Source organism: Lissotriton vulgaris, chromosome 1_1, assembly GCF_964263255.1.
Source record: "Lissotriton vulgaris chromosome 1_1, aLisVul1.2, whole genome shotgun sequence".
NCBI classification, from domain to species: Eukaryota; Metazoa; Chordata; class Amphibia; order Caudata; family Salamandridae; genus Lissotriton; species Lissotriton vulgaris.
Window position 1 is genome coordinate 746,405,044 of NC_141685.1, and position 72,089 is coordinate 746,477,132.

At 46.3% G+C, this 72,089-nt stretch overlaps 1 protein-coding gene across 1 annotated transcript; it reads right to left on the reverse strand.

Annotated features, from left to right (window-relative positions):
* Positions 1-21,832: 21,832 nt before the first annotated feature.
* Positions 21,833-46,646, reverse strand: LOC147747754 (uncharacterized). The gene is made up of 2 exons (XM_086955525.1): positions 46,515-46,646; positions 21,833-25,418 (listed from the first exon to the last, which is right to left on the reverse strand). Exons 1-2 carry the CDS (start codon positions 46,615-46,617, stop codon positions 21,985-21,987), a joined length of 3,537 nt encoding a protein of 1,178 aa, XP_086811651.1. The 5' UTR covers positions 46,618-46,646; the 3' UTR covers positions 21,833-21,984.
* Positions 46,647-72,089: the final 25,443 nt, after the last annotated feature.

Sequence of the window (72,089 nt, forward strand, 5' to 3'; positions counted from 1 at the left end):
CTTCCCACATTCGCCGCACACCAAGGACCCTTTCTCATGACTACTTAGGTGCCTCACCAAGTGGGAAGATTGAGAAAATACCTTGCTGCACATGAGGAAAATGAAATTTTACATGGCCAATGTGTCCCCTGTATGTACCCCACGTTCAGTGTATGTGCATGTCTCCCATGCATTTCCCCTCTATGGCCTGCAATAATAATGCCTCTGCATTTACGTCCCACATTAGGATGTCAGTTACCAAGTCTTCCATGAAAGAAACGTTAATTCTGCATTGAGGCCTATGTTGCCCATGTGTTTGCATTGTGCATGTTTAATATCGAGATGAACCCGTTTTGTGGCTCAGCCTGAGCCAGGACCCGAAATTGACTTTTCATGCCTCAAGACACTCTGAGAGCTGCAGCTTAGCTATGTATCCCTGACCTCTTGCATACTTTCTGCCAAGCCGAGAGGGGCCCAAGACAGTATTTTGCACACAGTTATCTGCTTGCTCTACAGAATCACATTCCTTCCTGGTGAAGAAGGTAAACAGAACCCCGTCTGCAGAGACAGGGCCTAGCCTTTCTGTCTCCGTTTCAGTGATTTACAGAGCTCGCATCCATAGAAAGCCCACGGCCCCCACGCAATGCACGAGGAATTATATGCCCACACTGGCTCTTAGTGATGAGCGACCTTTACTTCAGATAATACATGCCCGGACATAAGATATCAGATAATACCAGACGTGCTGGTCGTCCTGACACTGAAGGCCTCCCTACTAGATCGAAAGTCAGCTTCCCCCAGTTACACGTCAATCGCACGTCATGATCAAATTGCGCACACAAGTAGGGAAAAGGCTCCAGTTTGCCATGTGACCCCCTCCAGGTATCCACCCACCTATGACTCACCTATGACTCCTCAAGTGAACGCCCTCTTGCACGCCCACATGCTCTTATCTCTCTCTTTCTCTTGCTCTGTCTGGAGCACTCCTCCTTCTCTATGCAATTTAATGTATAAATATTGTACTCTGTGAATAAAGTTTGGAAGACCCTTCCTGAACCTTAGTGGTGATGGAACCCGATTCTCCCTTAACTCGAGTTACTGAAATAAAGCCCTTTTGAATCGGACACCACAGACTCTGCCTCTCATTATATGCATGATCCTTTGTTTAAGTATAGAAATTATGACAGGGTAATATATTATTTACCACATAAATCTGGCGCCCGAATAGGGACAAATCCCCTTCCCCACGCGCCGGCGATGTAGGTCCAGCCCTTGCCCCCTTCTACAGCCGTGACGGACTTCACAGTGTACACGCCAGCGGGACTTCCTGCTTACTCCCTCAGGCCCACGGAGGAGACGGACTGCGACCAGGCATCCACACGAGGCGGTGAGGATCGCGGATCATCCCAACCAGAGCCCAAGCTGTGAGAGAGCAAGGTCCGAGGTTTCCAGAGGCCCACCTGTTCCGAGGAGCATGCGCAGTGTCAAGTTCTCGCAGTATCAAGTTTCCGAGGCCTTCAAGTTCTGCTTCCCGGTGAGTACCGCTATTGGGAACGCATAAAGATTCAGGACGGGTTCATTTATTTGAGCTCGGTAAAGACGTGTCCGTTCATACGAACACGGTAAAGACGGGTCCATTTCGGTGGGCACGGTAAAGACGTGTCTCTTTACGAGACCGGTATGGTTGTACTGTATTCCAGGGCATAAACTTAACTGTTTTCAAGTTCATATTTTTCTCCATGAATCAGTTAAATTGTATCTGTTTTAGTGTTTTAATTTTGTAGTGTGAATGCTTGTTTCAGTCAGTCTATTTTTGGTGTATAATGTGTTTTCGTTAAGCCAGTTTTAACATGCCACTGTTTTCGAAATTACGTCAGATAGGGACCAGGAAAGGTATCTTAGAAGAGTCAGTTCCCGTCCCGCCTAGAGACACACCTGGTCATTACATGTATAATAAGCACGGCCTAGATGCCATATAGTCAAAGTCAAAGTATGTTTATTTGTTTTGGTACTCAACCGAGGACCACAAATTTTACAAAAATAAAATACACTTCAACGATCTGATTTAAAATTCATAAAGTTAAAACATGTTCAAGGTTGCTTTTAGAAATTTAAAAAGATTATAGCACACAAATTCATTAGGTGAATGTTTACATAATACGAGCAGTTCTTTTACAGTAGCTATTCTACATTTGCAGTAAATCGGTCTTAGGTATCTGGATCTTGCCGATACTACTATTGAGTTGGGACATACAAACAATAAATGTTCAATTGTCTGATCTCCCCCCAGACACAAAGAGCACATCGTTGTGCCTCCTAGAGTCCATTTGTAGGTAAAAGTCTGTAAAGGAAGGATGCCCAGGCGAAGCATCATTATTGCCCGTCTTGCCCCGTGAGTTAATGTAAGACCTACGTATACTGGCTCCTTTTTATATTCAATAATTGCTGTAAATGGTTTATATAGTGATAGCGTATTACAATGTGCAAAATCAGTCTCATAACTAAATTTGGGTGTAAAACATTTTAAAAACAATTTCAACAGAGCAGCTGTCCAAGATCGTAAAATATCCAGATTAATTTGTGCAAGGTCAAGCGCTTTAGCCATATTTCGAGAGAAGGTCTGGTAAAAGGACTCAGTTTCAAATATCTCTTTCTTGAGCAATGCTCGTAAAGTATCATTTTTTGCATGAAGAAGGTTGAAGGTCCACCGTATCACATTTGCAACTGCAGTCGCATATGAGCTAGTGATTGAAAACTCCAGCCTTAGAGCTTGTACTGGGATTGAGGCAGAGACTTTCATCATTTTCTTTAGGATTTTTCCCTCTTCCTGGTCCATGAACGACCATTGCTTCATTGGTATATATTCCGTGGAATATGATAGGACTGATGGATTTTTTATTTTAAAAACCTTTATCATTGATTCAAAGTGTTTTGTCCCCGTTGCCGAATATAGTCTTGCCAGTGCTCCAGCATGCATTTGCGAATTTTTTTTTTAAGTTAGTTATTTGATTTGAATTCTTTAGTGATTTTGCAAAAATTCTACCTAAGTAGGTATATTCCTCTACCTGTTCGACTTTCTCATTTCCCAACTTCCAGCAATACCTAACCCCTTTTTTGATTCGACCAGTAAAGGCCACGATTTTCGTTTTGGTTAAGTTGGGAATTAAGTAGTTGTTCCTAGAATAGTTGTATAAAATACATAGAAGTTCTTGAAGGCCGAAGGGGGTGAGATCGAACATCACTATGTCGTCAGCATAGAGTAGCGCATGTATGCTCTGTGCAGCTATTTTCGGCGGAAAACTGGAGCTTTTTTGGAGAAAACTTGGTAAATCACTCAGATATAGTGAAAAAAGTATTGGTGCCAGCAAGCAGCCTTGCTTAAGTCCATTATCTGTTGTGATTTGTTTAGTATAGCCTTTTTTTCCTCCCATTTGTACTTGACACCACGTTTTAGAGTGAAGACTAATTATTATTTGTAACAGTTGTTCCGGAATTCCAGGGATTCTTAGCTTTTTCCATAATGTGGGTCGATCAACCCGATCGAAAGCTGTTGAATAGTCTATGTATGCCGCATACACAGTTTGAGATCACCGTCCTGTGTACTTATCCAATATGGTCTGCAAAATTGCGATGTTATCAATTACTGAATGATTGGTCCGGAATCCAGCTTGTACCATCGGTATAATACCTTCAGAAAATGCCCATGTTTTTAAACGATCCAGTACTTCAGCTGCAAAGATCTTTCCCGTAGCATCCATCAATGCTATCTGGAGGTAATTGCCTGCAACGTTCTTGTTTCCTTTCTTAAAGATTGGAATGATAATGCTCCCCTGCCAAGATTTTGGAACTTGCTGTATTTTAAACAGATGATTGAAGAGGGAGCACAACATTTGGCTCCATTCTTTTGGATTAGCTTGCAGTACTTTAATGGGAATTTGATCTGGACCTGATGCACCTGTAGCTCTTGCGTTCTTTATGTGCAATTGAATTGAAAATGGTGTGGTGTTATCAATCAAGCTTATTCTTTCGACTCGACTCGTAGCAGCATCAGACACTTCTGTGACGTTCAAATTGGTTTTGTATAGGTCTGTCAAATAAATTTCCCAGTTTTGGGGTGTAACAGGGATTGGTTGTAGTTTCTTTTTTGTCCCTGTTATAGTAGCAATTAACGCCCAGTAGTCTTTTTGATTATGGCTCTTTGAGGCTTTCTGGATATCAATCCAGTTTTTATCATGGAATTTCTTTTTCTTGCCGTTTTTCTCTCTTCTTAGTTTGTTCTTTAGTCTATTTGTGTCTGACTTGGTGGATAGAGAGAACTTCAGGAATTGTGCTCTGATTAGCTTGTTTAGTTTTTTTGCCAATGATGAATTACACACTCTGTTTCCTATGTGTTTTCTGTTGTTATTTGCGTTGGCCTTTTTTGTTAATCCATCTAAGAGAATATTTTTTAGTTTATTAATTGTGTATTCAAAGTTGGTAATTGGATCTAAGGAATAAGCATCAGTTAATACTGGCAAGATAGGAATTAAAGAGCTGATTAGATCTAGGGCTTGAGAATTCCAGAATATGCGCCGTTGGGTGGGATTGATATTGACACAGCTTTCTTGGTGAATTATGTGACAGGTCGGGGTAGGAGAAGCTATCCAATTAGAGGTTAGATGTAACTGAGCGTGATCACTCTCCTCTGTAAAAATCGTGTGTAAATGATCAAATGATTCAAAGAGATCAAATTCACAGATGAAATAGTCCAGTGTTGACTTGGTACCATTTCCCCGCCTGGTTGTTGTTGCCGGAATGTCGCCTTCCACATTGCCATTTAGTATAGTCCCATTTAGACTGGGTAAGGTCGATAATAGACTTTTGCCTCTCGAGTCTGAGCGATTTCCTATTGGAAATGTAGGAATGGGCACTTCTACTGATTCCTCTTTGTACATTTTTGCCCAATTACTGATATCTTTGTTGGAAATTTTTGCATTTAAATCACCCATTATTAGATACTGCGGATATTGTAGACTTTCAAGTATCTGTAACATAGTTTCCATATTCTCTAAAAAGATACTATCTCCCTTGAAACCAGGGGGAAAATATGCGTTAAACAATAATAATGATCTTCGATTGTCTGAGTCGTTGGTATACATTAGGACCTTAATACATTGTACATGAACAGAGTTGGTCTCAATGATCTCTTGGTCCCATTGATCTTCCTCACTCAGGAGTATTGCCAACCCCCCTTTGGCATGTCCATTCTTTGATTCCTTTGCTGGAGTGTCGTATACGTAATAGCCATTTATACTAAAGGAATTTGTAGACCAAGTTTCTTGTAGAGCTAAAATGTCTGGTTGATTTTTTATAGCATCAATCATTTTACTGTCAGTTTTTCCAGCCATATTCCAAGATACTATATTAAATTTAGAGCCAGGGTTAAACCATAGGTTGATGATGGTAAGAGTTAGTTTTGCTGTTTAATGTTTCTGAGATCCATGCCCAGGATTGAATGTTTGCTAAAGGTTCTTGCGCTTGTAAATCTTGAGTCCACACTATTCTCGCACCTTTATGTACTTGTACTTTTAGAGACTCTTTTCCATGAGAAGTTGAGTTTTTTTGCTGGATTATACTCCCATTACCACTTAACATATTCAGATTTCGTACTGTATTCCCTGGTTGTCTTTCCGTAGGTTTGACTTCATTAGGATCAGATATTTCTCTTACGTCAAACCCACATTTGTATATAACTTCCTTGTCTCCTAGAATGATCCCTGGCAAGGTAGGTGACCAGAAAATAACCATAGCTATTTTGTTTTGACATTTATTTGGAAAGGACACCAGTGCAATTTCTCTGCTAGTCAGAGATCGCAGTGATGATATCTGTTGTAATAGGTTAACAATTCTCCTTCGGTTTAAAGGCTCGTTGTCATTTGGGAAAAGTTCTTCAAACAGGAGATATTTTGAGGATAGGTCTTCCATACATAAGAAATTTGTTTCAGAATTTTGAGTTACTTCTTGGTTTCTTGAACATATTCGTGTATAAGATTTAACTGGTAGATATTCCCCCGCACTAGGATTTAGTAGTGAGTAATTTTGATTAATTGTGTTGTCCTCCTTACCTTCATTAAGAGGGGCACCGATGATTGGTTCCTTTGTTTGTTTATCCTCAGTTTTGGAATAAATTTTGGGGTTTTGAAATCTTAATTTACGGGCTTTTTTCTTTTGTATTCTTCTTTGCGGTTTTCTTCTTCGATTCTTAGCCCCATTTTGGCATGATTGCTCTTCTATAATTTTTTCCATATTTTCCTCTTCTGAGTTTTCATTTGTTGTTTGTGAATTATTATCTCCTTTTCCTTCATCAGGTTTAGATATAGAGATGTTATCCTTTGTATTTGAAAACATTGGATATTGTCTAATTGTTTTTGGTTCTTTGAAAAGTTTTTTCAATGAATAGATGGCCTCGTTTTCCTGTTTTTTTCGGGGTTCATTCATAAGTGATTCTCCTGACTCATGTTCAGGCGTTTGAGTAGTTGCGTCTTTTTTTGTGCCTTTAGTCATTGTGTTCTCACTCTTGTTGTTTTGGTTGTTGCCAAGTGTTTGTTGTGTGTTTTTCCCATCCGAGCTTTCTTTCTTTCTTTTTTCTCCTACTAAATGTTTGAGTAAGCCAATCTGGACATCCAAGGTTTGGTCCGAATTTTCTAATATGTGGCCCAGGAAAGTTAAAACTGACTCCAGGATTTCTTGTAGAGAAAAGAGGGCTTTGGACATAGGTGTTACTGGTATTGGTAGACTCGTGTTATCCAGGATAAAAGGATCTGGGGTAATTTCTAGATCATGATCAGTTTCAGTTTCAGGAGATTCTTCCATTAAGATAATTGACAAGTTGCCTGTATTTAGTAGTGCTTCTTGGGGTTTAGTTACTACTTTGTTTCTATGACCTTCAATTTCTTCTGCGTCCACAGATCGAGCTATGTTAGTTGCAAGAGTTTCAGGATTAGATTTCGACTCTTCGATATTTGTTTTTAGAGAATCTTGGGGAGTAGAAATTCCCTTTGAATCGCTATCTGATCTTTGAGTACTCAAATTTTCAACCAGTGGTGAATTGTTAGGTGTAAATAAGACTTCACCACTCAGTTGCAGTAATTCTGAGTGCATCTCTGGCTTTGGCTCAAAAGGTATTACTGTTTGCTTAGGTGAAAGACCTGAAAAATAATTGGTTATAGCCGGAGTGACTGATAACCGACCCTGTGATAACGCTTTATCAGATGATTTCCTAATGGCCTCCTCCGTTCCAATTCTTTTTAAGAATATTGTTCTTGATCTTAATTTTTTCAGGGCCATGGAAGTTCTGTATGGTATGTAATATGTAATAACCTGTTTGATTACTGACTGGTTTGTATCACAGTTGTTATTTCGTTGTATGCCCTGGTCAACAATTGAGCTTAGGCTGACAGGATACAGTGTGATGATTAAGATTTTACCTTGTTTGCTTGGTTGGAGGGTAATGCAAGGTTTTAAACAGCCAAGTGGTGTGGCCCGTCCCGTCCTCCGGCGTCCCCGGACGGCCACAGACGGCCCGCCCTTTGCCCGGCGTCCCGCGAGGGAGGGGCGGCGTGTTTTTAAAGCGCCTCCTGGCGCTTGGAGGCGGTGTCACGCAGGTGTGGGACCCAAGGGCTGCTGGTAGCTGTAGTCGCAGCCCCTCACCGCGCTCCTCACTGCAGCCCAGCTCAGATGTCTTGCGAGCACACGGGCAGCGGGAGGCGGCGGAAGGTCACAGCAAGGCAGTGGCAGTGCAGGATGCAGGCAAACAGGTAGGTAAGGTTGCAGCGTATCAGCTGTTAAAGCGAAGCAGAAAGCCATATTGTTTTTAGACTTATGGGTAGATTACACGAAGGATTTAGAGGAGAAGTACAGATGGCCTGCGTCAGGAACGTGGGATTCTGAATGTATTATGAGAGTAGAGGAAGCGTTATGGAAAAGGAAAGCAAGACCCTCACAGAAAGATGCCATCGAGTTATGGCGTAAAGAAGCACATAGGAGAGCAGAGAAAGAATTCCACCAAACAGAGAAAAGTAAACAAGCAGCGGAAAAAGCCAAAGAAAAGGAACTGCGGGAGGAGGGGGAACGGGTCAAGGCAGAAAAGGCTGATAGAGAAAGAAATGCCGTTGTTGCTGGTATTTATCCCGTCCTCTCAGAAGAACTAGCTAGAGCGACCCCCTCAGGAACACCCCGTAGGTCACGAACGCCACCACCTGTACCCTTTAGAGTACGTAGAAAGAAGCCTACAGCATCCGAGGCTTTTATTTCCTCCTATCTAGAAGAGCCCGCACCGGACTACGTAAACGCAGATTTCCCTCCGCCCCCAACAGCGGCTCAGCTCCTACAGCTCCAGCAGATCGTGAAAGACGACGTAGGGCCAGGGGCGGTAGGGGGAGGGGGGCCACCGCCAACACCACGAACGCCACAACCGCCCCAAACGCCATTTAAGTTTTCTGTAGATGTAGCAATTCCACGTTGTATATATGATCAAGAACCAGGAAAGGGTTCAATGCTCGTGATTTCACTAAGATTAAGACAAGCCGTCGACTATTTGGTCACACTACCTGACATGAAAGAACACCTAGATACAATATACCGTTTCATTAGAACGGGACAGGGACCCGAGTAAATAGAACAGGCCATGGAACACAGAAAGGTAGAGGTTAGGAACTACATTCTCCGTTTTATGATTAACTGCCTGATCAGGGAACAAGACCAAGGAGACGGGGATGTAAAGCATGGTTTGATAGAATGGAGTGACAACATAGATGCCGGTCAGCATGATAAACAGAGACAGACAGATAGCATGTACAAGAAAATACGAAAGGAAATATTAGAAATACAGAGAGAAGAGTCTGACGAGAAGTTTGAGTCATCAACAGAAGAGTTAGAAGTGGAAACCGAAGCAAAGGACAAAATGAATTATGTAGGCAAAGCACAACAGTTTGACAGGCCCAAGTGCCTCGACTACCGCAAACAGGGACAGGCTATAAAAGAAAGATATTCCCTTGAAAATCTATTCCAAGCTACTGAAAAAGCCCTGAAACGACGGGTAGAGAACGAGCGATCCCACACCCCACACGAAAAGGAGTTGACCCGGTCAGCCGTCCAGTGGGTGTCCAATTCTAAGATATATAGCAATGATATAGTGGGCCAGACTTTTTTGAGCCTTCCGCCGAACAAACAGCGTCTGGCTGGTATTTACATGGTTCAACATTTAATAACGTTGTATGAGAGTCAATATTCCGATCCCGGTCCATTGTATAAATTACTGGACGACATAATTCTAGAAAGATGGACAGGCCTGGGTACTGATTTGATTAATGTTATTCTGGATCAACGACATAAGTACTTGACTTCTCTGACCACATGCATGCTTCCCGCCCCACACAACGACAGAAAGCACCTACATAGACAGACAGAACCCCCTACGAGAGGTACATCCCGTCAAAAATGCAACCGGTGAGCTTCAACGGGTGTATGTTTACACCCCCTTGACGAAATTAGAAATATTGGAAATGAAAAAGGTGCTGCCCTGCCATGATAAAGACCCGGGGGGGTTTCACCGTGAATTAAAAGACATCCGTATCGGAGATTATACGTATGCTGACATTCTGAAACTATTGAAAGTACTGTTGCCTGCAGGTATTTATGAAAAGCTTAAGGAAAAAGACTGGGAGGTGGGAGAGAAAAAGTTAAGTTGGACAGAATTGGAAACAGAGGATAAAGCCAGGCTTCTGGGGGTTGGTCGTGGGACAAAGCTAAAGAACTACCTGAACTGCTAATACAGGTTTTGCCAAGATTATTGATTACTAAAAAGGAAGATTGGGATGCTATTTCAGCCTGTAAACAGAAACCAAACGAGGAAACAAGCGATTTTTATTCTAGATTCGAGAAATGCTTTACTATTAATAGTGGCCTTAAGCCCAGTAGCGAATCATATCCACATCTTTTCGTGAGCAAATTAGTAGAGAATTCCTTACCCCAGATCAAGAATAGAGTACTGAAGGTTGAGAGTACTTGGCAAGCAAATAGCCCTTCGCAAATGTTAAAAATGCTACAATATCACCAGAACAGGATTAGAGAAGAGCAGGATCATGAAAAGAGACGCATGAAAGAGACAAAAATGAAGGTGCTGGTTGCCCAAACGGTACCGGCAAACACAAACAGAAATGGCACGACACCTGTTAAGGGGAACTGTAATTATTGCAAATAACCTGGTCATTTTGTAAAAGATTGTGCTGCCCTGAAACACAATGTAGCTACAGGCAATACAAAAGAACGACCACTTCCTCCTAGGCAGAGTTGCACCCCACAGAACACACAACAGACAGTAGCGAATTTTCCACCCCCACCACCACCTGTTCATGCCACACAACAAATGTTACAGTACACACAGTCAGACTATCCAGAATACCAACAGTTCTCATGAAACAGCCTTGAGAGGGAAAATGGCTTACCCCTTATTGAGGTTCCTGTAGATCAAGAGGGTCCCTATGTACATAGTCGTGTATTGGGACAAGACAGAAAATTTCTGATTGACACAGGGGCGAGCAGAACTACCATCAGCCATGACGAGGTTCCAGGGGCACCCCTCTCAGGCTCACAGAATGTTTCCCTGGGATTTTCAGGAAAGCCTATTGTTAATGAAGTATCGAAACTAGTCTCCCTAGGGGTTGGTCCACTGTCACGTACTACAGACTTGCTACTGACTAAGTCATGTCCAGAAAACTTACTTGGTATAAAGACATTAAAAGAACTAGGAGCAGTTATTTGTTGTTCTCCGGAAGGAGTGCGATTGTTCTTACGTGATTTTAAGGGACATTATGTGTTGAAAGATTTTGACCACAGACTCCAGAATGTACCACAGCACCTATGGGCACAAGGTCCGACTGACGTAGGTTACATGGACATAACACCACACCGTGTCACTCTCAAAGCAAGAGTAGTGCTACCACGAATCAGACAATACAAGTTACCACCTGAGGCCGAAGTAGCCTTATTGAAAATTATTGACGAACTCATTGCACATGGGGTGGTAGTGGAAACTGACTCGAATGTACGTAACTCACCTGTCATTCCTATTCTTAAACGATCAGACCCTAATGCACCACCAGTTTACAGACTAGTTGTTGACCTTCGAGAATTGAACAAATGTATAGTCCCATAGTATCCAGTGGTCCCAGACATTTCTTCATTACTGACTGCTATTGATTCTGAAGCAACGTTCTTTACAGTAATTGACTTGAAAAATGCCTTTTTCAGTGTTCCAATTCATCCAGACAGCCAGTATCTCTTTGGATTCAGTTTAAGTGGACGTAGCTTTAAATTTACGAGAGCTCCCCAAGGTTTTACAGAGAGTCCTAGCATTTACAGTCAAGCATTAAAAATACAACTGGACAGTATTAATATGCCTTTCAACACTGCACTGCTCCAGAACGTAGACGACATCCTGATTACAGCACGTTCAGAACCAGACTGCGAAAATGCATCACTGACAGTTTTGCACTTTCTGGCTGACAAGGGGCACAAAGTGTCCCCTTCGAAGTTACAATTCTGTGCACAGCAAGTGGTGTACCTTGGACACTTGCTGTCCAAGAGGGGTAGACAGCTGACACAAGAACGCATCCAGTTAATTGCTAACCTTTCACAGCCTAGGACACAAAAGGAAGTACGGGCCTTCATTGACCTCACTTCATACTGCAGGCAATGGATTCCCCAGTATGCCTATCTAGCCAAACCACTCATACAGTTGACAACACAGGAGGCAGCGTCTTCGACTGTCCTCCCTTGGACACAAGAACACACCTTGGCATTTGAAGAATTAAAAAGAGCCTTATGTCCAGCGCCAGTTTTAGCGACTCCTTGTTACAGCAATCCCTTTATGCTTTTTGTAACTGAACGAGATGGAACAGCATTATCAGTCCTCACACAGGATCAAGCAGGAAAACACAAGCCTTGTGCTTATTTTTCTAGTACACTGGATCCAGTGGCACAGGCTCTGCCTGCGTGCCTGAAATCAGTTGCAGCAACAGCCCTAGCCATAAGACAATGTGACTCCATAGTGCTGGGACACCCCCTGACAGTCCAGATACCGCACGCAGTGGAAGTTCTCTTGAACAGGACACAGACACAACACCTGACTGTAGCAAGACTGACAGGATATGAACTGACGTTATTTCAGCCACACATAGAGATCAGACGATGCAATATTCTGAACCCTGCTACACTTTTACCCTCAAGTACAGTAGACACAGCACCACATGACTGTGTGGAAATAATGAATACAGTGACAAAACCAAGACAAGACCTGACAGATATTGCACTGCCAGACCCTGACCTGACACTTTATGTAGATGGTTCATGCATGAGAACGAGCACAGGAGAGTTAGTGGCAGCATATGCCGTGACCACTGCTACTGAAGTCATAGAGACACAAAGAATAGACACACTGTCAGCACAAGCAGCAGAGCTCATCGCTCTGACACAAGCCTGCATAAGAGCTAAGAACTTGAAAGTGAACATTTATACAGATTCACAGTATGCTTTTGGCGTTGTTCATGACTTCGGAGTATTATGGAGGGAAAGAGGTTTCTTGACCTCTCATGGGGCCAAAATTCAGCACGGTCCGCTTATTCAAGCCCTGTTAGAAGCAATACATTTACCTACAGCCATAGCTATCCTGAAATGCAAAGCACACACCAAAGTTACAGATACCATTTCCCAGGGTAATGACCTGGCAGACCGAACTGCTAAACTTACAGCTCAGACACCAACAGACACGACAAAGACAGAGGTACCATTACTGACAAAAAGCATGCCAGTCAGGGATCCTTCTCAAGATGTACTCGACATACAGACACATGCCACTTCAGATGAAATAAAGAAATGGATTGAACAAGGAGGGGTCCAGACTGACCAATGTTGGATGACTAAGGGCAAAGCTACATGGTTTCTCCCAGACTCCATGGTACAAGTGATCATAAACACAGCACATAGTCCAGCACACTTGGGAGAGAAGGCAATGCTAGACAGCTTACAGAATATCTGGTTTAATAAGCACCTGCGTGCAGCAGCGAAGCAGAAAGTACGTACATGTATGATCTGTTGCCAGTTCAATTCAGGTAAAGGCATTCCGGTGGAACAAGGCGGATTTCATCCCCCTGACCATCCTTTTGAGGTCCTCCAGATGGATTATATCCAAATGGACAGATGTAGAGGTTACAAGTATGTCCTGGTAGTTGTGTGTGCACTATCTAGATGGACAGAAGCATACCCAGTCCCAGATTACACTGCTGTGACCACCGCCAGGCAATTGGTGCGTGAATTCTTCCCCAGATACGGATTGCCCCGTGTCGTTTACTCAGATAATGGTCAGCCTTTTTCTTCTGAATTAATGAAACAAGTGTCCCTTCTGTTAGGATATAATTGGAGGTTTCATTGTGTACGACACCCTGAAGCAGCAGGCCTGGTCGAAAGACATAATCAGACAATTAAGACGAAATTAGCAAAGGTCTGTGCAGAAAAAGGCATGGATTGGATGGTAGCCTTGCCGGTTGCCCTCTTTTACATGCGTATGGTAGCCCATTCCAGAACAGGCCTATCTCCTTATGAAGTGGTTTTCGGTAGACCGACGAATATGTGGGGTACGCCTATGCCTAAGAAAATAACTGATGTTGACAGTAACATGCTGACAGATTACCTGGCTTCCTTGATGTCTGCACTACTCTCTTGTCGTTCACAGGTTGCCGCCGCCTTCCCTGACAACACCCAGATCAAGGATCACGCCATCATCCCTGGAGACTTTGTTTTTGTGCGGAACTTTGATCGATCAAGCCCCCTTGAGCCACGCTGGAAGACACCAAAATTAGTATTGCTCACCACGAGGACAGCGATCAAGGTCGAAGGAAGAAAAGGATGGCTTCATGCCCACCATTGTAAAAAATACTTTGGAGACTCTGGAACTTTGATAAAGACAAAAGACAGTACAGACTTTGAGCCCCCTTTGCTAGAAAAGACTCCGCAGCAAGAATACAGGTCCAAGTTAAGATCTAGAAAGTCAGACAGCGTTTAATTGTTTAAGTCCACTAGGTGGTGAATCGGTTAGGCAAGTTTCTGACATGTATATGATCCCGGACCAGAATAGTAAGAAGAGAGAAATGAAAGAAAAATACTGCAAGATATTACGCAGTAGATGTATAGTAACTCTGATTTTTATGTCTCTTCTGTGCATCACTATAATATGTGTCAGCTTGACACTACATGTTTTCTTTCCTCCTATTGCCTCACATATACATTCTTTCTTTAATGACACCGCAGAGCATACATTTAGTGATCTGCCACCCCATGAACTGTCATATCAACTAGCCCTACGCAACAATACTTTTATTCGAATGTTGCACCGTTCCCATCAGACCAGCAATGCGACAGATTGCTGCGTATGTGGCCAACTTCCACCTTTTCAAAAGACGAAGGGAGTACTGCCCTTCTTCCCTTTTCCGTTCTCCCACAATGGTTCGTGCGGAGCATGGTTTGCCTTAATGACATCACTAGACAGAAAGTCCTCAGTTTCCCAGGGTGACTGGATATGGGAAGACTTGAATAAAGTAATGAATGAGGCATGTTTTCCAGACGAAGACGGACTTCCCCAAAGGAAGGGAACGGATCTAGAACATGAAGAGTACGAGCAAGGAAATGCTTCCCTTAGCTTTATGATTCTGAATGTTCAGCCCAAGCAAAATACAGGTCCACCGTTTATTAGAGTCCTACCAGTAAAAGGTGATTAGTGCGTTAGAAAGAAAGGATCAGTAAATATGGGACACACCTTAATGTAATACTGTAGTCGAGTTTAATGATAAAGGAAAGTCGTCTTTCAAAACATCTCGCTATACCTATTTCATTTGCGGTCACACAGCCTATGCACATCTGCCCTTAGACTGGGGTGGAACATGTTATATATCGTTCCTGCTGCCCCCCGTCTTTCTAGCCCCATCCCATTATCATCGAGATTCACGACTAGAGCATGTTAGACACCGGAGAGAGAGCGGTTCCTCCGTGATTGATCAGACTGAGACAGCCTGGGAGCAATATACAGATTTCAATAGAGGATTCTTTTTCTTCATAGGTCCCGTCCAAAACAGTAAACTCATACGCAGGTTAACAAGAACTCTAGAAGCAGTAGTGAATGAGACTGCATCTGCCCTGGCGAACTTGACCCAGGAGCAGTCTGCCATGGGACTTGTAGTTCTTCAGAACCGCCTTGTTCTTGACGTCATCCTGGCAGATAGGGGCGGGGCTTGTAGAGTGATCGGCTCCAGTTGTTGCGTGTTTATTCCAAATAACGCGCCATCCGTGTACGCAGCAATAACAAGGCTCCACAAGATAGCTCACGGGATACATCAAGACCCAGGCACATGGACTTGGTCCGGTTGGCTCTGGGGTGTAATATCGGCATGGGGTTGGAAAGTGTTGTCATTCCTAGGAATGATACTGCTTATGATATTCGGCTGCTGTCTCTGTCTGCGGTGTGGCCCGGCGATTTGCGGCCTGTGTGCCACTGCCTATGTTCCCCATCCACGTATACAAAAGAGAAAAGATGAACAAATGATGCTGTATGATCAAATATACGGTCTCATGAATATAGATATGTCCTGAAGGGCACAGTAGGGGACAAAGAGGGAATGAGGAAAATGAAATTTTACATGGCCAATGTGTCCCCTGTATGTACCCCACGTTTAGAGTATGTGCATGTCTCCCATGCATTTCCCCTCTATGGCCTGCAATAATAATGCCTCTGCATTTACGTCCCACATTAAGATGTCAGTTACCAAGTCTTCCATGAAAGAAACTTTAATTTTGCATTGAGGCCTATGTTGCCCATGTGTTTGCATTGTGCATGTTTAATATCGAGATGAACCAGTTTTGTGGCTCAGCCTGAGCCAGGACCCGAAATTGACTTTTCATGCCTCAAGACACTCTGAGAGCTGCAGCTTAGCTACGTATCCCTGACCTCTTGCATACTTTCTGCCAAGCCGAGAGGGGCCCAGCCCGGGGTGCCAAGACAGTATTTTGCACACAGTTATCTGCTTGCTCTACAGAATCACATTCCTTCCTGGAAAAGAAGGTAAACAGAAACCCGTCTGCAGAGACAGGGCCTAGCCTTTCTGTCTCCGTTTCAGTGATTTACAGAGCTCGCATCCATAGAAAGCCCACGGCCCCCACGCAATGCACGAGGAATGATATGCCCACACTGGCTCTTAGTGATGAGCGACCTTTACTTCAGATAATACATCCCCGGACATAAGATATCAGATAATACCAGACGTGCTGGTCGTCCTGACACTGAAGGCCTCCCTACTAGATCGAAAGTCAGCTTCCCCCAGTTACACGTCAATCGCACGTCATGATCAAATTGCGCACACAAGTAGGGAAAAGGCTCCAGTTTGCCATGTGACCCCCTCCAGGTATCCACCCACCTATGACTCACCTATGACTCCTCAAGTGAACGCCCTCTTGCACGCCCACATGCTCTTATCTCTCTCTTTCTCTTGCTCTGCCTGGAGCGCTCCTCCTTCTCTATGCAATTTAATGTATAAATATTGTACTCTGTGAATAAAGTTTGGAAGACCCTTCCTGAACCTTAGTGGTGATGGAACCCGACTCTCCCTTAACTCGAGTTACTGAAATAAAGCCCTTTTGAATCGGACACCACAGACTCTGCCTCTCATTATATGCATGATCCTTTGTTTAAGTATAGAAATTATGACAGGGTAATATATTATTTACCATATAAATCTGGCGCCCGAATAGGGACAAATCCCCTTCCCCACGCGCCGGCGATGTAGGTCCAGCCCTTGCCCCCTTCTACAGCCGTGACGGACTTCACAGTGTACACGCCAGCGGGACTTTCTGCTTACTCCCTCAGGCCCACGGAGGAGACGGACTGCGACCAGGCATCCACACGAGGCGGTGAGGATCGCGGATCATCCCAACCAGAGCCCAAGCCGTGAGAGAGCAAGGTCCGAGGTTTCCAGAGGCCCACCTGTTCCGAGGCGCATGCGCAGTGTCAAGTTCTCGCAGTATCAAGTTTCCGTTTAGTGTATGTGCATGTCTCCCATGCATTTCCCCTCTATGGCCTGCAATAATAATGCCTCTGCATTTACGTCCCACATTAGGATGTCAGTTACCAAGTCTTCCATGAAAGACACTTATGAATGCCTTGAAGTGCTACTACAGAGTGGAGAACTTTGGCAAAGTTCACAGTTTTTATCGTATTGTGTTATGTGCATCTTGGTAGCATGATATTGCAGCATATTTCCAGATGATTTGGCAGGATTGTGGTGGTAAAACATTAACTGGAGGCAAAAAAGGCTCCTGTGAGATGAACTTAATACAAGTGTTGATTACAAATCTTTCTCCAACAAAGTACATTACAAACATGCAATGGAGGCAGCTGGCAGATGCTGCCAGCATAATAATAATAATAATAATAATAATAATAATAATAATAATAATATGAAATTTGTAACGCGCTCAGCTTACCCGGGGGCATCCCGGCGCAACAGACCAGAAGGAGAGACTCAATTAATCACTCCTGTGGAAACAGATAGGTCTTAAGAAGTTTCCTAAATAGTAGGATCTTGGGCTCTGAGCGAATCTTGAGGGGCAAAGAGTTCCAAAGAGTCGCCACCTGTACAGAGAAACGCCTGCCCCCAGAACGAGCTCTCCTTACTCTCGCTGACTGCAGAAGATGTTTTTGGTCCGAGCGCAAAAGGCGTGGGGGCTTATAAGGACGGGCCATGTTAGAAAGGATGGGGGGCCTTTGCCATGCAGAATTTTGTGGGCCGTGCATAGCGCTTTGAATTTCACCCGCTCCTTCACGGGGAGCCAGTGGAGCGTTTTGAGCACCGGGGCAGCAGACTGTCTTCTGGGAACATCCATAAGGACTCTCGCAGATGCGTTTTGCACCTGTTGGAGGGTTTTAAAGGTCGCTTCGGGAGCACCAAGAAACAGCGCATTTCCATAGTCGAGCCTCGATAGGATTAAACCACGTATCAAAAGCTTCCTTGCTGGATCAGGAAGCAGTGGTAACACCTTTCGGGCTGACCTCAGCAGACCAAAGCAAACCCCCGCGGTCTTCCTGGCGTGGGTCCTGAAGGACAGATCTTCCTCCAGCCATACTCCCAAGGACTTGATCTCCTTCTTGGGAGATGGTGGATCACCAAGAGACCGGGGCCAGCAGCTAGCAATAATGGAGGGACTGGAATTACCCAGGAGCATCAGCTCGGTTTTTCCTCCATTAAGCTTTAGGGCAGAGTTAGACATCCATCGATAGACATTGGCAAGGCAGTCGTGTAACACCTCAGGTTGTTCCGCCAACTGAGTGAGGCCCACCACCAGCTGAGTATCATCAGCGTAGCTGATGATCTTCACCCCAGAAGGGGCGACCACTCTTTCAAGTGGAGTCATATATATATTAAATAGGGTAGGGCTCAGCGATGAGCCCTGCGGGACTCCACATTGAAGAGGGAATAGGGCAGACTGCTCTGCTCCTTCCCAGACTTGGTAGAAACGGTTGGAGAGAAAAGATCCCAACCATTTCAGGGCCGTCCCTGAGACGCCTACCTCTGACAGACGTTGGAGGAGCACCTGATGACTCACGGTATCAAAGGCAGCACTCAGGTCCAGGAGGATCACTGCCACTGACCCTCCTGTATCTAGAGTGCTCCTTGCTTCCTCCACTACTGCCAGCAAGGCTGTGTCTGTTCCCTGGCCGGGGCGGAAACCAGTCTGGGAGTCTCCCAACAGGTGGTTGGACTCTAGATGGTAAGAGAGCTGACGGTTAACCAGCTTCTCTGCAACTTTTGAGAACCCAGGCAGAAGTGAAATTGGCCTGAAGTTGGTCAAGTTGGATGGATCCAATCCTGGTTTTTTTAATAAGGCTTTTACCACTGCCTTTTTCCATCTCTGGGGCACTGTGCCATGAGAGAGTGAGAGATTCATGAGGTCGGTCAGTGGGGTAGACAAAGTGTTAGCCACAAGCTTAAGGTATTTTATGGGCACTGGGTCACTCGGAGATCCACTCTTCATCTCTAATAGGACTTTTATAACCTCCTCTTCCGAGAAGGGGCCAAAGGAGGCTAGCTCAATCGGGCATCTTGTTGGACTAGCAACCGGCTCAGGGATTTGAGGGATAGCGGGCAAGGAGGATAATATTTTCTCTATTTTAGAGTGGAAGAAACTAGCCAGTTCCTCACATTTTTCTTTCGGATTATCATGCACAACTGGCGGGACCGGGGCTTTCAGAAGTTCCTTAAAAATTTTGAACGATTCTCCTGAAGAATTACTTGCCCTCTCAATCCTATCGCTAAAGAAGTTCTTTTTAGCATTCTTCAGTGCACTTTTATATTTCCTCATCTCTCTTTTATAGTTGGCTCGGCTTTCTTCCGTCTGCTCTCTCCTCCAAGCACGTTCAAGCCTTTTACAAGAGGTTCTGAAACTCCTAAGTTCGGGGGTATACCAGGGGGCAGAGCCAGTTCTTCTCTCCCTGACAAGCCTCCTTTTATTAGGAATCAGTAGGTCCAAAGAATTAGTTAGCCAATCGCCCAAATGCTGATCAGCGATATTGGGGTCATCTACAGGGTAAGGGCAAGTTCTAGCTAGCTCTTCCGCCCAACTGTCCACCGGCAGCTTCGACCAGAGTCGTTCTACAGTATGTTGTCTAGGTGCGGGGTCTCTCCGGTTCCCCAGCAGCCAGCTAAACGGAATGAGATGGTGATCCGTCCAGGGGAGAACCAACATCTGGAGAGCTTGCAGGTTCGCAGAATTGGCAAGAACCGCATCAAGCTGATGACCTCTATTATGAGTAGCTCCCACATTAGCAAGATGTAGGTCCAGTGCACCAAGCGAGCTTAATAAATCTCTTGCTACTACATCATTGGGGTCATCAAAATGAAGGTTAAAGTCCCCAAGAATAACAAAGTTGGACGAGGCAGCAGCCAGTGGAATAACAGCCTCAATGAGAGAATCTACGAAATTCCCCAGCGTAGCGGGAGGCCGATACACAAGGAGGCCGGAGATGGAAACAGTAGAGGATATACAAAGGGAAAATTGACAACTTTCAGAGTTGTTAATGCCGCAGTCGACTGCTTTGCATACGAATGTGTCTCTATACACAATGGCCACTCCACCGCCTCTCCCATCCGGCCTATCCAGATGAAAAATGAGGTATCCCGGAGGGAGAACGTTGACAATGTTGGGACCAGAACTCGCGGTCAACCACGTTTCCGTCAAGAACAAGGCATCCAAACTGTGGTCCAAAAGGAGGGAGTGAATTTCCAAAGCATGACAAGGCAGTGATCTGCAATTAAGCAGAGCCATAGTAAGTGAATCATAGTTCATACAAATATTATACGGGCGACACCCCAGACAATGTTTGAATGCAGTACCCTCGGCCCAATAGTAGCAGCAACTGGGATGTTTGGGCACGCGTAGCGACAGCAGAGAGTCGCGTGAATACCTGTACGAGGGGGCCAGAGGTCTGGAAAGATTGAGCAGAGTGGCGTGCCCTGGGCCCGTTTGGTCCCGGACGGGCACAGACGGGCTTGACTCTGGCGAAACTCCGGCGACAGTCCGGCGATGACGCTGCGTGATGACGCTGCGCGTCAGCATGGCTGGCTTTATGTTCGCCGAGCGCGTGCACACTAGAGCGCTAACCGCGCCGCCTGCAATGTCCCCCCTCCCAAGATGGCCACCAAACGAGACAGTGGGCAGGGACCCGCTAAAACGCAGTGATTATTCCAAAATTAGAGTGGGGGTAAGGTGGCAGCAATGCGGGTCTGCGAGTGGCCCTAATTAAAAACCAGGAAAAACGAGTAAATAAAGAACAAAGAAATGGGCAAAAACGGGGATGTTTAAAAACGAATTAAATTCTGCAGCCAACAGCAGGGTAGCAGCAAGTGCAAAGCTCTCCTAGCGTTTTTGGTCTAAGATGCTAAGCATAGCTGTTTCGTTTGAAGTTTGCACATTTAGCTTATGGTCACGTATTTCTGGGGCATTACATTTATAATGTGCCTCTCTGCAAACTTTCATTATGTTCTTGAATATTTTCAAACCTTACCACAATATATGCTGTGCATTCTCACCTCTGCAGGATATATGGCTAATGCGGTTCTGAAGACATAAGAGGTCATGCCTACTCTTCCATTTATCTTTTTCATTGTTCTGTGCCCTGTTTTGTAAAGCCAACTGCATCAAGGATCATAGAATAAATAAGTGGAAAAAACCTGTGATCTTCCAAATAAAAGACAGAAATTGTAATTTAGAAAACGCTTTATGTTAACAGCATACACTCAGACGTTTCCTGTAGGGCCTAACTCCAGTTAACAGTGCCGACAAACACTTCCACAAAACAAAAAAATGATAAGATCACATCAAGATAGGAAATGGATGATAAACCAAGGGAACACTAATTAGAGAAGATTGACAGAGACAGAAAAAAAGGCAACAGCGCTGCATACCAAAAGGAAAGGAGGAACTGGGTAAGCAAAGGTGCTTGGGCTAACTCCATAGAGGCTCTCTATGGCACTCAGAAGACAATTCATTCTCCATGAGCCTTTACTTAACTCTTGGGAAATAATTCTGCCTCTATGCTTATTCAAAACTTGGCTGTTTCCTGCTGAGAAGGTTGCTAAGTCACTGTGTCCTTTCCTACCAATATACAGTATTAATAAGGTTGCAAAAGTTTTAAAATGATGTTCCCAATACTTAAATCGCCCCTCCCAAAATACAAAATATTACAAGTCAAGGTCACTAAAAGACAAGACACAAGTTTGGTCATTATATTTATTGGTACAAAGCATTTCAGAGTTTTGATACTTGTGGTGGCTCATCAAGTACGTATGCTTGTTCAATGCGATAGATTCACTTGTTTTGTAAGTAGAAGTAATGGCTAGCAATTGCTTTGCATCCTATTGTGGTTCCTCAGCTTGACTGAGTCTGTGAGGACCATGACTGAGGAATGATATTTACAAAGTTACTACTTACATGCATCTTACTGTGGGCCATCAGTGAGGTGGAGCGTGAAAAAGTCCTTTTACAATCAGGGCATGAATACGGCTTCTCGCCGGTGTGGATACGCTCATGGCGGCGCACCATGGAGGCCTGACAGAAACTCTTGTCACAGAAAGAGCATTGATAGGGCCTCTCACCAGTGTGAACCCGCTGGTGAACTTTGAAATCTGACTTCCTTACAAAGGTCTTCCCACATTCGCCGCACACCAAGGACCCTTTCTCATGACTACTTAGGTGCCTCACCAAGTGGGAAGATTGAGAAAATACCTTGCTGCACAGAGCACAGGCAACTGTTGGACTGTTGATGGGTGCTTTGTTGCTGGAGATGCACAAAGTGTGCTGGTCCTCTGGTTTTATGTGTAAAGCAGGGAGGTCACTTATGAAAGATTTAATTCTAGATGAGTCAATAGAGGGATAATTCTCAGATTTTATGGTGCCAAAATTCGGATCTGTGATAGGAGGTTTTCGCTTTTTAGTACATGCAGGGTGCTGGCTGTCCAGGTGGCCATTTGAGGTCAATAAAGAGGATTTGCTTTCAGATATTTTGGAACTGCAAGCTGAGCGACTCACAAGTGTGTTGCTATCAGATATGGCCAGAGAAGCCTGATCCTCTGATTCTATACTGTCACAAACCTGGCCGCTGATGAGTGTTTTGCTCTTTGAGGTGCACGAAGATGGCTGCCCCTCTGATTTTATTGGGACAGAAATTGCATCACTGATGGGTATCTTGCTGTCAGAGGGGCACACAGAGGTTTGATATTCAGACTTTTTGTTGGCAAATGTTGAGTCTCTGAGAAGTGCTCTTCTATTGGATTTGCGCCTAGATGGTGAGTTCTCAGATTTTGCTATGGAAAAAGGAGAGCCATCACCAAGGTCGAAGCATTTGGAATCCTCCATAGATGTGTGGGCATTGGAGTCTGTGCAGGTATCCTGTGTGTTGGTGGTGTTCACTGTGCTGTTGGAGGTCAGCAGGGAAGGGTGGACCTTAGAATCGTCAGAAATAGAATTTTTATCAACACTGGGTGCTGAGATGTTGGACTGGAGTACAGTAGGATGGACCAAAGAATCCCCACAATTAAACTCTGCCTCAACAGCGTGCTTTGGGTTTTTGGACGTGAGGTCTAAAGGAGAGACCTTAATGTATGTGCAGTTATCATTTTCACCAATGGTCTGTTCTAGGGTATTGGTAGGGAGAATCAAAGGACGGGCCTTAGAATCTGCAGAGTCATAATTTGCATTACTGTTCGGCGAAGTGCTTTTGGAAGAACGTGGAGAAGGATGCACCATTGAGTCTGAGCTGTTAATTTTGGTATTACCTTCGGACGTAGGCCTGTTGGAGGTGAGCATAGAAAGAGGAGAATTAGAATCTGTGTAGGCGTCGCTGGTGGCTGCACTGCTACTGGAGGTACCCACAGAGTGATCATCGAAGATAATGGTCACTCTGTCTGAACGCTTCAACCCAAAGTGCCTCTTCTGGTGCTGGCGAAGCGTAGAAGGGTCTGAGAAGGTGTCTTCACAAAAGGGACATGTGTAAGGCCGGTTCCCAGTGTGGGTGTTGTGGTGAATTAGCAACAGTGAATGGCGGGAGAAACGCTGGTCACAAGCACCACAGCGGAAGGGTCTGATTGCTCCATGGGTACGATAGTGTAGGTCATAGTCCGATTTTGAGTGGAACGTCTCACCACACTTGTTGCATGGGATCACTAAGTCAATGTCACTCTCCTGGAGATGTATTGGTACCAATAAGGAACTATTAGTTGCGGTGCCATCAGAATAGAAGGGCTGCTCTTCAGTCACTGCTTCTGCGACACTGGGTGCTACTTCTGTGACAACTTTCTCTGGTTCACCTGGCAATATGGAGTAGGTCACATCAGAGGAATGACGTCTGTACTTTCGCCCAGTTATATGAGTTTTCTTGTGACTTATTAGTGAAAAGGAACGTGCAAAGGTCTTATCACAATCTGGGCACTGGTAGGGCTTTTCCCCCGTGTGGATGCGTTCATGGCGGCGCACCATGGAGGCCTGGTAGAAACCTTTACCACAGAAAGAACACTTGTAAGGCCTCTCACCAGTGTGGATCCGCTGGTGCACAGTAAAGTCAGATTTCCTCACAAAGCTCTTCCCACACTCACCACAGATCATAGTGGTTAGCTCATGAATTTTCTGGTGCCTCTGCAGACGGGAGTAATAGGAAAAGCTCTTGCCACAGTCTTTGCAGTTGAAAGGAGGCTCACCAGGAGGCTGGCTGTTGTGAGCAGGCTTCATTCTTATGTGCCTCTTTTGGTGCTGACGAAGCAAGGCTGGGGTAGTGAAGCTTTTCTTACACTGTGAACAGGAATAAGGGCGGCTTCCAGTGTGTACATTCTGATGAATCTGCAGCAAACTTTCTCTGGCGAAGCATCGGTCACATTCTGTGCAGTGGTAAGGCTTACTGCCGACATGCCCCATATAATGTATATTATAGTTAGATCGCCTGTCAAAAATCTTTCCACACTCATTGCAAGGGAAGACCTTTGCAATGTGGCTCTGCTCATGTTTTTGCAAGGCTGAAGAGGATTTGAAAACCTTCTCACAGTCAGGACATGAGAAAGGCTGGTCTATGTGTTGCTCAACGTCAGAAGAAGATGCTGCAACCTTCTGCTTTTCTGTCTTTGTGTCAGTCTGCGTGCCAGAAAGTGGTTTGGTTTGCGACTCCTTTGCATGTGTCATCTTGTGCTTCAGTAGAGATATGGAGCGTGCAAAGGATTTGTCACAATCCGTGCATTGGTGGGGCTTCTGGCCGGTGTGTATTCTCTCATGGTGGCGCAACGTGGAGGCCTGGCAAAAGTTTTTGCCGCAGTAGGTGCATTCATACGGCCTCTCGCCAGAATGCATCTGCTGGTGCTTTGCAAAATCGGACTTCTTCGTGAACGTCTTCCCACATTCACTACAGACGAGGATAACACCTTTAGTCAATTCTTGCTCCTCATTCCCTGGGGCAATTGAATTTCTATCAGGATGTACACCTTTCTTCTCCACCAAATCAGAGACAGCAGATGGTGAAGAAACCCTACTGCTTTTTTCCTTAAGGTTATTCCGTTTTGAAGATGTGCTTCCTGTCTCGGAATCTTGGACCACATCCTCACACTTCATAAGGGCTTCCCGCCTAGCCCGAAGAGTCCTTCTAACGGAGTTGCGTTCTGGCACGATGCTACATTTGTAACCTTCATGATCTTCCAGACTATATTCATTCTGCGCAGTTTCAAACTTTTCATGCTTTATCTGATACATGACTGGGCCCTTCCTCTGAGTCATCATTAGGCGCAGTGTAAACTGAACAAAGCACCGTTTATGTTCTGAGCAGCCTAAAAGAAAAAAAAACAGAAGCTTTAGGTTATGCCTCTTATAGCTACTTTATTTTCAAAAGGGTTTTAATGTTATGGCTAATTACATCATACATGGCCTTAGTGCACATTTATTCTGTATACACATATGAAAGACAGAAGGCTGGTGCACCTTCAGCCAATGAAACAAAAGTGTATTTAAAATGCCAGGCTAGTTTTAGTTTCAGCATTAGTTTGCATCATAACAGACAGGGGTAGCAGATGAGACATCATGTATTCCTTTACCTACAATGCCATCATAGTCTTGACTGCTATCTCATCGCTTAGAGATTTAAGTCTCCTACTTGCTGTTGAGGTTAAAGAATTAGAGAAAGTGACTGGTACTCCAATAGACCAGTTTACCTTTTGTTCTGGTCACTACCTTCATGATCCAAAAGACCAGGAGTATCATGGGTAGAGCGTGGGGTACCAAAAGGTAAGGCAAAAGTAGCATCTTTTATTGAATGTTGAAGGATGAAGGATGACATGAATATATAAATAAGGTAGATACTAAGGAACATAATACATTTCTCAAAGCAAACCAGGGTCTGAGGGCCAGGTCACTTTTGTACCTTCTAAAGTCTGCCAATATTCAATAGAAATGCCATCTTGGCAAAACTTATATTTGCTTAGATACCCCTATAAAACCCCTATACAACTGAAAAGAAATCTAACACCAACAAGTAATTATTCTTCAAATGGAAGTGGCACCATAAATAAATGCAATGTAGCAAATTTCAGTCCATCATCTTCTTTTATTTTTCCTAAATTATTGCACATAGATTAAAATCAGCCAACGCGTTTCTTTTCTGTCACACTATGAACTTCATCGGGCTGAAACAATCACATAAAAGACAATATAAAACACCACACATAAAAAACCTATAAAATGACACTACATACTTACATATATATAAAACACATTTAAATCTATGAATCTTATAGACATACATGACATACTACATAAAACCTCATTCAAATTTGTACATCATTATATCACACCTCACGTGAATGTGCATTAGAGGCTTGGATTCTGAGATGTCCGCATCAAGATCATAACAAGCATTGGAAATGCAATAGGTCTCGCAGCATTAGAGTTAGTGCTTTTAGAATTGTTTATGGGTTTTTTGTTGTAAATCTTTTGCATTTTTATTTTTTGTAGCCAATGCTAAAGAATTACAAATCAAAAAAGCCATAAACAATTGTAAAAGCTTTAACTAAAAATCCTCTGAGACCTATTGCACTGTGTGAGGGTGAGGTGTTGAGGGTGAGTGAGGGTGAGGGTGAGTGAGGTGTTGAGGGTGAGTGAGGGGTTGAGGGTGAGTGAGAGTGAGAGTGGGTGAGGGTGAGTGAGGGTGATTGTGAGTTAGGGTGAGGGGTTGAGGGTGGGTGAGGGTGAGGGTGAGGGGTTGAGGGTGAGTGAGGATGAGTGAGGGTGAGTGAGGGGTTGAGGGTGAGTGAGGGTGAGTGAGGGTGAGTGAGGGTGACTGAGTGTGAGTGAGTGTGAGTGAGGGTGAGTGAGGGTGAGGTGTTGAGGGCGAGGGGTTGAGGGTGAGGTGTTGAGGGTGAGGTGTTGAGCGTGAGGTGTTGAGGGTGAGGTGTTGAGGGTGAGGTGTTGAGGGTGAGGTGTTGAGGGTGAGGTGTTGAGGGTGAGGTGTTGAGGGTGAGGTGTTGAGGGTGAGTTGTTGAGGGTGAGGGGTTGAGGGTGATTGATTGTGAGTGAGTGAGGGTGAGGTGTTGAGGGTGAGTGAGTGAGGGTGAGGTGTTGAGAGTGAGTGAGGGTGAGGTGTTGAGGGTGAGGAGTTGAGGGTGAGGGGGTGAGGTGTTGAGGGTGAGGGGTTGAGGGTGAGGGCGAGTGAGGGTGAGGGGGTGAGGGGTTGAGGGGGTGAGGGTGAGGTGTTGAGGGTGAGTGAGTGAGGGTGAGGCTGAGGTGTAGAGTGTGAGTGAGAGTAAGAGTGAGGGTGATTGAGGGTTTCAGTGTTAGTGAGGGTGAGGTATTGAGGGTGAGTGAGGGGAAGGGTGATTGAGGGATTGAGAGTTAGTGAGGGTGAGGTGTTGAGTGTTAGTGATGGTGAGGTGTTGAGGGTGAGTGAGGGTGAGTGAGGGGGAGGGGGAGGCGTTGAGGATGAGTGAGGTGTTTAGGGTGAAGTGTTGAGGGTGTGGGTGAGGAATTGAGGGTGAGGGAGGGTGAGTGAGGGTGAATGGTTGAGGGTGAGTGATTGAGGGTGAGGGGTTGAGGCTGATGTTTTGTGGGTGAGTGAGGGTGAGATGTTGATGGTGAGTGAAGGTGAGGTGTTGGGTGAGGCGTTGAGGGTAAGTGAAGTTGAGGGTGGTTGAGTGAGGATGAGTGAGGGTGAGTGAGGAGTTGAGGGTGAGGTGTTGAGGGTGAGTGAGTGAGGGTGAGGTGTTGAGGGTGAGTGAGGGTGAGTGAGTGTGTGGTGTTGAGGGTGATTGAGGATGAGTGAGAGTGAGGGTGAGGGGACAGCGGGTTATATATCCTCCTGGTGGTAAGACCAAGGCTGAAAACAGCGTACTTTGGTTTTTCTATTAAAAAAAAGGAAAAAAAGGAAGTAGATTCTTCAGTTGTGATCCCTTGAAGATGACAGCCGCTGGCAGGCTCGGACACTGCACTTCGGTTTCAGGGACGAGTGTCGGCACTTATTAGTTGTGTTGTTGGCACAGGAGGCGCTTCTCTGCGACGAGGAAGTATTTTAAATTGGACAGTTCTTGCATTTCTCAACCGGTATATCACACTCATCAGTGGGACAGGTGCTAGATTTTCTCAGCGTGGCTGCTTGCTTTTAATGGGAGAGTTTGCATTTCTCGATGTAATACAAGCACTTCACCAAGGCTGCTCTATTTCTGACGGGGCAGTGCCGGAACTGCTCTGAAAGGCTTGTACTTATAAAGGCACAGTATCACCACTACTCATCTTGGATGCTACACTTTAACTTAGGCATGACATGCACTTCTTGGGGCTAGCATACTGAGGCTTTGGGTCTGTACTGGCAGTACGTAGCAACGCTCATATACGTTTTACCTGAAAATGATATCACTTTGCATGACTGTTCATCTAATGTTATGGTACTAGCACTTCTCGGCGAGGCTTCTGTACCTTTAAATTGGCAATACCACTGTCACTGCATGGCTGCTGTGCATCAAATTAGAAAGTAATGGCTCTTCTCAGGACTGGTTCATTTTATTCTCTGGTACTGATGCTTCTCAGCAGGGCTGCTGCGCTTTTACAAGGGTAGTAACTGCGCTTCTCATCAGGACATATGCATAGGAAACAGTGTCTTATTACCTCGCTTTTCTCAGCAGGGTTCACGCATACTCAGTCGAACCGCACTCTTGCTTCTCAGGAGGGTTCAGGCATACTCAGTCGAACAGCACTGGCGCTTCTCAGCAGGCCTGCCAGAAGGAGACGCGGCGCAGCGCCGTTTGCTATAATAGCTGAGTGGTTTTGCACCTGCTGGGTGTGATCTACAAACAGCGCACGCGAGAAACAGCGACGAGGTCGCTCTTCCGTTTAAACTTCCAGGGTCGTTAATAAGTAGGGCCGTGTGCCAGGTTACAATGCCACCTGATATTGTCGCTGGAAGATAGAATGACGCAATATCAAAACCCGCATTATGTACAATAATGTCTAAACCCCTAGCAAAGAGGCGCATGCTTAAAACCGGGACCGGCACAGGGCGAGGGAGGGAGGTTTTCGACGCCGTTTATTCCACAAACGGAAGGGATATTTATTGCTGCATTTTCCGTGCTGCAAACGTGCCGGGCGCTTACAGGCTTATGCATTATGTATCGAGGGCTGCGAGTTGTGCCTGCCTCTGAACGCAGCTCTGGCGTTGTGAGCACAGACGCTGCTTAGGGTGCCGGCTCTGGAAGAAACCTGCGCACACTACATACATGAATACTCCGTGCCCTAGGGATTGGCCGACGGATGCAGGCAGCATAGGCAGGGACTGTGCAAGAATTCCGACCCTCACACAGCAATGATGCTGCCTTCTCCACCAGTGAGATGATGTGATGGGGAGAGAGACAGAGGGAAAATAGGGAAGAAAGATAGTTGCATGCTCGGTGCTGTTGCAACAGAAATAAAAGGCGCTTATGGGAATTAGTTGAAACAGGGGTTCCCTGGGAGCACATGCCATTAAGTTAGCTCAGTGGGCTGCGCACATGCTGCAGAAACCCGTGTTTCTAACACACTGGTCACACTGTAGCTCGAATCCCAGCAGGCCTGGCTGAGGCGTTCATTCTATCTAGGTCTATCGCTGTGAAGTTAGAACACTTGTTATTCAGAGCGCCAAGAGGCCCTTCACTTTACTGTTGTGTTTGTGTGAAAGGCCAGTACAGCACCTTCTCTAACGCTGCGTCTGAACGACTGATTCAGCTGAGGATACGTTGTTCTGACTCCTGAACGCATATGAACATCTATTGCATTCTGGGAGTTGTAGTTAGTGCTTCGAAAATGAACGTTCTGCATTGCAAGTGTGGGGTGCTAGAAATGCAAATCTGTGCTGGCTGCGCAGGCGGTGACGCAGTCGCCTGGTAATCCTGTTCCTGGTTCACACGAGCAGCGCCTCAGACATGTTCTCTGAGAGGATGAGCAAACTTGTTTTCTGTCATTCCTGCCTGAGCCCGGGGTGGGACCTCGTCCTCTCCTCTCAGAGGAATGCGCCACACAAAGCGACGGCTCAGAACAAAGGCGGCCCTGCGCGCGTAGGCAATGGTTATTTTTAATTATAATCCTCGAACAGGGCAAGCGGATATTTTAACCGAGCAGTCGGTGCCGCCGCAGCTTCCTGCGAAGCTCTGGGCTCGGATTGTGGCGGGAGAGCTGGCGGCAGAGACACCAGGCCGCTGCCGAGGGGCACACGGTGCGACAGAGGAGGGCTAGAGGGACACGGGGACAATCTAGATCAGGGGCATGGCAGGGGAGGAGAGGAGGAGGGGGGAGGAGAGTAGGGGAGGCACGGCCTAGCGGCCATGCAATCAAGTAGTGAGGGGGCGGAGAGGGACACGTGGACAATCTAGATCAGGGGCATGGCAGGGGAGGAGAGGAGGAGGGGGGAGGAGAGTAGGGGAGGCACGGCCTAGCAGCCGTGCAATCAAGTAGTGAGGGGGCGGAGCTGGGGGAGGCTGTGAGAGAGAGTAGGCAAGGCAGGCGGCTGGGGGCATGTGGCACGCGCATTTAAGCTCAATGCGCATGCGCATTGAGCTTAAATTTCTCGTGCACTGCAAGGAATCGCCACGATTCCTTGCAGTGTGGATAAAGAGCGGATAAGTGCCAATACTCTCGCCTTGCTCGATGCGCATGCGCATCGACAGGCGAGACCTAAAAACAGGGGAGAGATACATACAAATGTCTACATCTTCACATTCCACCTCACAAGGCTATACAGTGGAAACTTAAATATAATTTGCTCAGTAGCAACATTTTAAGGAGGAAAGAACACACAGGTAAACTTATTAAGTTGGAATACATATTAAAACGATAGATAGGCCATTAATATATATAAACAGGCGCTCCATGTCTAGTGTGTATAATAATTTTTTTTAAAAGGATCTCACCTTAATATATATCATAGTGTATTCACAACGTTTTACCCTAGGGTATGATCTCTATGCGATTCATAGGGATTTAAATGTGTTGTGATTATATATATGTAAGTATGTAATGTCATTTTATATGTTTTTTTATGTGTTGTGTTCTATATTGTCTTTTATGTGATTGTTTCAGCCCTGATGAAGTTCATAGTGGAACAAGAACGAAATGCGTTGGCTGATTTTAACTCATGTGCAATAATTTTGGAAAAATAAAAGAAGATGATGGACTGAAATTTGCTACATTTAATTTATTTCTGGTCCACCTTCCATTTGAAGCATATCCTGTTTTCTGGCCTCCAGTGGCACTAACCGGCGGCAAGTGCCGGAAGAGGATGCACAGGACACTAAATTGAACTTAACGGGATTGAGGTGCAGAACCTGTGGTCAACCACTGTTAGCTTTGTGTATACCAACAAGTTATTGCACCACATTCTGTGTCCTATACTCCTCCTTGTAAAACAGCACCACAAGGTTTGGTGAAGGTATTAGAGAAAGCCGGAACTAGAACTACATCAAGTAAGTTTTCTGACTATATTTATTGCCAAATTCCACACAGGACACAGCTGTATGTCAGGCTTTTTCCAGTACTATGGCTTATCTAAATCTCACATGCAGTATTGTTTCCCTACATAGATACAGGGCCATCACAAGAGGGAAGCTGCCATGAATGTTTCCCCAGGCCTCTATTCAGGGCCCTGTGCAGCCACTGCTAAATGTATGTGATATATTCATTGTGAAGTAGGTAACCTCAGCCCCAAGACTGTGGACCTTCTTCGAAATATGTCCAAGGACACTGCTCTTCTTTGCAATGATTCACTGAGGTAAAAGAGAGGGGCCTGCAGACATTAGTGACCTGGGCTCCACAAAAGCTTCTAACAGCCCTCGTTAGAAACATCGGAATGTCAATCAGTTCTCCCTTCCTACTCACACTGTGAAAGGCAATAAGACCTGTGAATGCAAAGCCTTTTTACTTCAAGAACTTTAAAAAAACGCAAATGTTAATAGGCATTAGCTGGGCTTCCTTCTTTTAATCTTCTTGTTATGCTTTCATTGCGATTTACACCTACATCCTCAAAAAACACTCACAAATTACATTTAAAATTGCCTGCAATATTGTTATAAAGCAGGGAGTTCGTGCAAGTAACTGCATTTGATTTGAAAAGCTCTGAGGAACAGTTTTCGGATGTAGAGGTGTTGGCCTAAAGCTTTATGGGAAGGACACACGAGTACGAAAAAGGCAGATTATACCTCGTTAGACCGTGCATGTCTGCTTTAGAAAAAAGTATGGAGCTGCTGAGGCTTCTTTGTGGTTATCACTTTTCAAGAAATGATTTTCCTCGTATCTAGGATAAACAGTCACTTCTGCATCTATTCCCCAATGCTCTGCCCCAGGTAGAGGCAATGTCACCATATGGCTGAGATACCCGCCACCCCCTCTCAACACAATCCCCAAAAGGAAGGGAAACCGGAAACTGTTCTTAAAGTTTTTGGATGTGGGATGGAGTGACCATCCCGGCCGTATTTATTAAAACAAAAGATTAAAACATTAAACGTTTTCATGTTATGTACAATTTCATTATCACATTACGATGTTTGGCTAACCTTAACATAATCTCTAATACAGAGGTTCTCCTAGCCGAACTAGCATCCTACAAAACATTCTCTAAGAATACTGAAATTGTACATCCTAACGTTTAAGGGCCAACGGCAAGGTCATAACCGGTGTCAAGATCCCTAACCAGACTTACCCCTCCCACTTAGGAGGGGCGATGGCACAGGGGCTTACCACAAGTGCAACTACTAACAATTTCCCTTGACTTGACGGGGGCACTTAAGACTCGACGCCATTTAAAGGTCGTTCGAACACTTGTGTGTGGTATCTAGAAGGTATCGTTGACCTCTCCCCACCCCACACAACTTACCGCATCTGCCGTCGCAGATGACACTAGCCCCGGGAAATTCCCCAGGAGGGGGCTGTAACCCCTCCTACAAAGGAAGGGGCCTTGACCGCCTTTCCTTTACTTCCGGCGACCCGCCCTTAGACGGGACCGCCTCCCCACTGAGGGGCCAATGGCCACCTCTCCCGAGCGCTCCCATCCGTGTTGGGTGACGCCCACTCATAGGGATCTACCAATTAGTGCTCACCGATCATGACCTTACCGCCTACCAAAAAATAAATACGACAGTTCTTCAACCTATGAAAACATTGGTCGCTACGACCGAAGGAACATGCTAAAAATGCAACATCACATCAAATCACTTTAATCATAACAACCTAAACGATATTCACCATCTTTATTAACTACAAACTGCTACTGTTATAGCCTGTAAACGAAACGGAAAAACAAACTTATCAATTCACTTTATTGCACAACAACTTTGCTGTCCTCAGGGGCTGGTGGGTGGGTCAAAATTGGCTCTTCGTTCCGTCCCGAGCTCACGTGTAGCGAGGAGGTGCAGCTTCGGAGCACAAGAACAAGAGGACGTCTTCTGGTCTTGCGCCTTCTTTTATCCGTCTTCAGGGCGGGCGAAAACCCGCCCCTGCCCGCCCCGGGGGCGTGGCTGGCTGCGTCGGTGTCTAGGCCAGCCCACTCTAGGGCGGGAAAAGGCGCGCCCCGGCTACGCCGCTTCGGGCATACCAGCCGAGACGCGCCTCCCGCCCAAAAATGGCTTCCCGGGGGGATCGAGGCACTCATCCATACGTTCGGGGGGACCGAGTGGTCGCCCCTTTCCATATGGCTGAGATACCCGCCACCCCCTCTCAACACAATCCCCAAAAGGAAGGGAAACCGGAAACTGTTCTTAAAGTTTTTGGATGTGGGATGGAGTGACCATCCCGGCCGTATTTATTAAAACAAAAGATTAAAACATTAAACGTTTTCATGTTATGTACAATTTCATTATCACATTACGATGTTTGGCTAACCTTAACATAATCTCTAATACAGAGGTTCTCCTAGCCGAACTAGCATCCTACAAAACATTCTCTAAGAATACTGAAATTGTACATCCTAACGTTTAAGGGCCAACGGCAAGGTCATAACCGGTGTCAAGATCCCTAACCAGACTTACCCCTCCCACTTAGGAGGGGCGATGGCACAGGGGCTTACCACAAGTGCAACTACTAACAATTTCCCTTGACTTGACGGGGGCACTTAAGACTCGACGCCATTTAAAGGTCGTTCGAACACTTGTGTGTGGTATCTAGAAGGTATCGTTGACCTCTCCCCACCCCACACAACTTACCGCATCTGCCGTCGCAGATGACACTAGCCCCGGGAAATTCCCCAGGAGGGGGCTGTAACCCCTCCTACAAAGGAAGGGGCCTTGACCGCCTTTCCTTTACTTCCGGCGACCCGCCCTTAGACGGGACCGCCTCCCCACTGAGGGGCCAATGGCCACCTCTCCCGAGCGCTCCCATCCGTGTTGGGTGACGCCCACTCATAGGGATCTACCAATTAGTGCTCACCGATCATGACCTTACCGCCACAGGTCCGGATAGTTGACCGGCTATCCGGACCCCCCACAAAACTCCTACCTAAAGGTCATGTTCCAAAGATTTTAACCAGGCTAGGAAGTCTCCTATGAGTAACTCATTCCCCGCCCTCGACAAATGCACACCATCCCCCAGATACATACTGTCATCATTAATACAATTATGCGAGATCGAATGCAATGCCTTGGAACGGAACAACCTACTCACTTTGTTATTCAATTTTTTAACCGAATGATTCAAAGCAGGGATCGAGATAGCCCCCCGCCACACTTTTCGTGGGATCATATGAGACCATGCGATTAGGCACCCCGGAACTCTCCTCGCTAACCAACTTACCGTGGAAAGCATAGCCTCCAGGAGAAGTCGTCTACCGGTGGTGACCAAATCATTGCCCCCCAAATGCACTATGACTATGGACGGCGGTGACCTCATCCGCTCTAACAAGCCCTCAAAAAATTCCTGAAACTGGTCAATACAGAGACCGCCCCTTCCGTAGAAGGACACTCTGTACCCGTATTCCTCAGGTACGTGAACCATGTCACCTGCTTTGAATACGTCTGCAGCCCGTCTCACGTATGAGTGGCCCACGACCCAAACCTCCTTCCTCACAGCCGGTGACGTGCGACCGCTGACCTGGTGTTGGGTCGACTGCTCAGTCTGCCCTGCCGCGTAGGCTTGCGCAACTGAAAACAAACAAAAACAAGAGGCGTGAGTACATGATTACAGTTTCACAACATGTGCAATCGCACGTACCTCTTATAACAATTGGAGGACCAGCGCCCCACACGTTTCACTTGTTCTACATTAAGACCTCTGGCTGTAGCTTCAGTGGCAGCCCCTATACGAAAGGAGTGGGTCCCAAATTCGCCCGGGTCCAAGCCCGCTGCAGCAATGGCCATTGCAAGCACCCGTTGAAACTGAAACCTCGTCAGCGGGGTGGCGTCTGCATGCCTCAACAATGTCCCTCCCCATGATGCCACCCTTCGTGCTAGGTAATCTTCTAAGCACTGTACCGGACACATGGATGAGTCGAGGTTCCTGCGGATGATCGTGCAGTCCCCTCTCCCATCTTGGTCAGTCTTGGACCTGAGAAAGGAGACAATCATCGCATCACCCCTGATCTGGACATGCTCCCTGCACAAGCCTCCCGTCACGTCCCGTTTGTTCCTTGCAACCAGCTCACTAACTCTCATAGCCCCGTGAAATGCCAGCGTAAATGCAGTCCGGAACAAACAGGTCTCGAACGGGGACGAGCATGTGTTCGGGAGCGTGACCAGTAACTGGGACAACCTGTCTAGACCTATCGGTCGTCGTACATCTACTCTGCGACCCTCTAGACGTTGCCACCCACGTAGCGCTTTTTGTACCGTGAAAGACGCTGTTGGGTCCAGGATGCCATGGGCCCTGGCAACAAAGGAAATGGCGGCACGATGCCTTTGGGCCGTAGCCACCGATTTCCCAGCCCTACGTAAGGACATCAGAAAAAGTACTACCAACTCCTCCTGACCCCAAAGTCCTCCTCTCTCTGCCCCCAAAAAGGCTAAATAGGCCTGGAACGCCCCTTCATATGCCTTCCTTGTCCTGGGTGCTAGACTCTCTCCCACGAGGTGACGAAGTTCGGGGCACCGAGAGACCAGAGAGCTTCGGGGAAGGGTGCCGGCTCCGGGTCCGCTGAAGGAAGGAAACCCGAGAAAGCCTGCATGTGAAAACGAGACAGTGCATCAGCAGCCTGATTCATCACCCCTGGGACATGTTTTGCTCTGAATACTACGTTCAGTTGCATACACAGTAAGACAATTTCTTTGAGGAGCCTCAAAATCAACTTACAACGGGCTGCCTGACTATTGATGCATTCTACCACGGTCATATTGTCGGACCAGAACACAACAGAATGATCTCTGAACCCTTCTGGCCAGGTTCTCAGGGCCACCAGAATGGGAAATAGTTCGAGGAAAGCGATGTTACTTGTCAGCCCCTTCTCGTGCCACCATAGGGGCCACTTTTGTGCCGACCATTTTGTGCCGAAGATGGCGCCAAAACCTACGCTTCCTGCTGAGTCTGTCCATAGCCCAAGCTCTTCAGAGGAGACGGCTGGCTTGTTCCAGACGACCCGGCCATTGAAGTCCGCCAAGAATGCTAACCAAATCCGCATGTCCTGGCGGACCTCGGCCGATAACCTTGTGCGATGATGACCCTCCTTTAAGCCAACCATCGCTTGGGCAATTGAGCGGGAAAAGGGGCGAGCCATTGGTATCACCCTCAAGGCAAAGTTCAACTTTCCCACTAACTGTTGCAACTGATGCAGTGTAACTTTGGATGCCTTTAAACATACTTGGAGGGCTGCCCTGAATTTCGACACTTTGCTAGCTGGTAAACGGAAGCACCCCTCCCTTGAGTCCAACTCGATCCCCAAAAACTCGAGGCAAGTCGTGGGACCCATAGTTTTACCTGGTGCCAATGGCACGCCAAGATGATCCATTAACACACAGAATGCAGCTAAGGCCCGGGCACATTCGGAAGTACCGGCGGGGCCAAGGAACAGAAAATCGTCAAGGTAGTGCATTACATTTCGGAAACCCGTTTTCTTAGTGAACACCCATTGCAGGAAAGTACTGAATTGCTCAAAGTAAGCACATGATATAGAGCATCCCATTGGCATACACCTATCCATGTAAAATGACCCCTGAAACCCGAATCCCAGAAGACGCTGATCGTCTGGGTGTACCGGAAGCAACCGGAACGCTGACTCGATATCAGATTTCGCCATCAACGTCCCGTGCCCCAGGCGATTCAAGATGGCTACCGCCTCATCAAAAGATGCGTATCGCACCGAACAAACTTCTGGCTCAATTGCGTCGTTCACCGAAAGACCATATGGAGAAGATAGATTATGAATCAAACGAAACTCACCCGGGTCCTTCTTGGGGACCACCCCTAACGGAGAACAAACGAAATCCGGTACCGGGGGCTCACTAAACGGGCCGGCGACCCGTCCCCGGCTAACCTCTTTCTGAATTTTTTCTTGCACTACAGATGCATGTTGTAAAACGGAAAGTTGATTTTTGCACACCCCTACACCCTGAAAGTCCCCTACCGGGATGCGGAAACCATGTGTAAAACCGTTCCGCAGCACCCCGGCAGAAGTGCGATCCGGGTATTCGCTGAGCCAGGGAATCATTGCCAAGGTATCAATCGGGGTTGGTAAAGGCGCCCCTCGGCCTAGCTTAGACCTGTTTGGCGCCTCCCTTACCCCCATTCTCACTCGTTCTGGCTCTGCACGATGACTCAGGATGGGACGACCCACACGTACTACACTCATGTTTGAATTTACACGATCCCGGAGGCCTGGTACACTTCCCCTTGTTAAAATTAAAACAGAAACCCTTTCTCCCTGTATTGCCTGCGGGCCTCGACTGGTCGTCGGTGCTCGTACTTGGTCGAAAGGGCGTCCCCACATTTTGGCGGGAGTAATCAACAACAGTGCTCCCGACCAATGGCATTCTTAACATTCCCGATTCTTTCATCTTATCCCATGTTAAAGAATCGTAACAATCCCAAGTCAAACCCTTGTTATGTTCCTTTTCTTTCCTGAACAAATTGTCATAACAAAACCAATGGTTACCTTGATACGCTGTCGAGTAACCCATAATTCGTGATTGATAAACGGGAAACTCAGGAAGCAACTCGGGCCTACGTTCCCCCAAAATTGATGTGAAAATACCCCATGCATTGCCCCAGTTGCCAATGTTCTCATTTACCTTAAAGGCGGCCATCTTTGCGCGCCAAACACTCGGATGCATTAAGTCCTTCTGACTTTTTACATGTTCCACATCATAATGATCAACAAGCAGGGAAAAAATATTCACGTACTCCCCCGCCCAGATCTTTTCCTTTATAGCTAAAGGCACATGTTGTCCTAATCTCTCTCTACGAGAGGGTGCTGACTCGTCCCTTGCAATCGGCAATGGCCGCTTACCTGCACCGGACGCAGCTTCTGCCGCTTGCGGCTTGTCTATCCCCGCCAACGGCGTAGCCACTCTAGCTGCCTCTTTCTTCTCACGAAGCCCTTTTATCAGCGCCTGTGCTTCGGCAGCCGTGGCGCCATCACTACTATCCCCCAACCATGCTGCTAGCTGTGCTGCCAGCTCGGGGGGCATGTCTTCCTTGGATGTCGGGGTGACGACAACGGGGATTGGATTCCCCTCCATCGGTACTGGGGTCGGCGCCTCGAGCGGGGCAGAGGGAACCGGGACGGCCCCACCGGCTGGAACCTTTCTCGGCCTCTTAGGTCTCCCTCCAGCCGGCGGGGTGCCCGAACCCTCCTCCCCATCTCGCTCCGCCAACCGTTTCTTTATGTCGGACACTTCTTTGCAAAGGGCCCGCACCATCTGATCGGTCGTCATTCTTTTTGCGCCTTTCTTGGGCATCTCTCCGAGGAAGTATCTAGAAGACAAAGAAAAAGATCAAAACGCTCAAAATTGGCTCTTCGTTCCGTCCCGAGCTCACGTGTAGCGAGGAGGTGCAGCTTCGGAGCACAAGAACAAGAGGACGTCTTCTGGTCTTGCGCCTTCTTTTATCCGTCTTCAGGGCGGGCGAAAACCCGCCCCTGCCCGCCCCGGGGGCGTGGCTGGCTGCGTCGGTGTCTAGGCCAGCCCACTCTAGGGCGGGAAAAGGCGCGCCCCGGCTACGCCGCTTCGGGCATACCAGCCGAGACGCGCCTCCCGCCCAAAAATGGCTTCCCGGGGGGATCGAGGCACTCATCCATACGTTCGGGGGGACCGAGTGGTCGCCCCTTTCCATAATCCATGCTGGGGGTAAATAAATGCCGAGGACCAAGTTGTTTGAACCCTAGATGGTCCCACACCGCAAGGGTACCTACCAGAGATGTGTTCCCGCCTGCAGCAGTGGTGTAACTGGCAGCAATTTGCCATTAGTCACATATGAGGTCTTAAACCAAACAACACTGATTTTATTTCAGTTTTTAACTGTCAAACGTTTTACTTTTGTATTTCCTTTTCCAAGATATGTGTGTGATTTTCAGTTTAAATACAAGCCATGATACTTCTTTCACTGGATTTAGAATGCTCCGATTTTCATTTCAATTTTGGTTTAATATTTCAGTTGCTAACATTGTTGACTTCAATAGCCCAAAGAAACATCTACAAGTCGTGACATTCTGTGAACAAAAAAGAACAAGCATTTACAATGCAATGGTTTCGACTTTGGAAAAGTTAGAGCTATTGGCATTGTAAATTACAAAATTTGTATTTATGTGTTGGTTTTGAAAACAGATAAATAAATGGCATTGTCATTTACATTGCCATTAGCTTAATATCTCGCAAATGTGAGACCTATTGTACCCTACGGACGGGCTCAGCAGACAGCAATTACTACCACACACACACCCAGAGCCACACACACACACACACCCAGAGACAGCCACACACACACACCCAGAGCCACACACACACCCACCCAGAGCCGCACACACACACACACACCCAGAGCAACACACACACACACACACACGCACACACACACACACACACACACACACACACCCCCAGAGCCCCACACACACACACACACACACCCAGAGCCACACACACACACACACACAGAGCCACACACACACACACACCCACACACACCCACCCACACACACAGAGACACACACACACAGAGCCACACACAGAGACACACACAGAGACACACACACAGAGCCACACACAGGAAACAGAGGCCAGAAAAAAACAATCACAACGAGGGAACAGAGGCCAGTAAAAAACAATCACAACGAGGGAACAGAGGCCAGAAAAACAATCACAACGAGGGAACAGAGGCAAGAAAAACAATCCCAATGAGGGAACAGAGGCAAGAAGAGGCAAGATGAGGCAAGAAAACAGACACAATCTGGGAACAGAGGCAAGAAAAAACTATCACAATGAGGGAACAGAGGGCAGAAAAACAATCACAACGAGGGAAAAGAGGCAAAAAGAGGAAAGAAAAGCGAGCACTCACCGGCTGGGGCGGAGGACTCAGTAGCTTCTCTTCTTATTCTTGAGGCGGTCAAGCAGAAAAGCCTCTCCGAAAAGCCCCGTCATTTTCCGACTGGGGGCGTGTTTTTCTTTCTCTCCTCTTCCTATTGGATGGAATTTAAAATCCAGCCAATGGGAAGAGGAGAGAAAGAAACGAAAAAACACACCCCTCAATCCTAAAAAGACGGGGCATAAATGGACAGACGCCCCTCTTCTCCAATGGCTGGCCTCCGTTTAGGAAGCCAGCCAATGGAGAAGAAGGGCGGGTTCAAGCCCCACACTAGGAAACATCAGATCTCGCCGGCGAGACTGCGCAAGCGCAGCCTACGCAGGCAGAGACCTAAAAAGCACTGGAACATTCTGACATCTGCTACCCTAACATCCACCAAAACAATTTGCATTAATTCAGACAAGAGTGTTCGATAAAAGTTGAATTAGTCCACACCCGTCCGAAATCAAAAGAAGTAAAAAATAACCAACTCACACTGCGGAAATTACTGCCAATATAGGTTGTGCCCCTTGTGGACACTAGAGTGTATGCACCTTAACCAAAAGGACAAAACAAATAGATCTAGGTGTAAGAACCCCATAGGTACACAAGACGTTCAAAAATTGTGATCCAACCAATGTGGTATACCTTCTGAGATGTATCTGTGGTGACAGATATGTGGGATGACCACAAGGAAAGCTAAAGTGCACATCAAATAACACACGAGCACCTTCAAGAGTAAAAAGAACACCACTAGGTTGAGGAGGCATTTCATTGAAAAAAAAACACTCTGAAAGTGATTTCGAATGAAGCATCATCTAACAAATTAAATCCAGAGACACTAACACTAAACAACTATGTATAGCTTAGCAGAGGTGGATCTATCGCTTGGAGACCTCCAGCAGGGGTCTGAACAATGATGTACAAAGTATACAACTATAAAAACAGGAAGAATCACCCCCTTCTGGCAAAATACCTTTACAAGTGTTCTATCCATGAAAACTCAAGGAGAACCATTTCTGATTCACAAGTGAGAGAGACTGCAATCTCCCACCCAGCGGGTCTCTAAAAAAACAAAATAGTGTGATGATAAATATGGAATAACACCCCATACCACGTGACAGCAAGACTCGCATTGCCAAGAACTCATAGGCGCCAACAACTCTCCAAGCTGTCTAGAAAGAAACAATACGAACAATAGGTTGGTGAATTTTGGTACAGAATACTCCTACTATATTGATTGTGTTACGTTGATTCACAATAATACTGGATCCACTACATTAAACTAACCCCTACACCAGGAAGTAAGTTGAGGCAAGGTTATGTGGAAGAAAAAATGCTAATAAGATATTTACCTTCAAGATACAGTGGCTGTGATATCACTGTAGTTTGATGGAGGCCACTGCAGCTTGAATCAGCCACTGCTCCGCCCAGCGCTGCTCATGACAGTACTCATAAAAATAATTAACAATAACACTCCTTAAAAGTGTGGCTATTCAGACTATTCCAGTACCTCAAAACTATAAGAATGACATGAGCACAGGCAATAATAATTTAAATGTATCTTGAATAAATAAGCATCTGCTGTAGTGCTCATCTCTAAATTAGACAGTCAGCGCCACCAAGGTACAGACTGTCAAAAGTACCGATGTGGACAATTAAGTGCCGGTGCTGAGCACCGAAAACCACCAGCTCAAACTAAGTACTGCCTATAAATCACGGATTTTATAGCCAATTTGACATTTGAAGCTGACAAGGGCTAAAGGGGTATGTACATAAGGTACTATTCCAGCGCCCACAAGGCTCCAGCACCTGGCACTGCCAGGTGGTCACCTCCAACAGTGAGGAAAATCCACCAGCAGTTAAGACTGACCACCCAAGCCATATTTTCTATAACAAGTGTGGTTCATGTAACACAGGTTTGAATCCTGGGTTGCAACATGTCTCCCATGACATTTACATGAAGATACAGAAAGTTAGGGTTTTATTTGGCATCCTTGGCATACTAAACAGAGATGCACGGACTGCAAAGCTACAAATATCCCCACACAAGGGCGGCAGATGTTTTCCCAGACATGCAACAAATACATACAGACAGTTCAGATCCGTAACTTGAATTCCTGAGTCACTACATATAGCTGTAGGGAGCACTGGGCTGGACACATCTTATACAAGCCACATATAGACACAGCTATAAGCTGCCTTACAGACATGGAAGATCGTGCTACAGATCTCTTGTCACTCTCTTTTCCTTAAGACATATTATGTAGCTCCTTCTTGGGTAATGCATGTATGTTTGTATGAACCTGGTAGCCAAAAGACAGTGGAGCATTATACAGAGTCAAAGACAAAGAAAGAGCCACTAAGTTATTAGAGGGGTGCCTGAGTTCTGGGAGCAGAATTGTAATGTTACTGCATAGTGATGTAGTGTTTTTTAAAGATGAGCCTTCAACTCTTTGCCAAATTGGAGCCGAGCTGGACAGGTCCTGATGGATCCAAGGATGGTGCTCCAAATCTTAGTAGTATAGATGGAAAGGGCCTGTTACCTTATTATTTCCCTTTTTACATCTCTTTCACTCACATTTGATAAAGTCTAAGCTGCAGGCATGCCAAGAGCCAATGAAGAAAGTGAGCTTGTCATCCAGATAGGCATATTTAATTTACCTATAATCCCCTAGCATATGGTACAAGCTGTACCCAAGGTGTAATAGTTAAAGGCGACTAGTGGACTTCAGCACCTATTGTACCATCCACTACAGTGGTAGTTGAAACATCGTTTCAGGCTTACCATAGCCTGACTGTAACAGTATAAAAAACTGCCATTCCACTCGTCAAAATAAACCCTTTTGACAAATCTAAACCTCCATTTTAAATATTAATAAGTCACCCCTATGTAGGCCTTGCAGTCCACAAGGCGGGGTGCATGCTACAAACAATAGTACATGTGTTACCATTTCCTTACTGTGACTAGCACACAAAAACGTGTTTTCACTGTAGGAGGTTTAGCTGCCGGTGTAGAAAACCAGAGTACAGATTAATGGGACTAGCTAGAAAAATAATTAAACAACTATTTTTGATAGGTATTAAAATCCAATCCAATGATGAAGTCAGATTTTTAATAAATATTAAGGAACTGTAACTTTTAGAAAGTTATCTTATCCTTGCTTGAATTTCCTGAAGATTAACTTGCATTTGTTGACTCTTCTGCACTGCACCCAATATGCAAGGTTGGGTTCTGTGAGCATCCTTTTCGACATTCCATGTCAAATCCTGCTTGACATGCATGCTGGGTTTACATATATAACACTTTGGGGTGCACTTGAAAGGCAGAGAACAGGATGTCAACACAATCCCTCTCCCTCTCCCTCTCCCTCTCTCTCTCTCTCTCCCTCCCCTGTGGGTACAGTGGCTACTCCAAACTAGATGTGAGAGTTCGATATGGGAGGAAGTTAGGATTACATAGTATACTCCCCACATACACCCAGCCCTAAGAGCCCAAGTTGAGGGTCTTCAAAATGACCAAAGTGGGTACGGTTGGACCAATGAACTTTTATCCCATTGGTTAGGACATGCCCAAGGGTCATTACCACCCACTAGCTTGTGACATGCATATATTTAGGACCTCCAGGCATCCACTTCAGAACCTTCCTGGACCTCCTGAAGAGCAGAAATGGACTGGACCTGCTCTCTGTGACCTGAGAGGAGCCCTGAAGGACTGAACCCATTCCTTCTTGTATGCAAGACAAAGAAGTGGACTCAAAGGCTAATAAGGCTGACCTCCTGTTGAAGCTACAGGGAAACAACAAGGCTAAATAAGCTATTCCTGCAACTGTTCAGCTGACCAGTGATAACAGGACCTGGACTCGGCCCTGCTGTTGGCTTCTGCCTGACACCCACCCTGCGAGGCTCTAATTTCCTCGCTTGAAGTGTACATCTGTTTTTCTCGCAATTTTGCCATTTTGGTGCTATTTTGTTTATTGAATTTTACTCTGTTTTTCTAACGCGGTTTGAGATTTTTATTGTTTTGCGTTGTGATTTTATTACTATTTTGGTACTTGGAAATACTTTACACATTGCCCTGAGTTAAGCCTGCCTGCTCTGTGTCATAGCTACCAAGGGGCGGAGCTCAAGTTATTTAGTAACTTTAAAGGGTTCACCCTAACAAGGGTTGTGATTATTTCCAGAGATGGCTAGTCACCCACCCCAATTAATAATCTAATTTCTTACAATAATCCAACAGATCATGTATTTTTTGCTGAAATACCCTTATTCCTCCTGTTCTGCATTTAATGGTTATCCCCTTCCCTGTGGTTACCTCCAATACTTGAACCGTTCCTATTACCACTCGGTCATGAATTTGCACTAAAAAAATCGATTATTTTCAGTACCAAGACATACTGCACAATGCATGCAAAGTATTGAAAGCTTGTAAAGCCCTTGTTCCATGCACAAATGCGGTCAATAAATTACATGTAACTCTTCTGAAATTGTAGCAGTTAATTGTAACTGCATGCTGCCATCGTTAATGTATAAATAATTTGTCAACGTGCAATGCAAAGCCCTCTGAACCACGTATGGGAGAAGTTTGTGCTGTACAATATAAATAATATCAACAAAAATACAGGGGTAGAATCTACTTCCTAGGCGTGCTGCATACAAGTACACTCTGTAGTCGGCCCCATGCATGCTACACATATATAAACCTAATACTGGATTAAACAGGTTAAACCCACATATAGAAAGCACAGAGCTGTACGTAGCACCACAGACATGATACAGACCGACACAAGGAGTACAGCATAGTCACCGGTCTCCCAGGCATGCTACACAGCCGAGCGTGTTTGTACGTGGCCTTCCATGCATGCTACACAGGGTTGTCTCTGGTCTCTCTTACATGCTAAATACAATTTTGAGCATAGGTCAGACCCGCTGCACCCGGTAGTAATCGGTCTCTCATACTGCAAAAGACAAATGCGGAGTATACAGGGTTGAAATCTACCTCCCAGACTTGCTACAAAGAGAAACCAGGAATCCCAGAAATTCTGCTCAAGATACACAGACTCTAGGGTAGCAGCAGCCTAGCAGGCATAACACATACATACACCTTGATTCCGTGGCAGCAGCTGTATTACTGACATGATACACACAGATGCCTGGCACACCACGCATGCGCACGGAGAGTTGCCCACATGCAAGACCCAGGGAGATCCAGATATAGGCTACATCCAGGTACAGGGAGCACCAAACATGACAGAGGCATGGTGTTGCATATCTGATTTACCGAGAGTCCCAGACACGAGTTACAGATATAGGGGTCCCTAACATGTGAGATACAGACAATACAACGAGTCCAACGCATGACCGATGCAGATACACGGAGCCTTGACATGTTGATACCGGGAGTGTCAGGCATGAGAGACAGTGGATCCCACATGACAGATACTGATGATCCCAGAAATTAGAGTTAAATCTGTCGAGTCGATCACACAAATGACAGAAACAGACAATGGTGGAACACAAGGCATGCTAATCCAGACAGAGCGAGACCCACAAATGACAGAGACAAAGACCAAGAGTGACACTCACTCGGACTATGTGGGTATTCGTAGACATGCTAAAGAAGATGCATACAAAAGGTGCCGACAAGCCACTCCCCCATTCCACACAGCTGCAGCCAGGTATCGGGTTCACAGATATACTACGAGAAATAGGGTCACAAACATGTTCAGTGAACGCAAACACAATGAGTTCAATGCTTTAATCAGCACTCCACAGAAGCTAACACAGAGACAAATGATGCTGCTCCAGCACATCTATCTGTAGGCAGTACAGATCCCCTATGCTGTGGAGCCTAAATGTTCCTGTACCTGCAGCCGGGTGTCTGCAGAGCGCCTGTCAGTGTTTTGTCCCCTCCCTCTCCCCATACTGTTTGTTACACAAACCTCTGTACTGCAGCCCCTGTGCATGTAGCCCCGGGTACCCGTGCCTCTGGGTGTCCCTGATGCTGACAGGCAGGAAGCCCTCCTCCTTCACATACACACACATCTACTGTACATTCAGGAAGGGGCTTGGCTTTCCAAGGACCCCAGGCTTGCTCCGTTACCGACGGCTTGGCTGCCCGGGTGATTGCCTGTCTGGAAAGCGAGCCGAGGAAGAAGGTGAAGTGGGTGGGCTGTTCGTGTCCAAGGCGGAGTGCTCGGTTGTTATAGACCAGGGGGGGGGGGCATTCTCTGGCATGGGCAGACAATGTATTAGAGGGAAACATGGGCTCGATGCTGGCTGGAGGCACCCGATTTTTTAAAGCAAAAAATTGGTTTGTATTTGTCTGCCGTCTGAAATTTCCTCTGCTTCAATAGAAGTCAATGCTATAAACTAGAACGCTCCGGTAACGAACTTCCGACGCTTGTGTGATGAAAAGGAGTTCTTTATTATGAAACGCCAACACTGGCTCCTACATGGATCGGAGCCTTCGTAGTTCCAGTCAGTTTGGTGATCAGCTGTCAACTGTCAAATGTGACAGTTCACAGCTGGTGACCTCACCGAAAGTATGGTGCCTGTGCAGGGACACAACAAGGCAATCACAGAAACGGTGTCCCAGAGGGGACACCCACATGTGGTCACGACACATCTCCATTCTTACTGAAAGGAAGAAACAGAACAAAGAGAACACTGTGACTATTCGCAAATATAGCTGTTGAGTCCTAGGACTGGCTGCGCAGCGCAGGTAGCAGGGGTGCGCAATCAAGGACTCAGGACACGCTGTTACTCTCCGCGTGGTCCGGACTAACCCCGTGGCCACGCCTCTCTTTATTTAAAGCCTACGCGACCTTGACGTATCACGGTCGCGCTAACGCACTGCTGCGTACGTGACAACTCTTCCGCACCAACCTTTATTAAGTTCGAAATTCAAAATCAAACAGGCTACCAACCCCCCATAGAAGTCTTGGCAGTCCAAACAGTTATAAACGACATCAGGCCTGATTAGAACAAAAGTCAAAATGGCCGGCAGGCCTGTTACCAGTTCGTGTCGCAGATACCGCCATCTCAGCCCACAGCAAAGTCTGCTAGTTGCGAGGAGGGTGCAGGGTTTCTTCTCAGTCCGTAGCCCGCGGCCTCTCTCCGGAACAGGACCCTCCGTGGGGCACTCAATCGGACCGGGACAGGCGATGACTCACTACCGGGGGTTCGGAGGCTCTTGGTGTCAGCTATCCCCGGGCTTGGAGGGCTCTCCTCTGCTCTCTCTCCCGAGCTTCTTGGCACCGCCGACGGTGCCGGGATGTCAGATGTGGAAGGGCTCAGCCCTGCTGGGTCTTGTTCTTGGCTGGGGCGATCTCCGGCCGGAGCAGTTGCTCGCTTGAAGAACGACACGTTCCGGGTTACACTTTCGCCGTCCCTCTGGGCGGTTACCATCGTGCCAGACCGACGTGTGACAGTCCATGGATGGGGCTCAAAGGGGAGCCGGAATTTGCTTCCCGGGAAACGGTCTCGTACATAGACCCAGTCTCGCTCCTCGATCGGGGAGTTCTTGCTCCTGCGCCTGAAACTGGCATATTCGTTTGAGCGCCTCCGATTGTCTTGGGCCAGTTGTGGGTTTGCTCTCGTGGGAGTCCAGGTGCGGTGGTGAGGAATAGTGTCTCGGACTATTCGGCCCATGGTGGCGGGCCCCGGGGCCGCGGTTGTGGTGCGGTGGGGCGTCAGCCTGTATTCGCGTAGGAAGGTGTACAGGGCCCTCTCGACCGGTGTCTCCTCTGCTTGAGCAATTCGTATCACTTTATTCAGAGTCCTCATAAATCGCTCCACTTCTCCGTTGGCCTGGGGCCATCTGGGGGTGATTTTCCTGTGGTGAATCCCCCATTCATGGAGATAGTCCGCAAACTCCTGGCTTTGAAACGGGGGCCCGTTGTCCGTCTTCATTTGCTCAAAAATTCTGTGTGTGGCGATTACTTTTTCTAGTTTGGTGATCACTTCCTTGGCGGTCAGCGACGATATGATTTCGACTTCAGGGTATCTTGTAAGGTCGTCGATGATGACGAGCATGTGGCGGCCGTCTGGGAGGTGACCGAAATCGACACTCACTCGCTCCTAGGGTTTTGTCGGTTCGTCCTCGGTGATGATTGGTGCCGGCGTATCCGATGGGCCTGCTGCCTGGCACCAGTGGCATGCTTTCACCCACTGCTCAACCTTCTCGTCCATTCCAGGGAACCAGACTTTTGCCCGGAGCCTGCTCTTTGTTTTCACAATCCCTTGGTGGCCACGGTGGGCGAGCTCCACGGCCTGTTGTGACAGACTTGCCGGCATGACAATTCTGGGTCCACGAAGGAGACATCCCTGGGTGTCCACCGATAGTTCGTCTTTCACTCTGAGGATTGCCTCGAGGACTCCCCGTGCCTCCGGAGTTCGCTGGCTTAGGGAATTGGTTAGTGACTTCCAGTCGCCGCTCCTGGATGCCTCAATTGCCAATTGGAGGGGCTCGTCATTGCGGGTCGCGTCCACAATTTGGTCGATGCTGATTGGCAGGGGTCTGGAGCGCTCCAGAATGATCCTGACGTAATCTTCCGTGTCCTCGGCGTCTTCCTTTTCTTGCGTGGTGGCCGCTCGAGGATGCCGGGATAGGTAGTCGGCCGGGTTGTTCACTCCGGGCTTGAACTCTAACCTGTAGTCATATTCCTGGAGCTGCAGGATCCACTTTTCAATCCTCGGGGTAGGTTTAGAGACAGAGCCCCTGAACAGGGGAAGCAGGGGTTTATGATCAGTGAACACGGTAAAAGGGTGACCGTATACGTACACATGAAAATGCCGGCATGCCCAATGTATCGCAATGGCCTCTCTTTCAATTTGCGAGTACCTTTGTTCGGTCTCCGTGAGGGAGTGGCTCGCGTAGGCTATCGGCACCCAGTCTTCTCCGTTTCGACTCTGAGTTAGTACAGCTCCTAGCCCATGGGGGCTGGCGTCCACTGCGATGTTCGTTGACTTCGTGGGGTCAAAGTAGGACAGGGAGGTGTCCGCGGACAAGGCGGCCTTGGTGTTCTGGAATGCCAGCTCTTGCTCCTCTCCCCAGTGCCATGGGGTGGTGGTCTTAGTGAGTTCTCTCAGTGGTCTGGTGAGGTTGGAGAGGTCTGGGAGGAACCTCCCGCAGAAATTCACCATACCAAGAAACCTCCGTACCTCCGACACGTTGGTGGGGGCAGGTGCGGCCTGTACATCCTTCACTTTTTCGGGGTCTGGCGCTACTCCCTTGTCGGAGAAGGTGTACCCGAAGAAACTGATAGTGTTCCTCAGGAATTGGCATTTCTCTCGATGGAGGGTGAGGCCTGAGTCTCGGATCCTCTGTAGCACGCTCCTGAGTCTCCGGTGGTGCTCCTCTATGGTGTCGGCATAAATCAACAGATCATCGCTGACGTTGAGGACTCCGGTTATTCCGCTGAGCACTTCTCGAATGGTGTTTTGAAACACTTCGGCCGCACTCGAGATCCCAAAATTGAGTCTTCGGTATCGTCTGAGCCCGACGTGAGTGGAGAACGTAGTGATATATCTTGAGTCGGGGTGTAGAGGCAGCTGATGATAGCCTGACCTCGGGTCAACTTTTGAAATCCATTTTGCCCTGTTCAGCTCTCCTAGTATATCATCTATTGTGGGCGTCAGATGTCTCTCTCGTTTGACGGCAGCGTTGGATAGACGCATGTCTACGCAGATGCGCACTTGGCCTGGTTGCTTGGGTTTTCGCGCCACTACGATCGGCGACACCCAGGGGGTGGGGCCGCTGACCTTCTCGATGATTCCTTGCTTTTCGAGGCTCTCCAGTTCCTGTTCCACTTTCTTCCGGAGGTGGAAAGCAATTCTTCGATGGCGTAGGGCTACTGGCTGTATGGACTGGTCAATATGTAGGGATACCTCTTTCCCTCGGAGGCATCCGATGCCTCTGAAGACATCATCGAATTCTTCGATGATTGTCTCGAGTTCCTCCTCTAAAACCGCCATGGCGAAGGATATTAGGTGGAGTTCTTCCGCTGTTTGACCACTCAGTAGCATTCCGTTACCCTCCTTGGTGACATAGATAGTGGATGACGCCTTTTTGTCTTGGTGGTAAATATCCGACTGGAAGCATCCGATCAATGGGATGGGTGTCTTTTGGCCACAAGCGAAGACCCTGATTTCCGCGGGTTGCAGGCTGGGTTTTTCTCGCAGTTGTGCGTAGACGTTGGCGGCCATGAGCTCGATTGATACGCCGGTATCAATGGTCGCTCGCACTTCCTGGTTCTGGATGCTTATCCTGCACTTCGGTAGTCGTCGGTTCTTCTTCCGTGGCTGGCTGATAGCAAGTACGTAGTGTACCGGGCAGCTGGCGTTGTCGTCGTCCATATCCTCGCTCTCAGGACCTTCTAGCATTGTGTGAGCTGCCTCCGGTTTGAGCTTGGACGATCTGCATACCGAGGCGAAGTGGTTCATGCGCCCGCATGACCCGCATTTCTTTCCTCGAGCCGGGCAATCTTGGGCTCTGTGCTGTATGCCACCGCAGTATCCGCAGTCCTTCCGGCGGTCTTGCGGCCTACCTCTCCCCGCTGGGCGTTGTTTGGGCCGCACAACGTTGACGTGTTCAGCCACGTGCACTTGTTCCGTTTTCGCGGGCCTGTGTAGTGCTGCCTCCATGCGGGACGCCCTCGCTTGGGATAGTTCTTTTGAGCGCCCCAGTTTGAGGATCTCTACCAGTGGCTTACCGTCCTCTTGGAGGATCTTCACCCTCAATTCAGAGGAATAACAGCCCTGAATGATTTGTCCGCGGATTTCCTCTTGCTCGTCGCAGAATCCGCACGTGCTTGCGAGTTCTTTGAGGCGGCCATGGAAGGCGTCGAGTGACTCCTCCGCTTCTTGTCGTGCTTGCCGGAATATGAGCCGCTCATAATCTTTGCTCTGCACCGGCTCAAAGTGGGCATTGAGCGGGTTGAGGAGAGTGACGTACGTGTGAGGGGTGGCCTCCGTCAGTGTCTTGTAGATGCGATAGATATCCTTCCCACCAAGATGTAGGAGCAGAGCCCTGCGCCTCTCCCTGGCCGTGCCGGCACCCTCAAAGTAGAATTGCAGCCTCTCAACCCAATCTTTCCATCGCGGGGCAAGGGCCGCCGGCGCACCATCGACTGAGAAGGGCTCGATGGGTGGAATGGACGTCATGGTGGGTGGAGGCGATGATCCGCACGCCGGTGGGGAATGGGAGGGAGGGTCTCAGGGCTGGGGAAGATCACCGACAGGGCAAGGTCAGTGCTGCGGCACCTCGTGAGTTCTTCATACCCTCGTCGCCATTGTTCAGTCCTAGGACTGGCTGCGCAGCGCAGGTAGCAGGGGCGCGCAATCAAGGACTCAGGACACGCTGTTACTCTCCGCTTGGTCCGGACTAACCCCGTGGCCACGCCTCTCTTTATTTAAAGCCTACGCGACCGTGACGTATCACGGTCGCGCTAACGCACTGCTGCGTAAGTGACAACTCTTCCGCACGCATGCGGCTTCTAGAACATTACAATAGCCTTTTAGTTTTGCCTGTGGCCCTAACATCCTCCCTGCTCGGCTCCTGCTGATGAGCTGTAATTTGGCCTGCGGGCGTGGGTGGCAACATGCGTCTGACCCTCACTGCACTAGTGGTTGTCGTGTCTTGACCCAAGAACGACAGACACACTTCTTTATATTGTAAGGAGCTTTATTTCGTACATCCTTCTCTGTCCCTGTCCCTATTCTATCTGCCCTTTCCTGCCCTAGCTCCTCCCTTCCCCTGGCCCTGGCTAACTCCACCCATCCCACTACTAGACCGCTAACCCTGTTACATCTCCCCCTTTCCTAACAAACGAACAAAATAGCAGAATGGCTCAAATTTCTTCAATGAGTCTTCTTGGTCGTTGAATGTCTCGGCGAGGTCGCAGGGACCCGACCCCCGTATCAGTCTCAGAGTTCACCGGAGGATCCCTTGTCCGACTCACGCCCTCTTGGTCAGTTCGATCATGTCCTTCAGTGACTGGAGTTCCCGTCATCTTTGTGAGAGCTTCTCTCATGTCCGGAGTGCACTTCTTAAAATGTGACACATTCCTGGTGATTCGTCGATGGTCAGATTCCGCAGTTATCATGGTGCCTTTCTGCTGGGTGACTAGTAGCGGTTCAGCTCTGAAGCGACAATCAGTCTTTCTTTGTTGGTCTTGTTTGACAACAACACAGTCTCCTTCATGCAAAGATGGTGATCTCGCTCTCCTCCTTGCATCTGCATATGATTTCATTTTGTCTTTGCCATGGGGGTCTGCCGCCATCACCTCTTGATGAACACGGAGAGGCGACACCGCTCGCAGGGCTCCTTCCCAGGTCGGTATGCGTGTCCGTATGGGTCGCCCTAGCATCAGCGTGGCAGGACACTTTCCAGTGGTGGCATGAGGGGTCGTTCTGTAGGCCCTGAGGACCTCGTTCAGAGCCACCTTCAAATCCTTTTTCTCCGTCGTGGCTTGTTGAAAAGTCTTTTTGAGTGTTGCCATGAACCGTTCAATGGTGCCATTTGCCTGTGGCCACAGGGGTGTAACTTTCCTATGTTTGAAATTCAAATGTTTCGCAAAGGCACTGAACTCGTGTCCATTGAAAGGAGGTCCGTTATCTGTTTTTAGTTCTTTGGGAACACCCCAGGCCGCAAATACTTCATCCAGCACGGCGAGGGTGCTGGAAGCACTTGTTGATGACACAAATTGAGCAATGGGGAACCGGAAGTATTCGTCGATTATGGCCAAGACGTATTTGCCTGATTGCAGAGGTCCATAAAAATCCATGGCCAATGCTTGCCACAACCTGCTAGGTAGTGTGGTTATTTGCAGGGGAGCAGGGGGATCTCCACGACTTACTAGCTGACACTGGGGGCAGTCCTTCAGGGTTAGCTCAACCATCTGATCAAGGAGGGGAAACCACACTCGTTCCCGGAGGGCTCGTTCTGTTGACACCACTCCTCTGTGGCCTTCATGAGCGAGGTTGACAACACCCTGTCGTAGTTGTCTGGGGATAACAATTCGCTGACCTCGCAGTATCAACCCATCTGTGGTAGCCGAAAGCTCATCAAAGACATGTCGAGAAGCTTGCATTTCTTGCTTGACAGCCGGATCACCAGCTTCTTCTTCACTTTCATGTCTCCACCTGTTCGACTGGAGCCGACGTAGCGCACTCTGTAAAATGACATCCTGTATGGTGGCTTCCTGAATGACTTCCACAGGAATGGCAGGTGGCTGTGCTTGATCCACCACGAAGTGGATATACTCCTCTGCAACGGAGGACCTGGACGCAGACGATGCTTGCGGGTGTCGCGACATGTAGTACGCTGGGTTCTCTGATTTCCCAGGCTTATGTATGATTGTAAAGGTATATTCTTGTAGTCTCAGACCCCATCGTTCAATCCTCGGTGGCATCTTGGATCTTGGGTTGCCAAAAATAGTGACTAGCACCTGGTGATCAGTGATCATAGTGAAGTGCTTGCCATAAATGAAAACATGGAAATGTTCACACGCCTATACCACCGTGAGACTCTCCTTCTCGGGTTGAGAATATGCTTTTTCAGGATCTGACAAGCTGCGACTGACATAGGCAACAATACGTCTCTGATCAGAGTCATATTCATACTGTGCCAGAATCGCACCAAGCCCACGGGGCTGGCATCTACTGTTATCTCTGTTTTCCTGTGAGGACTGAAGTATAAAAGATTATCTGCAGACTCCACTGCCTGCTTGATTTCTCGGAAGGCCTCTTCACACTGGGGGGACCAAACAAACGGCTGACCTTGTTTTGTGAGAGTTCGAAGTGGATGGCTAATGGTTGCATAGTCTTTTATGTAGCGAGCGCAATAGCTGGCCATGCCCAGGAATGACCTCAGTTCGCTAACATCTTGAGGGCTCTTGGTTTCATTCAGAGCAGTTATCTTTTCCGGGTCGGGCTTCATCCCAGCGCCGGAGAATATGTGACCGAAAAACTTTAGAGTGGATTGGTGGAACTCACACTTGTCTTTATTAAGTGTCAAATTGGCTTCTAGTAGGGCATGACACACCCGATCTAGAGCCTTGTCATGCTCTTGAATGTTAGATCCATATACCAGGATGTCGTCACTGTAATTTAAAGTGTTGGGAATATGTTGAATGATCTGTCGAATTGCTTCCTGAAAGATTTATGCAGCTGAGGAAACACCAAAGCTTAGTCATTTGTACCTAAATAGTCCAAGGTGCGTTGCGAACGTAGTGATGTAGCGAGATTTGGCATGCAACTCCAGCTGGTGGTACCCCTTGATCAAATCAAGCTTTGAGAACACCCTCGCTCCACTCAATGCAGAAATCATGTCGCTGAGATGCGGTCCAGGGTGGCGCTCCCTCTCAATGGCTGTGTTGGGGAGCCGCATGTCGACGCACAACCTCACTTTGCCAGGAGTGCCTTTCTTTGGTACAATGACCACTGGTGATACCCATGGAGTTGGACCGTCAGTCCTTTCAATGATGTCTGCTGTTAATAGTTCTTGAAGTTCATCCTCTACAGCTTGCTGGAGGTGGAACGGTACACGTCGGGGATGTTGTGATACTGGTTTGATCTGTTGATTTATGTGAAGACGAATTTGGCACCCCTTCATCTTTCCTAATCCGTGGAATATTTTGGGGAATTTGTGGATAATGTCCGGATCATCGCTGACCCTGTAGAGGATCTCGACAAGTCTGAGTCCCTCTGCGGTCGGTAGATTGAGAAGGCAGTCGGCTTCCGGTCCTTCAATAACATGAATGACTGCTGGTATGGATACAGTTTTGTGTCTGAGTGTGGTTGAAAACTTCCCCAAGCATGGGAGTGGCTTCTTGGACATCCAGGTGTATACCCGGACATGTGCCGAGGTCAAGGGTGGCTGGGGCCTCATCCTTTCATATTCAGTGACCGGAATATAATTTAGTGAAGCTCCGCTGTCTAGCACAAACTTGGTTTCATGGTTCCCCACGCTGATGTCTAAGCGTGGATATTGCTTGAGTTGATCAGGGTCCGCAATCATGTTTGCATATTCAACTGTATATTCAGAATCTCTGGATGTTGATCTCGATTCTCGGGATGGTGATCTCCGTTCCCATTGGGATCTTCGTAATTCCCGACTGGAGTGTGACGAGCCTGAGGACAACTTCGGCCTGTCCTGAACTGCTCTTACATGATGTTTTCTGGCATCAGAGCGAGATGGCCTCGTAGTTTCACTCCGTCTCTCCTTTTGATATTCCCCACACATCACCTTGAAGTGATTAGTTCGCCCACATCTTCGGCATCGCTGACCCATGGCCGGTCATGCGTCGATGTGTGGATAGTCATATCCGCATCTATAGCACCTTCTTGTTCTCTCTGGCTTTCTTTCCCTTCGACCTGGATCACGCCTCCTATGTTCAGTGTGCCGTTGGCGGGACGACGGCCGAGGCCTCCATTGTTTCTCTCTTGAGCTTTGACGGCTGCTGCTGCTGGCTTGTACTCGACACACCTATTCTCGGCCTGCGTTCCGTCCAGTTTCAATGCTCTTAGCATGTTCTTCCGCCTGATCATAGACGCGAGTCATTTCTTCAATCTCATCTGACTCATGATGTTTTCTCAGCAGCCTCCTCTGGAGTGTCTCAGAGTGGCATCCATCTATGATTTGAGATTTAATGGCAGCATCTGTTGAAAAGGTGTGGAACTCGCAGTGTCTCGATAATCGCCATAGTCTGGTAATGAATGTGCTCATTGCTTCTTCCTTTCCTTGACGTGCCTGATGGAACGCATGTTGCTCATAGTCAACATTCTTTTTGTGGAGAAATTTCTTGTTCAGGGCTTCACGCACCTTGTCATATGTTCCTACGTCCGCAGGAGGGAGGTCTTTGATTATCTTACTGATTTCTCGGCCCGCCAGATTGCGGAGGGCAATCAATTTTTCCTCATCTGCTATCACTTTCGATCCCTTAATGTAGTCTTCAAACTCCTCCAGCCATTCCTGCCATCTGGGGCCCATGCTCCCTCCAGTGGTCAGAGTTAGAGGTACTGGAGGCCGCAAATGTGACACCCCCGTGATGATTGGTTTGACTTCATTTCGTTGTGGGGAGGTGTCCGGAGTCACCATCGTGAGAGCACGTCTTTTCTTCTTGTCCTTTTCTTTTAACTCGTGTTGACTTTATTATTTCTTATTTGCAGACACTGGGGCCGATTTGTTGCTTCTTGCTTACTCTGTCTTATCATTCGATGTTTGCATTAACTTGTGCTTGCTTGCTTTCAATTGCTCATGTGCACCAATGCTTGTTTGTCGCTGGGGCGCCTGACCTAAAAATGGCCGCTCCCAAATTGCACAGGAATGTCCTTTTAGGTTGCCTGACTCGAAGATGGCCGCCCACTTGAAACTCCCATACACCACGAGGTTTGGGTCTGCATTGGACTTCCAGGCTCACGCGGCACTCACCGGCAGCTCTCCTGGCGGGCAACAGGCCTCCCTCGGTCTCTCTCGTGCTTCTTGTCCACTTGCACTCTCAGGTAAGCACGGGGTCAGCTCCCGATTTCTTTCACTTGCCCGTATGCGCCGTTCCTCACACATTAGGGGTGAGCTCCAACCTTTGGCAATCTCGACGCGGGGTTTCTAGGCTTCCCAACCGCTCTTCATGCCTTTCCACAGCCCAGCGAGTGGTGATAAATGTGCAGCGCACTGGCTGGTGGCAGCTAGGTAAGTTCATTAGAGATCCAAAAACTGCGGTTATTCATTTGGGTAATGCGTATCAATTGAAACACTGAAATACAAAACTAGTGTAACATATTTATACTTCAAAATGAATTTCATAACTTACAGATCAAAGTGTATATGCAGGACGACCCTGAGATAGGCAATTATTTGGTATAGATTACCAGCTGCATTTCATTTATTGGCGCTAAAATGTATTACAGGAAGGTATGGTACAGTAGGAAAGGGCGCAGGGCAACTTCACAAATCTCAAAGTACCCCATGGTATTTACTTAAACAAGATTTTTATTTTGTAACATGGATTTTCTTAATCCACTGCCAGTTATAAAGTGCCAATAAAAGTGCCGCAAATGAGACGTGAATATTGCTCATAGGTGACTTGAAAACAGAACTGCACTCATGTGCGTACTGAAAACTTGGTGAGGGTCAGGTGACTCTGGTCAGTGGTAACAGAAATAGTGTCACTCATAATCATTGAAATGTCACTCATAATTCGACTGAAATATTGAAAATGTCACACATAGCAATCTGAAACCTTGGCAGCTATGTTCTCGCATGGTCAGGGTAGCAATGAATCTTTCTTGACATTTCCCTATGTGTCCACTTTCCTTACCTCGACCACGCCTCCTACCTTAAGTACGACATGCTTGCACCCATTCTTGCTGTCGTAGGACCTCTTATACCTGAGCTGAGTTTGCGTGAGTCTTTGCTTGACCTGTTGTGACGACCAGTGTACTCTTTTAGCTGCCTTAACCCAACCCACATTGTCCTTTGATAGAGGAGTTCTGCCTCGCATTAATTCAAACGGGCTGTGTCCTGTGTATTCGCATGGTGTAATTCTGAATGCCCACACTGTCTTGAGTATTTCTTTTTTCCAGTTGAGTTTGTTGCTTTTTGCGAGTTGCAATATGCCCTTCAAGACTCGGTTGAATCTCTCTCCTGCTCCGTTACCTGCAGGATGATATACCGATGTTGTCTTGTGTACAATACTGTGTCTGAGTATGTAGTCCTTGAATATATCAGAAGTGAATTGTGCCCTGGAATGTTTCTTGCCTTGTGTACCTTGGGGGTTGTGATTTCCTTTAGTCTGATTCTATGTTGATACCCCTTCAATCCTCCCACAGTGCCACTGAATGCCTTAGGGTACTTCTTGAGCAAGGATGTTGCATAGTCTTCGTTGTCTGACAAACTTAATACGGGCTCGCTTTTGCTTGGATCAAGGATGATGCCTAGATTTCTTTGGTCCATCTAGCCTAGAACCGATGGACCCACCTTTGAGACATAGAGTTTACCAACAGCATCTCTACCTTTGTAAATGAAGTCCAATGTTCTGTAGCCGCCCACGTTGATTGGCTCTTCTATGAATGATCTGATAATTATATCAGGTTTTACAAGTTTTCCTCTAATGCCCGGTTGGAACTTTTCCTTCCAGTAACCTTCGTTGACTATTGTATAAGGTGAGCCGGAGTCTGCCACAATGTTTATCGCCAAGCCACCAATTGTCATGTAACATATGGGTTTTCCTGTCTTAGTTTTCCTTTATGTATCACTAGTTTCATGTGTTTCACTACTCCGTTCATCATCGATGTTCAGTATAAACATGTTTATGTCCTCATCATCAGATGCGTTCTGAATATTTTCTCCTGCGCATTCTACTACTTTCATATGTTGCGGCTTCCTTTTATAACATGCCTTGATAAAATGTCCTTTTAGACCGCAATGAGTGCATTTTGTTTCACGTGCAGGACATTTTGGATTATTAGCCATATGAGATGTGCTCAAGCATCTGTAACAGTGCCCCCAGCTTTTTGTCTCATTTCTTTTATATGTTGGTTTGTAGTTTCTTTTATTCCAACTTTATTTATTGTTAGATTTTCAGTCAGACACCCTACTTATGGTGTCACCTTTTCTTTCTTTGTTCTCCGATAGTACTGCTTTGGCACATCTTCCTGTGAGTTCAGCTTTGCATGCAATGTCTATTATATTTTGCAGTGGGTATACTCCCTTAGCCCACAAATTGTCTTGAATGTTCGAATTTGAACCCTGCAACACGATCTGATCCTTTATGAACTCATCGTGGAGTGCACCAAAACGACAATTAATTGCAAGATTTTTGAGTGCAGAAACGTAATCATCAATTGATTCATCCTCACCCTGATTCCTATGGAAGAATTTGTAACGATCTACGCCAATGCATACTGTTGGTGTATAATATGTATTCAGATCGTCTATGGCATTGGTAAATACATCACCTTCATTTTCTGCCCTAATCTTCTTATTTATTGCGTTGTACACCTTAATTCCGCCTGCACCTAAGCAATGCATGAGCATTTTGTACTTTTTTCAGCTTTTACTTCTTCATCTTCCTCTAATGTGGAGATATAGTGGTGGAAATATTCCCTCCATTCTTCCCACTTAAGTGCTGGTTAACCCCAGCACGTAGGAATGTCTCTGGTGGAGAAAGGTTCCACACACAACCTGATGCCATATTTCTGAATTAATGTCTGTAGTTTGTACTACTGTAACCTTATATTACTTTTAAATATATTTTTTTTCCGACAGAAGATTTAGTTACCTGTCAGAGTTTAATATGTGTGACAGCTGTTCCTGTTTAGATGTTGGTAGTGCGCTACTGTTCGACTGCTAATTGTATTGTTGATATGTGTATATTTCAAATCTGTCTTTACACCCCATAGTTTTGTTAGATTGATGTCCAGAGCACTCTCTTTATAACATATTCTACTTCATAACACTTTTTATAAAGATATTGTGCTTACTGTGTTATTTCCTTATTTTTCCGTCATAGCGGTAGTTGTTTGTGGAGTGTTGCACGAAGGAGGGTGATATTCCTTCACGATATCGTTAATGAGGCGCTGAGTGTTTTTTTTTTAAACTCAAGATGGTGTCTACGTCGTGCGTACTTCGACTAGACCGCCAATCTGATTTATTGTCTATTCCCTCTTGGTACCTCAATATGGCCGCTGCGTCGGTTGACTATCTCACGTGATGACGTATGGAACGGATGAATTCCTCTCAGCTGTTTCAGTCAGGTTTGACAGTTGGGATGCAACAGTTATGATCCTGAAAGTTTGTTGATTACTATATACTAATCAGAAGTGTTGCCTTTTCATATTAATGAATCTGTACCTTTATTCTTCTGTTTTAGTACGTTGTGTAGCACGAAGGTTTCCTCATTTGGATTATGGTTTAAAAGGTGCACTGGCCGGTATCCTTTGTACGTGGTGCGCCTCTCATTCAATCAGTTTCTTTCCAGAAGCTTTACCTTTCTTCATTACTGCGATGTTTTACTTTATTTCTACACTTGTGATATTCCTTATGTTCTTCTCACTTTGCTCACCATTAGTCTTTGCTTTTTCTTAATTTTTTTTAACACAAGTAGTTTTTCAGTTTCATTTTCCAAAATATAGCTCGTTATTCCGTTAGTCAAGACATTTTCCTCTAGATGGTATGTGATTCTGTTTTTTTAAATTCTGTGGGTTCTGTGTTGGCACTCGTCGCCACTTTGTAAAGAACTTCCGACCCTTGTGTGATGAAAAGAAGTTCTTTATTATGAAACGCCAACACTGGCTCCTACATGGTACACTACTGAAGGGAATTTTAGGGTTCAGATAATCTTGGCGCGCTGCCTCAAGTTAGACGTTCAAGTTTGAAAGAACATAGATGGTGATTGGGTGGTGCGTTAAGAGCAGACGGAAAATTACCCCTAACCGTCTAAGGAGTCAAAGACCAAGCACAATTGAACAGCTAAGCTCTCGCAACCACAAACAGAGTTTCACAATTCAGTAGATTGGTGAGTAACAACACAAAAAATAACATAGAAGCAGATCCTTTGGTGTGAATCCTGTCCCAGCAGGATGGAGTTTTATTGGGTCCAGACTTGAGGAATAACAGTCAGCCGACACGTGTTTCGTCGTGTGCCGTTGAGTCAACACGACTCTTCAGGGCTTAGACTCAACCCTTACGATGGGGTTGAGTGAGGTCTGGGCCTTATAGCGGTGTACCACGTAGGTGAATTAGCGAGATGCACTGGGATTAATGGAATTCTAAGAACTTTGGTTGCAAAAAGATGGAAAATCCTGTAGTCCAGAACATAAAGTCACGTGCTATTAGACTAGTAACGTCTGTTTCTTAGTGGTGTCAGAGATTTCCTGGTGAAGGGCCTCTGAATCAAGTCATGTAAAATGCGAAGACCGGGAGGGGATCCATAAAGAAGAAAACCACGGAAAACGGGTATGTTTCCTGGTTGGCGGTGAGCTATTGATCGGTATCCCTCCTCCATGGATCGAAACCTTCGTAGTTCCAGTCAGTCTGGTGATCAGCTGTCAACTGTCAAATGTGACAGTTCACAGCTGGTGACCTCACCAAAGATATGGTGTCCGTGCAGGGACACAACAAGGCAATCACAGAAACGGTGTTCCAGAGGGGACACCCACATGCGGTCACGACAGCTCCCGATTATTATTATTTTTTTTATATATATCCCACTTTCCTTCTCTAAAATGTTGGCATGTATAGGGAAGAGAGTGCCTTCAGGTAATTTAGAGGTACATTATCATCTGCCGCTTTATTTATTCTTGAGCCTGACACAGAGTGTGTACGTTTTCACTTGGTTCGGAGTCTGTGTTTGTTTCTGGTCCAGTGTCATGAGTTCTCCCATGAAAACAGATTTCTGTTAAGGGGGGGGGAAGTTGTCCCACCCACATGCTAAGAAGGGAAATACTCAAGATTTGCCATGAAGGGCATCTGGGCATCACAAAGACTAAGAATAGAGTCAAGAACAGTTACTGGTGGCCCAGAGTAGGTCTAGCGATTGAGAGAGTAGTCAGTGACTGCACCTTATGTCTTAATTCAGACAAATCGCAGGTGGCTTTTAGACCACCATTGCAACCCATTCCCTGCCCGTCCATGCCGTGGGAGAGGGTAGGGGTGGACATTATGGGGCCCATAATGGAAAATGGGGAACAGCTGTATGTAATTGTCCTTAACGACCATTTCTCTAAATGGCTCAAGATTAAGTTTGTCACTCAGCCAGATTCCTTAAGTGTTGTAAGATTTCTTGACAAAGTCTTCACATGTGAGGGACTGCCCAAACACATGATCAGTGATAACGGGCCTCAATTCACGTTGGACACCCTCAGGGGCTACACACAGAGAAACCAAATCAGTCACAAAACCACCTCTGTATACCATCCCGCAGGAAATGGTGCCATAAAAAGGTTCAACCGAGTCATCAAGGGCATTGTACAACTAGCAAACAGTAGCAAACGGGAATGGAAAAAGGAAATACTTAAAACCGTGTGGGCGTACCGCATCACACTGTGTGTCACTACTGGCCACAGCCCATTTAATCTGATGCGAGGTGGAACTCCCTTGTCCAAGGATAATGTAGGTTGGGTCAAGGCAGCCAAAAGGGTCAATTGGTCAACAGAGCAAGTTAAGGGGAAGTTGAAGGTAGAACAAGCAAGCTGCAAGGAAAGGTATGATTTGAAACATGGGTGCAAACCTGTCAAACTTGAAATTAAGGAAACCGTCAACGTTAAAAGAAGCGGTCACATTAGCAAGGGCAAAGATAGATTCACACAGCCCCTAACTGTATGCAAAGTGTACTGCAATTCAGTCTTGCTCAGTGATGGTAAGGTGTGGCACTTCTCTGCCCTTTCACTGTGCAAAAACACCCCTGTTGACCTCGACAGCGATGCCCAAACCTATACCCCTGCCTTTGGTAGTACATTCACTGGGTTGTCAGACGAGGAAACAGACTGCGAACCTCAAACCCGTTACACACTGTGCATACCACACCAGAGCTAACCAATGCCTCCCCATCTATGGTGGGGCGTGTTCTGCTAGTACGGGTAGAACAAGCAGAATATTACATCCCACACCCGCACTTAACACTGCCCCCAACCATGCCACCAGAAGGGTAGGTAGAAGGTTGTTACCACCCGTGAAACTGTCATACTATGTTTGTGGGTAATACATTGTGTAAAACCTCTACTAGGTTTACTCTTGTTATGCTTTTTGCCTAAGTGTTGCCTTCCCCTTTCATCTCTTTCTTTCTTTCTTTCTTTCTTTCTTTCTTTCTTTCTTTCTTTCTTTCTTTCTTTCTTTCTTTCTTTCTTTCTTTCCTTTTCTCTCTCTCTCTCTTTTCCTCTCGTTCCTTTTATCTCCCTATACAAGGGAAAGATGTGTTATGATTGTCTTGTGTCCTCTTACGGACACCGTACCACTGCTCCCTACGTCACCAGCTGTCATTTCTGGAATAGGGATAGTTGACAGCGGTAGGCCGGCTGAGTGGAGGCGTCTGTTACGCTCCGTACACCAAGGAGCCTGTGTTGGTGTATTCTAATAAAGAAGTTACTTCACAACTCAACAAGGAGGTCGGAACATTCTTTACAGCTCACAATTATTTTTTTTTATATATCCCTCTTTCCTCTTCTAACCTGTTGTCATGTATGGGGAAGGGAGTGCCTTCAGGTAATTTACAGGTACATTATCATCTGCTGCTAGATTTATTTGTGAGCCTGACACTGAGTGTGTATGTTTTCACTTGGTTCGGAGTCTGTGTTTGTTTCTGTTCCAGTGTCGCTCTTGTAAATCTACAGAGCTTGTATTTTTATTGTGCTCTCTTTATAGCTGCCAAGGTTTCTGATTGCTTGTGTGATATTTTCATAATTTCAGTGTAATTATGAGTGACATTCAACGACAACGAATGACACTTTCTTGCGAGCAAAATGAAGATGAGGGAAACATATAAATATTGGAAATTATACCCATTTTTGCAACAAAAAACTCTAAGAACATCTTAAAACTGCTGCAAAGCACCAGAAATGGAATTGCACTCGAATGTGAGAGAGGCCCCAGCGTGGAGTCTGAGCCAGCCTCACTGACGATGAACACAACATTGTGCAGATTGCAGACAGTGACTGTAATGCTGAGCTCAGCTCAGGCGCTGTAACTTTACTTATAGAGCAGGCTACTGGCTCAGGAAGTTCGAAAATATCTCTGTGACACTCACTCCCCCCACTATTACATACTGTCTCTCCTGTGCAGTCACCACAGACTCCATCAAAGGCAGCTTGTTCTATTCTGCGCCAGCCAGACCACTCAGATAGCAGTGCTGTGGAGAAATACCCAGTGGAATAAAAGGCCTTACCATCCCTGACTACTACAAGATATGTTTTGTATGTTTCCATTACCATCTTGTTCGGTGGGTTACTGTCTTGTGGGGTGTACTGTTTCAACAGTATATCCTACAGAATTAAAACATTACAAAAAACACAACCAAAAAAAACACAAATACAAAAAGGCCTCTCAAGCAACAACAAAAAATCAGCAATTACAATACCAGTGAAACTAAAAGGGCGGCACAGCTATATAATGTTGTAAATGGTATCAGTGAGCAGCCCCAATACTAAATAAAATACAGTCATGCCTCCTGACTCTTAATAAGCAGCCATTCACACACTGTGCCCAGGTGAGCATTCTACACGTGTGTCTTTCACCAACTTTCAAATAACAAACCAAACTGCATGACATGGTCATCATTACTTTTCTAAATTTGTCCCTCAAGTATGAAATAAGCTAAGAGTGACAGAAGCAGCTGGGCTGGCGATTACAGTGTCTGGCTGCCTTCCTTCCTCATAAGGAGCCATCACTCTGTGGAACAATCCTTTGTGTTACAATAACCGCAATCACTTTAAGGAATCAGCATTTGTTTTGACTTTTATATGTATATCCACGTTGCTTTACGGTGGTCCCTAAATAAAAGCAATACAGTGAAGATTCAAAGTGAGTCCCGAACTTACCTAGCAATGTGTTCAGAGGTGCGGCGCTTCTGTTCTGGGTGCCACACAGCTGACCTAACTTGGGACTGTCAGGGCTGGCAGGATAGGAGGGTCCTTCTTCCCGTCATGTCAGGAGTGGTGAAGTCCTGTTTGAACTGTCTGTGGTGAGATGGGCTCAGCTCAACTTGTGGCAGACAGAACAGGCGGGCTGGGACAGGAACGGTCTGCTGAAAACATGCTATCCGGGGGCTGGTGCAGCAGCTTGTGGGCCGACAGAGTAGCAAAGTGATTTTTGTAGTGACTGCACTGGCAAATTATGCCCTCCCTGACCACCAAGGGTGCGAGAAGTCCCACTTGTTAGGCCAATAAAACACTGAATGCAAGTTGGAGCAGCCTGTTAGACCATTTAGCTGTGAAGTACACTGTATGCCTGGAATAATATTTCAAAATAACAGACAGTGCAGCTGACTCCACTTACGCTGGGCCTGGTGCCTACTTCCTGCTGTTTTACATGGAGCATGTAAAACAGGAAAAAAGACCCCAGTCCAGACACTGACCTGCAGGCAACTGATCGCGCTGCCACTAAAAAATGAATTTGTGAATTTGCACTCACCTGGCGCCGGGTCTCACAGTGAGGCTTACCACTCCAGTTCAGTTTATGGGCCAGCCGCCCGCCTGTGTCCTAAGACAGCGACAGTAGTCTCTCCCTCTGCAAACGGGCGCAGTGCGCCACCCCTTCATTAGACTCACTGAGACTCAGCAGCAGGCCCACTGCTGCACAGTGGGCTTCACATGCGCTGGGGCTTGATCTGGCAGTAGCAGGGTCATGGCAGCACGCCTCCACTAGTCCCTGCTTCCTGAATCCGACCTCACTTCCTTCCAGGACGAGCCAGGACGTGAGGGCAAGTCACATCCCCCCACGGCACCACAGTCTGTACGCTGCAATGCAAACCACTGCTGATGGCAGCAGGCCCTGCCCAGGTGTCTCTGTATTGGGCAAAGGACTGCCTCGGCCCGAGATACATTGTAGCAGGCAGCAGTCCACAAGTCAAGATCATTAACTGTTTAATGTCTGAGCCTGTTCTGGAGGCAGCGCCCGGACCGGCAAGTCTGCGAGGAGCAACATAGCCGTCGCACAGGTGTCACAGGCGCACTGGTGTGAACGCTAGCAGCCTGGCGTAGCCAGTTTAACCGCTGGTACAGCAGAATGATACAGTGGCATTTCATTTCAGAGCGGTAATACAGAACACCTCACTGAAATGCATTAGAGTCACACCTGATGCGTTACACTTGGCAGGCCTGTCTCTTTTCTCATTTTATTTCTGTCCACTTTGTCATGATGAATATGAACAATGGAGCAGGTGGTATCCAGCCCTGCCAAGTGCCATGCATCAGGCGTTAAAGTAACGCATTTTAACGTGGTGGTCCGCATCATAGCATTAAAATGCATTAATTTTGCATTGTTAGCGCCTTGTCCACCTGCATGCTCAGCCTGGGTGAAGAAGGTAGTGACTGCAGTCGGAGATGCATTTACAGCAGCTGTGAGCTCAATGAATGAGGGCTGGGGCACAGCCATGGTGGGCTGTATAGCCGGCTCCTGCACGTGTGGCTGAGGCTCTTAGACAAGAGCACGTCTGGAGCCTCGGAGACAGCCCTTGGAGCCACGGCCTACCGCCTGCTCTCTGTCAACACCACGGTCTGCGTAGTGGGGCTTCTAGCCCTCCCCCGCGGTACTTCTCGCTCCGACCCTCTCCTCACCACCTCCCCTGCACACCCACACTATGTACTTTGTCATTCTCACTGCTGACTGTGTTGGGTGCAGATTCTTAACATCACGGGGTAAAAATTGCTCCCTATTCTCAAAACAAAAACAAAACGCACATTCTCAGCGATGGCAGTAAGACTGAATAAGTTCCTGACTGTCAGGTTCTGTGTATCCTCCTGGATGGAGTGATGTTAGTATGGGTCTACCTATGAATAGCTCCAAGTCTGAATGCTATTACAGCACAGACTATGGAAGTGATTAAGTGGGTGAAGGAAATGTATGGATCGGCAGTGAGGGAGACCTGTAAAAGGCAAAACACATTCACTTTGATGTTAAGGATAAGTTCCTCTCTTTCTCTCTTTGTCTCTCTCACTTAAATCACCACATATTCATTAGTAATACCTGTAAACACAAGCATTTGCAATGCAATATGTCTCGCATTTACGAGTGTTTGAGCTATTGGCATTGTAAATGGCAATGCCTTTTATTATGCGTTGTTCTTAAAACACATAAATAAAAGGCATCATCATTTACAATGCCTATAGCCTAAACTCTCGCAAATGCGAGACCTATTGAATTGTGTTTAGTGGTAGGAGAGAGGGTGTCCAGCCTGCAATAGCAGGCAGGACAAAGCAATTTCAGAAAATAGTGCTCGGAGGCTGTAATTAAAGGCTACTGAGCAACAACACATATAACAGTGGGTGTCCCTATGGAAGGTTACAAAATAAGACAAGGCGGTACCAAGGAGGTACTGCTAAGCTTATTGACCAATGAAAAGACACAGTTTACAATTGACAATGAAACAAACCAATGAAAAATATGGGCAAAGCTTCAAGTCCTACAGGAATACAGCATGCCCAGCAGAGCAGCACATGCATTGCCCAGGCTGGACCTAAAGAAATAGGGTAAACTCAAAAGGGAGTTGGAATGGTGAGGGAATGTAAAGGTCACATAAAACACTATCTCTCCTTTCAATCATTTTTTAAAGCCTGGTATGATTAGTGTGCAAGGCCGGCCAAAAGTTTTTTTGGGACACACAGTAAAACATTAGTTTAGACAACAGCAGCAAATATTTCTCTTTCAATTCCTAACTTTAGCAGAAGAACCAGATGACGATTCACTAAAGATTAATAGAAATTTGATTTTTTTAAATGAAAAGAAAAACAAACAGGTCATTGGCTATGGATAACCTCAATAGTGCTCGTATTCCACCTGCAAATGAATAATAATTTAATTTGAAATCAAGGATCATCCAATTAAGTCAGAAAATCTGCATGATGGTTGGTAGGCTGTTGCTGGGATTCTGCTTAAACACAGAACTGTGCAGAGACCCAGGACCTCAGTGAATTGTGGTGTACCAAAAAACTCACCTCAGTACCTAGAACCCCTAACCGACTAGCATCAGTGTCTCATTAGCTCTTCGTCCTATAGCGAAGCTACCAATGATTAGACAACCCAGAACATGCGACTTAGGTTACTCTCAGGAATGGTGTGAATCAAGAACACTCTTTCGTTTTTATTCTCAGACCAGTCCACACTGTGAGTAATTAGAGACACGGAATAGTTTAAAATGTTTATTTTAATGACGTGCTCTAAGATGCAGTATTTTTGCTAACATAAGCAGGCATATGATTAAAAATAATACGATCAGCATTGTTACAATTCCTTAAAACACAAAGGAAGAAATCATATTGTAATGATAGTGGAAACAGGTCTTATAGTGCCTTGTGAACCACCCTCTCCTGCTAGGAACTAGGTTTTATAATAATAATAGAAGGTCTCTTAGGCTTGAATGGGGAACCCCATACCTCCAAGATCAGCAGAAGTGAATCCCATCAGGATCTGTGTAGGTCTCTCTCTCTGGAAACGGATTTTCTCCAAGTACCCTAATCATGCATGCAGTGCAATATTAAGGCGCTAGAATTTCCGTTAGCTGCAGCGGTGTTCATTTAGTGTCTAGAGCGTGGGCCGACCAGCCCGAATAACAGCTTACATTGTTATGGTAACCTTGGAGGCTTCTGCATGCACAGTACAGACTAAGGTCGCGTTGTAAGTCTTGGAATATTAAAAACAAGTCGTTCTCATGTGAAGAAATTCAAGCAGTCTAACTTACAAAAACAGTTACATGCAGTGTTGTGTGCAAAAGCCTTAAAAAAGCAAAATGGCGCTTAAACTTCTAATAAGCTTATGTTAACATAGCAATGTGTGCAAACAGGGCCCTGCCTTCACTACAAGGCAATATTGAAATATTTTACATACAATGATAGTAACAGAATATGATAAAAAGACAACAGTTGCTAGACAATAACAAGAGGCTAAGAAATGCATGACTACATCCGACCACGGACAGTGCGAGTGTCCCTCAGTCTTGGTGAAAAGCAGCGTTCACACATGCCTCTTCTTACCTGTTTTGCTAAAAAAGCATGACAAATGACTCTAAGGAATAAGTGAATGCAACAGTCCATAGATAAAAACAGATGATCAATCATATTGACTGTTAGTGTGCTAAACAAATGTCAAAGGCAAATTAGCATTGGGCACTTGGACATAAGGAGAGCTTTAACACCAAGGACAAGTAGAAGCTGGAGCTTCTCTTTTCAATCATCAAAACACCACTAGATCAACAACCATTTCCTTCTTGTCTGGATTACGATTTAACTAGGCCCTTCATGTCCATAAGGTAATATCAGGAAGACAGGCTAACTAGATCTCCAGAATGATTGGAAAAAGTGACATAGCCATCATAATAGGCATAAATCCTTATGATTAAGACTTTGATGCTCAGCAGATGCCTTACACACTTAGTGAATTACTGTACAGCAGTCCGCATTCCAACCTTTGTCCCCAGAGGCATGAATTAATAAACACTCGGGAGACCAATGCATCATCTCAGAAAATTAGAGGATGCTAAGACAAAGTGGTAACATTACACTCCAAGAGTATAAAATTCATTCATTAAGCGACTGCTACTGAGCTCTCTGTGTAAACAGGCACCACTTTTCCCAACCTGCGCCACTGCAGGTTGGGAACCAAAACCTGGAAACCTCAAAAAACGGAAGCAAACATAGACAACAAAGCAGATTAATATAAATGTTGCAAAAGGGCTCTGTAAATTAATAACGCCCACAGCTGACATTTGTTTTCGACCTGCGGATCTAATTACCTGAAGGCAAAAGATGATTGTTCTTCTCTCAATTTAGTACCCCAACTGAAACATGTTATTCAGACTGCTAAAAAACGTATGGACTGCTTATAAATTAATCTTTGACTTTGAATTTGACAAAGAACCTACATGCTGTGTGTATAGCTGAAGATGTTTCAATTACCCTTTACCTGCAGTAAATAACCAAATATTTTACTCTGCGTTACCTACGATGGGTATGTTCAAGATCGTAAAAATTATCAGTGCTAAATGAGACTGGGACTAGCAAGAGACCTATAAGTCTGTCTACAAAGGTAGCTTGTTGCTAGATGATAACATCAATCCGCTCCTGCATGCGATTTCCAGTTAAACATCACTCTCACAGTACTTGGCTCAATGTGTTCTCCTGTTGCACAGCATTTACCTCCTTGTTGTTTAGGGGTCTTGACTGTAACTTTAATAGTGTCGGGCTCAGACCGGGCTCCAGATTGCCTTCATTCTCGGACATGGCGCCAGCAACAAGGTAAAATAAGTGCAGCAGAAGTTTGTGTAGGGAAAGTGAATAGGACAGGTTCTGACCCTAGAATGTGTAAAGGTCAGAAGGCAGCCGGAGGAACAAATTAGCTAGCATTTGCACCAAGAATTTTCAATTCTATTAAGGAAATGATGGCGAGGATTATGCTTATCTTTCTATTTATTTGCTACTCACAGCAGCCAATGAAAACATTTTTTATGCAAATAAACTACATTTGTCATGATGCTTAGCTATACATTACATCCTGTTTGACCCTATAAGAGCCACCATATCTTGTTGCTGAGCCTCTTTCTTTGCTCGAACAGTTTAGTCCAATAGCCTTAACTCCAGTCTAAACAACCATCCTCCAACGTGGAAGAAACAGAATCAACTTGAAAGTAAATGTCTTCTTCAAAGGAAGTACTTCTTCCTTTCAGATCCTGAATGGAATGAAACACACGAAAAACCTGTAACTTCTGCTTAAACAGAATATATGAAATACATACTGGCGGGTAAACATTACAAACATTGTAATATAACCAGGTGGGATAATCCTCGCCTCCATGTCCTTAATAGAATTGAAAATTCTTGGCGCGAACGCTAGCTAATTCTTCATTCAATTGCAGGACTGGAGGCTTCTGATTATGGTAATTTAGCGCTTATCAAGCACAACTGAAGCTATATCACCCACTGGTTTATAATAAAATTGTTTAAGTGTAGACTCAGAAGACCAATCAGCAGATCTCATAATATCTTGGCTGGTAGAACCCAACATGAAGGTTTTAGATGCTATGGCACTATGAACAGAATGTGCCCCAAACATCTGGGTATCAATACCCGCTTCTTGCATGACTGATTTTAACCATGTGGCTAGGGTAGCTGCAGACACAGGTTTATAGGGTTTTTGTAACACAATCAACAATTGAACTGAACCATCAGGTCATATAGACCTAGTACAATCTTCATAGACCTTAAGGCATTGAACCACATATAACTTTGCATTAGTAGGAAAAGCATGATAATCAACACTTCTTGAGAATGTTTTAGTTCTGGCAGCAATATTAAAGGAAACTCCTTCCGAAGTAAATACTCTACCTGTAAGATCCAGAACTTTGACATCGGATGAACGTGGGCAGGCAGATAGACTTAGCAACATAACTAGCTTGGCCGATAGTTGATTCCTTGTTAACAAATTACTATCTGGCCATCTGTCAAAAAAGGAAAGAACTAAGTAAACATCCAACAATGAAGAATACTTTGGCTTGGGAGGATTTGCAACGTGGATACCCTTTAACAGTTTACAAATGACTGGATGCTGCCCACAGGTTTGACATGTACTTGGGAATGACCAGCGGAAATGGAGGACCAAAAATTGTTAACAGAATGATACGCCTAACCCTCGGACGCTTTCTCCGATAAGGAATTCACAACATGGGATAACTCGGCCCCCACGGGATCCACATGTTGATCCATGCACCAACGAACCAAGCCCTTCCAGGCTGAAGAGTAACGCTTCCTGGTAGAAGGAGCCCAGGCTTGGTTAATGAAGGCTGCTCCTTTGTCAGAAAATCCTGGCATTTTCC

Excerpts from the sequence above, each read along its gene's own strand:
- LOC147747754 (XM_086955525.1), bottom strand. The coding sequence starts at position 46,617 with ATGTGTGTGTATGTGAAGGAGGAGGGCTTCCTGCCTGTCAGCATCAGG. Across the intron at positions 25,419-46,514 it reads ACAGGGGCTGCAGTACAGAG|GCTGCTCAGAACATAAACGG; the intron begins GTTTGTGTAACA and ends TTTTTCTTTTAG.